General features: G+C 36.4%; 4 protein-coding genes and 1 long non-coding RNA gene across 7 annotated transcripts; 3 read left to right on the forward strand and 2 right to left on the reverse strand.

Moving 5' to 3' along the window:
* Positions 1 to 14,950: 14,950 nt before the first annotated feature.
* Positions 14,951 to 15,696, forward strand: LOC140982024 (myosin-15-like). The gene is made up of 4 exons (XM_073448441.1): positions 14,951 to 15,197; positions 15,287 to 15,357; positions 15,431 to 15,530; positions 15,604 to 15,696. The coding sequence occupies exons 1-4, from the start codon at positions 15,030 to 15,032 to the stop codon at positions 15,694 to 15,696; spliced, it is 432 nt and encodes a 143-aa protein (XP_073304542.1). The 5' UTR covers positions 14,951 to 15,029.
* A 9-nt stretch (positions 15,697 to 15,705) lies between these two features.
* LOC140983451 (uncharacterized) lies at positions 15,706 to 21,507 on the forward strand. The gene is made up of 3 exons (XR_012176431.1): positions 15,706 to 15,812; positions 16,117 to 16,374; positions 21,395 to 21,507. It is a non-coding gene; the product is annotated as an uncharacterized lncRNA (long non-coding RNA).
* A 3,515-nt stretch (positions 21,508 to 25,022) lies between these two features.
* Positions 25,023 to 28,722, reverse strand: LOC140982025 (uncharacterized). The gene is made up of 4 exons (XM_073448442.1): positions 27,481 to 28,722; positions 27,197 to 27,407; positions 26,222 to 26,836; positions 25,023 to 25,591 (listed from the first exon to the last, which is right to left on the reverse strand). Exons 1-4 carry the CDS (start codon positions 28,720 to 28,722, stop codon positions 25,023 to 25,025), a joined length of 2,637 nt encoding a protein of 878 aa, XP_073304543.1.
* A 2,926-nt stretch (positions 28,723 to 31,648) lies between these two features.
* LOC140983219 (fatty-acid-binding protein 2-like) lies at positions 31,649 to 35,684 on the reverse strand. 3 transcript variants are annotated; one of them, XM_073450170.1, is made up of 11 exons: positions 35,536 to 35,684; positions 34,352 to 34,915; positions 34,014 to 34,245; positions 33,451 to 33,526; positions 33,259 to 33,361; positions 32,951 to 33,019; positions 32,574 to 32,610; positions 32,417 to 32,491; positions 32,285 to 32,336; positions 32,084 to 32,128; positions 31,649 to 32,011 (listed from the first exon to the last, which is right to left on the reverse strand). In XM_073450170.1, exons 2-11 carry the CDS (start codon positions 34,843 to 34,845, stop codon positions 31,914 to 31,916), a joined length of 1,281 nt encoding a protein of 426 aa, XP_073306271.1. In that variant the 5' UTR covers positions 34,846 to 34,915; positions 35,536 to 35,684; the 3' UTR covers positions 31,649 to 31,913. The 3 variants fall into 3 exon arrangements, with proteins under 3 accessions (XP_073306271.1, XP_073306269.1, XP_073306270.1); XM_073450168.1 differs by having other exon boundaries at positions 31,649 to 32,128; XM_073450169.1 differs by having other exon boundaries at positions 31,649 to 32,128; positions 34,352 to 34,938; positions 35,536 to 35,683.
* Positions 35,685 to 46,170: 10,486 nt separating this feature from the next.
* On the forward strand, positions 46,171 to 49,921 carry LOC140982238 (E3 ubiquitin-protein ligase AIP2-like). The gene is made up of 5 exons (XM_073448670.1): positions 46,171 to 46,406; positions 47,281 to 47,506; positions 47,960 to 48,159; positions 48,911 to 49,126; positions 49,586 to 49,921. The coding sequence occupies exons 1-5, from the start codon at positions 46,260 to 46,262 to the stop codon at positions 49,733 to 49,735; spliced, it is 939 nt and encodes a 312-aa protein (XP_073304771.1). The 5' UTR covers positions 46,171 to 46,259; the 3' UTR covers positions 49,736 to 49,921.
* The last annotated feature ends 22,168 nt before the right edge of the window (positions 49,922 to 72,089 follow it).

Raw genomic sequence — 72,089 nt, forward strand, 5'->3', positions numbered from 1 at the left:
CAAGTATAAACACATAACCAGTAGTAGATTTCCTCTTATCAGGATCACCTGCATAATCTGAATCGACATAGCCCCTGAGTGTAAAATCCGATCCTCCATATCATAATGCAGCATTCGAGGTACCCTTAATGTATCTAAGGATCCCCTTGACAGTGCTCCAATGCTCTCGTCCAGGATTCGCCATATACCGACTAACTGCTCCCGCTGCTTGAGCAATGTCCGGTCTTGTACAGATCATGGCGAACATCAAACTTCCCACTGCTGATGCATATGGTACTCGAGACATCTCCATCCTGTATGCTTCACTGCTAGGACACATCTCGGAGGATAACTTGAAGTTAACAGGATGAGGGGTCGAAATTGACTTACTATCTTGCATGTTAAAGCGTTGCAAGAATTTCTTCAAATAATTTTTCTGAGAAAGCCAAATCTTTCTGTTACTTCTATCTCGGTGAACTTGCATCCCTAGAATCTTGTTTGCTGGTCCCAAATCCTTCATATCAAATTCCCTAGCCAACTGTGCCTTCAATCCTTGGACATGATCTTTGTTGGAGCCTGCTACCAACATGTCGTCCACATACAACAGCAAAATGACATAATCATCACCAGACCTCTTGAAATACGTACAAGGGTCTGCACTCAGTCTGTTGTATCCAAGGCTCATGATATAGGAATCAAATCTCTTGTACCAACACCTCGGCGCCTGTTTGAGACCGTACAGAGATTTGTTCAACCTGCAAACCAAGTTCTCTTTGCCTTTTTCCGCAAAACCTTCTGGCTGGAGCATATAAATTTCTTCTTCAAGATCTCCATGAAGAAATGCTGTTTCCACATCTAGCTGTTCTAGATGTAGGTCAAACACCGCACACAATGCCAACATCACTCCGACTGTTGTAAGCCGAACCACAGGAGACAATATCTCATTGAAGTCAATGCCTTCTTTCTGAGCATACCCTTTTACCACCAATCTAGCACGATATCGCTCCACTTGGTTATTGCCATCACGCTTGATCTTATAGACCCATCCGTTTCCAATGGCTTTCCTTCCTCGTGGTAGTGTAACAAGATCCCAAGTTTTATTCTTCTCTAATGCCTCCAACTCTTCTTGCATTGCTATCATCCACAAGGATACATCCGAGCTTTGAGTAGCTTCGTGGAAACTCGATGACTCACCATCCTCTGATAATAGACAATATGCAATATTGCTTTCAGTGACATAATCTGAAAGTCAACCTGGTTGTCTTCTGTCTCGAGTTGACTGCCTCACATTGGAAACTTCAGACTCAACTTGTTCTTGTTCTTCGTGCTCTGGTACTGCTTCACAAGAAACTTGACCTTCGTCCGTCTTATTTTCCACCTGAAAAATAGTAGTTTCTGAATTCTGTGTGCCTTTGTCTCCCTTTACTTTATCTTCCTCGAAGATAACATCTCTGCTGATGACAAGCTTGTGAACAGTAGGATCCCACAAGCGAAACCCCTTTACTCCATCAGCATAACCCAAGAAGATACATTTTCTAGATTTCGAATCAAATTTCGATCTTTCTTGCTCATTGTACAGAACGTACACAGGACTTCCAAATGTATGCAAATGAGAATAATCTGTCGGCTTCCCAATCCACATCTCCATCGGAGTCTTCAGATCAACCGTCACTGAAGGAGAACGATTGATAATATAACAAGCGGTTTTGACTGCTTCCGCCCAAAATGACTTGTCTAGACCCGCAGTCCTCAACATAGCTCTTGTTCTGTCCAACAAGGTCCTGTTCATCCGCTCTGCCACTCCATTCTGTTGAGGTGTGTAAGCCGTTGTGAACTGTCTTTTGATGCCTTCATGTTGACAATATGCATCAAACTCGTCACTGGTATATTCTCCTCCATTGTCAGTCCTCAGACACTTGATTTTCTTCTCAGAATCAAGTTCAACCCGCGCTTTGAAATCTTTGAAGATCTGAAAAACATCTGATTTCTTCTTGATTGGATACACCCAACATCTCCTAGAGAAATCATCAATGAACGAGACAAAGTATCTCGCTCCTCCTAGGGATACAACCGGTGCTTGCCAAACATCCGAATGAAGCTCCAATATGCTTTTGCTCCTGGCAGTAGAAGTGCCAAACTTTAATCTGTGTTGTTTACTGGTAACACAATGCTCACAAAAGGGTAATGACCCTTTTGTAAGTCCCGGCAACAGCTTCCGTTCTGAGAGAATTTTCAACCCCCGTTCTGACATATGCCCGAGCTTTCTATTCCATAACACTGTTAATTCTTCTCCTGAACCAATTGATGCAACATCTAGTTCTGCTTCTTTGTGTGTTTCTCCCAAAAGTAGATATAAATTTACAGCAACTTTTTTCGCCTTCATAACCACAAGCGCACCTTTCACAATTTTCATGATCCCTTTCTCGATACGAGCTTTGCACCCGATATCATCCAATTGCCCCAAGGACAACAGATTTTTCGTCAGTCCTTTCACATGTCGTACCTCCTGTATGGTGCGAATGGTGCCATCAAACATTTTAATTTTGATAGTACCGACCCCAGCAATTTCCAAGGCATGATCATTTCCCAAGAATACAGATTCTCCTGAGATTGGTTCATAATGGTCAAACCATTCTCTCCGAGATGTCATGTGCCACGTCGCTCCTGAATCCATAATCTATGTGTCACAAAAATTTGTGTCTGCCTTCTGCAACTGTTGCTGCTTCGCCGAATAAAATTTCACCACTGCCTGAAGTACTGGCCACATTTCCTTGGGAACTCTTCTCGATACTCGTACACTCTTTCTTGAAGTGTCCTTTACCGCCACATTTAAAGCAGTAAATATTTTTCTTCTTACCTCTCGACTTTGGCTCCCACTGGAGTCACGGTCCATAAATCTTCCTCTTATCATCGGCAAAGCCTCCGCCTGCTTCGATGTTACAAACCTATCTTCCTTATTCTTGCACTGGCTTTCTTCACCGAGAACCGCAGTTAAGACATCATCGAATCTTAGAAAGCCCATAAGAATATTGTTGGTAATGTTGATGATAAGTTGATCATATGAATCTGGTAGACTTTGAAGTAGAAGCTCCGCACGTTCATTTTCCCCTATTTTATGCCCCATGGAAGTGAGTTAGACAAATAGAGTATTTAGTGTGTTGATATGGTCGGTCATCGATGAGGATTCCGTCATCCGAAGAGTATAAAGCCTTCTCTTTAGGAAAATCATGTTGTGTAGCGACTTGACCTCGTACATCTTTGTCAGAGTATCTCATATAACTTTGGCTGTTTTTATCTCAGATATACTTGACAAAACTTCGTCTGCTATAGCCAAGTGTAAATTGGCAACAGCGTTATCATTAATCTCATTCCACTTTCCATCATCTGTAATCTCCATCGGTCTATCTCCAATAGCCGCCAAGCAATTTTCCTTTCTTAAAACTGCTTGTATCTTTATTTTCCACAGCATAAAATTGCTTCCGTTGAACTTTGTTATTTCGTACCTTCCCGCCATTATGCCTACAACAATTTTAGTAGACTGGACAAAATAATCCCGCCTTAAATAAAAAATCTCAAAAAATCTTTTCTGATATGGAAGATCAGTCTAGGCTGCAACCACAGAGCATACTCAGAATTTTAAGAAATTTAAACCAAGGCTCTGATACCACTTGTTGGTCCCACTTACGGTAATTTGAGATAATAAAACCCGAAAATAAAGAATAAAATGGACACCGAGATTTACGTGGAAAACCCCTAAAAATTATTAGGGTAAAGACCACGGACAAGATGAAAAGAATTTCCACTATAATATTTTGTGGTGTACAACTCACTCACTGTGTTTCCAAAGAGAACACACACTCTCTTAATATAGGAGAACAAAACACCTCACAAATATTATAGAACTAAGCACTCAAATGCTTATAAGATGAGAGAAAACTCGAAGAAGGGATAATTTCAGAATGAAGGGGGGATCTCTATTTATAGAGCCTCCTGTCAGTGTGAAGACGCGTATAAAACGCGTCTTCTGAAATTTCCACGAAATTTCATTTCAACAGATGCCAGCCCACGTTTGTTTTTCTTTCTCAAAGTAAGCAATTCATTCTTACCAACTTTATCCCCACCTTATTTGAAAACTCTTGCCGACAAAAATATGCCTTCATAGACAACGGTTTTTTTAAAACCGTTGTCTGTGATGTGTCTACGACAACGGTTTTTAAAACCGTTGTGTTTGATGTGTCTTTGATGTGTCTACAACAATTCTAGAAAACTGTTGTCTTTTAGCGTTTTTTTGGGGTCAAAGACAATAAACCGTTGTCTTTGAGCGTGTTTTTTTGGACAAACGACAACGGTTTTAGAAAAATCGTTGTCGATTAGCGTGTTTTTTTGGACAAACAACAACTGTTATCTTAATCTGTTGATATATTTAGCGACGATTTTGCTTAAACCGTTGCTATATTTAGCGAAAGTTTTAAAACTGTCGCAAGTTTTAAAATAGCGACGGTTTTAACAAAAAAGCGACAGTTTATTGTACATTAGTGACAGCCTTTGCTTAACCGTCGCTATTAACCAAAAACCGTCGTAAATTGTCTATAAATATCCGCGTTTTCGGTCTATTTTCCTCCACACTATAAATTTTTCTCTCTTAGAAGATTTTAGTTTCGATTTATGGTAAGTTTTTTCGCTTTAATTTTTGGTAAATTTTTAAGTGTTAGTTAAGATCACGAATATTATTACCTTAGTCAGATTGTAAGTTTTTTTGGTAGATTTATTAAATTATAAAAGTAATTTTTTTTAATTTTACGTAAAAAAAATAGCGACGGATTTTGTTAAACCGTCGCTAATTAGCGACTAGCGACGATTGAGTCAGAAACCGTCGCTAATCAGCGACGGTTGTGTCAAAACCCGTCGCTAAATTTGGCGACGGCTTAGTCAAAAACCGTCGCTAAATTTAGTGATGTTATATCTTAAACCGTCGCTAATTAGCGATGATTTTTGAAAAACCTTCGCAATATGATACCGTTGTCATTGAACGCACTTTCAACAACACCATCAGTTACAACAGTTTTAAATGGTCTACGACAACGAATTTAGCGTTTTTGTTGTAGTGAAAGGATTAGTAAAAGGATCAGCAACCATGTTGACTGTAGAAATATGTCTTAAAATGATTTGTCCACGTGCAACACTCTCCGTAAAGAAGTGATACCTAGTATCAATGTTCTTCGTCCTACCATGATATTTGGGATCCTTCATATATGCAAGCGTGGCAGTGTTATCTCAATGAATGATAATGCATCGTCCACATGCACTGTCTCTCGCAGACTCTAAAGAAATATTCTTAACCAGATGGCTTATTGAACTGCATATGTGTAAGCTATGTACACGACCTCCATAGTGGACAAAGCGATACAAGGCTGCTTCTTGCTAGACCAAGTGATAACAGTGCCTCCTAGCATAAATAACTATCCTGAGTTGGATTTGCGATCATCTTTGTCTGTTGCACTATCGACATCACTATATCCGACCAGTTTTAGTCTATCTACCTAGTAGCATATTGCTAGGTAAGTTGTTCCCTTTTAGATATCTAAGTATCCTCTTCATAGCCATCTGGTGACCGAACCAGGGTTACTTTGATATATTCTCATCATTCTCACAACAAATGATAGGTCTGGTCGAGTACACAACTTCTTACGTCACTTTCATATGGTACTTTAGACATGCGTTCTTTTTCTTCATCTGTCTTAGGCATAATTCTTTGTTAAGAATGTGATTTTTTCAATATGAGTGTCAACATGTTTAGCATTCTCCATAGGGAAACATTATGTTACTCTCTTGATGTAAGTATTTTGAGACATACTCAATGAGTAGACTTGACCACGGTTCGGGTTTGCTCATACCCTAAACAGACAGGGCCTGTGGTCACGATCTGTTTAACTTGGTCAATGGGTTTGACCTAAAATCGTGACCGTTACTTACCCAAGGTGGTTTGATTACAGTTTTAGGGTTAAAAACCCGCAGGACCAACCCATCAAGTGGGGCCCGTTCAACCTAGTGGGTCGGTTATTTTTGTTTTTTAAAAAAATTGTACGAACACAATCAGCCGCTCACATGGCCATTGGAGGTCAACAGTCAAGATCAAGGGCTCGTTGATCGACCTGGCGGGTTTGAACCATCGGGTCGACCATTTAATAATTTTCATTTATTTTTATTAAATTTGAAATGGACGGCCACGATTTGTGTCGTTGATGATGATGTGGCCGTTGTTCAACAGTCGATCATTGAATTTGTTTTGGCCAAATTTTTATTCTATAAATACCTCTTCTCTTTCATTTTTTTCCACATAATTATCTCTCAATTCTCATAATATCAAGTATCGATTATTGATTTATTGTAAATCATTTATTATTTTCCTAATTATTTCAATTTTATATTTGTACAAACGACGAGGCAAGTTGTAGGGATGGTCAGGTAAAAGGAAAGAGCATCATGCCCGAGTTTGAGGATCACGATTTTCTTTCATTCAATTTCGACAGCTTTGATCTTGATTTTTCCAATTAAGAATATCATCAAGAACAAAAGACTCAACAAATACATCATTATCAAAGTCAAAAAAGTATGAGCAATCCAACGGTGCTAAAACTCGAGCAGTGCCTCGCCACACATTTAATATATATATTCACAAAATATTTCGAAAATGTGACACTTCCCCCTGGTGATTTGAAAGCCAAATGAAAATATTGTTCTAAAAGTTATAAATTTCAACAAGACGGTGGTTATGGAACTTTAACTCAACATATCGAGAAAAAAACATCAGGTGAAAATTGATATTGATCGTTCTCAAACTCAAATTTCGACATTCTAGTCTCAAACGTTTAGCTATTATCAACCTTTTAAATTTTTTGAATCTAAATTTAGAGAAGAAATGGAAAATATTGTGTGCTTGAACAACTTTTTTTTTATTTTAGTGATAAATTATCTTTTGAAAATCGGCTTTCAACAAGTTAAAATCTTTCTATTAGACGTATCCCACGAAACACACTCAAACGCACTTAAAAAAATAGTTGTTGAACCAAAAAAAATTAATTAAAGAATTTGCTTGTTTAAATAATAAAGTTTTTTTGCGTTCAGATATTTTGAGTGATCATTGGCAAAATTGTTATATTATAGATATTACATGTTATTAGATTCATTGTGGGGGCCCTCGCACCTGATTAACGTTTAATGACCAAACAAACAGAATTCGTTAATGTAAACAGGGAAAGCGATTAAAATTTTTTTCTTTTGGGCCAATAGAAATTTCGACATGATCTCCCCGTAAGTAGGACATCCCAGAAATTTTCAAACAAAACAAACAACATTTATGTACTCGAAATAAAGTCATAACATCAATTCACAAATCTACAACCGCACTAGTCTGGACTAACATATGCCGAGCTGACAAAGCTTGATCACACAACTATTGGGCACCGCTGCCTGACGCTTCACCAGACGCATCAAAGCCTCCTGGATAACCTGTTATGGCATCAAAAACATCTCCAACATAAAAAAAAAAGAAGGTTCAGGCCCCAGTACGACGAACCAGTAAAATTATGACAAATATAACTGACATGAAATAAAATCAAGTAAAATGCAATGAAACGCAATGCGTGTCGATAACAACGAAATAACGGATACCAAAACGGTGTCCAAATGAAATGCATCAGCAACAGGAACAGTGGCCACCCGTACCAGGAATGCAGCAACAAAACATCAAGACGTCGCTCATCCATGCACGTAGCATCGAGGGTCCGGTAGTGACCGGGTCAGTCCTTGTGCAGTCATCAGGAGTGTGTTAATCCTATCACTCGCTCCATCGATGAGATGTCAAGAGTGATCTAATCCTATCACTCGCTCCGTAGATGACTCAACAACTCAACAGATCAATAATGATAGCAATCAACGGAGTCAAGGCTCGAAATGCTATGCACTCATAGTATCAACTCAAATAAATGCGTGAATGCAATCACGTTATTCACAGAAACAGATAAAGCACGCCACAATTTACTACTAAAATACTTAATGTCATTCCACATCATTATAGACGTCATAATGAAACAGTTCATCCATACCTCAATTGATACTTAATTTACCACTGAAATATCCTAAAGATTTCTCGAAGAAAAGATTTCTCGAAGAATCCGATCCTATGTCAAATAATGCATTTCATATCAAGTTCCATTTATTTTTCCAATATTTGATAATTTATCCTAAAATTCCAAAAATCCTTAATTTAGGCTTTACAATTTCTAAAACTCAAAGTAAAGTCAAATATAGTGATTTATTTAACTTAAATATCTCAATAATAGACAACTTGAAATTTCGAAAATTCAATCATATCGAATCTGAAATTTTCGATATTTACTAAGAATTCCCAAAAATTATCATTTTCTATTTCTAATGCTATAAACACATCCCAATACGATTTAACAATTCAAAAATCATAAATTCCCAATTAATTAAATCTGAATTTTTGAATTAAATTCCAAAAATTAGTTTAATACATCCAATCAGCTCAATGATTCATCTACAATCAATAATACAATATTTATTAATTGTTGGAATTCAAATTATTCAAAATACCCAAAATTCGAAACACTAAAATCTAAAATATACCTCTTAAATTTCGAAAATTGCTCAAAGCTTTGAATTCAAGCTTCAAACAACATAATCCAAGGTTTCTTCCCAATTTTCCGGCAAACATACAAACTCGTTGCACGCGATTTTAAAATTAAAATGATGAGACAATTTTAAAATTAAAATCCCTTATTTTGAATATGATTCAAAATTTATATCAAACCGTAAAAGTAAAAATTAAAAGAGTTTAATTTTTCTTTGCCTTCCATCAACCATGTTGATCGCTACCCGCGGACAGTGTCTGGCTCATATTATTGGGGAGGCCTGGACGCCGTAAAGCTGTGACTTCCACCGGACATATGATGTGAATTGAGTAGAACTCCCATGACTTCGGCTCATATTATTGGGGGAACTCATGGCGACCGTCTACTACAATTCAATATTGATGGGTCGGTTTGACACGCGAAAATAAATGGCGTCATATTATTGAGTCCTTATTAAACGTGAGGCAAAACACGCGGAGGTTGCATATGGATGCAATTGGAATCTATCTTTTAGAATTTATAATTGGCTAATTGGACTCTACGTGCCCACTAAGAAAATACGATTTCCCTTTTTCATCAGAGGGTGGTAGAAATGTCAAAATAGTGGGAATGAATTTATAAAAATAAAAATCCATATTTTATATCTTAAAATTATTTTAAAATAATCAGCAACAATTATTTTGTTTCCATATCATTATATTTTCGATTTCGTCACGTAATACATTTTTGTTATTAACAAGCTAACCGAACCAAACTTTCAAGATTGGTTGAGAAATTGTTCTGAATTCGGAGAAAATGCATACACACTAATTTCAGTCCTGTTGAACTGACAAAGCAGGCAAGATGGTAGGACCATAGTATGCAAGCTAAAGTGTAACAAGCTCGCTTTTATGTCAAATGAACTGTAGGGACAGTTTGAGAAAATGTTGAATGCTGCTGACATTCGAATGCACTTGCAAGAGTTGCATGGTGCATGAAACTCATACAATGAGGCACACCACTTTCAAGGAGCTCATGACTACACGTATGCAAGATTGGGCTTTGGCCCATGAGCGTGGTGTACGTATGACTGGGCTTATTGAGAATGTGGTGGGCCTGGAATATGTGATTCCAAACGAGTTACTAGATAACATCAATTTGTTGTCTCTCTCTTCCTTATTTGACGGTGTTATGGTGAACTTCAATTTGAATAAGATAGATGATAGCCTTGAAGAGCTAGTCAATACACTTATGACTTATGAGATCACCATAAAAGAGAAAAATGTTGTTTTTCTAATGGGCCTCTCGTCAGAAGAAAAATGGCCCACGAAGAAAGGGAAAGAAATGCTCTGTCCCTCAGAAGAAAAACAAACCCAATAAGAGGGAAACTCTGAAGGACACTTAAAGGGCCTACAAAGCTCGATAAGTCAGAACATATTTATTTCACTGCAAGAAGTCTGGACATAAGAAATTATATACGTCAGAAATGTTCTGAAAATGATAAGTGAATGTCCAAGTAAACAGGATTTCAACAACAAACAAAAAAAAGTTATATGATCCAAATCTCACACAAATATGGCACGCTAGACTAGGTCATATTTCCCAAAGAAGGATGCACAAGCTAGTGGGAGAAGGCATGTTTGACATGTAAGACATAAATTCTCTACCAACTTGTGAGTCCTGTCTAAAAGGAAAAATGACTAAAACTCCATTCAGTTGAAACGTGGAACGTGCACACGGTCTACTGGATTTAATCCACACGGACGTTTGTGGCCCGCTAAGTGTTAGCACAAAATTTGGGCATTACTACTTCATGACCTTTACTGATGATCATTCGAGGTATGGGTACGTTTATTTGATGAAACACAAATCCGAAGCATTTGAATAGTTCAAAAAATTCAGATCTGAAGTAGAAAATCAGCTACAAAGAAGTATTAAAGCACTTCGATCTGATCGAGGTGGAGAATACTTGAGTGCTGAATTTTTGGGTTATCTAAAAGAGAATGAGATTCTCTCACAGTGGACTCCACCAGCAACACCACAATTGAATGATGTTTCTGAACGTCGAAATCGAACCTTGATGGATATGGTTCGATCCATGATGGGATTCACTGAACTGCCTATATCGTTTTGGGGCTTTGCGCTTGAAACGACGGCAATGTTGTTAAATAATGTCCATACCAAAGTTGTGGATAAAACACCATATGAGATATGGATGGGAAAAACTCCCAAATATTCTTACATAAGAATATGGGGATGTCCTGCTTACGTGAAGCAGACAGTGGAAGAAAATTTGGATAGTAGATACACTTTGTGCTACTTTTTAGGATATCTAAAGAATTCTGTCGGATATTATTTCTATCATCCTAATGAAGCAAAAGTGTTTGTTTCAAGAAATGCCATCTTTTTGGAAAAAGAGGTTCTATTAGATAGAAAAGGCAAGATGATAGAACTTGAAGAAATTCAAGATACTCCCTCAACTATAGTAGTTAAACCTAATCCCCATCAACCAGTAGTTGAAGTACAAGCTCCTAGAAGGTCTGATAGGGTTATTAAACCACCTGCAAGATATACACTTCTTCATGAACAAGGACATGATGAGCCTTGTGTTGGATGTGATCCAATGAATTTCAAAGAAGCAATATCTGATATTGATTCAACCAAATGGCTTGAAGCCATGCAGTCAGAAATGGATTCTATGTATTCAAACCAAGTCTGGACATTAGTGGATCCACATGATGGAATCGTTCCCATAAGATGCAAATGGATCTACAAAAGAAATCTTGGGGCGAATGGGAAGATAGTGACCTTCAAAGCAAGACTGGTTGCAAAAGGTTATACTCAAAGGCAAGGAATTGAATATGAGGAAACTTTTTAACCAGTAGCCATGTTTAAGTCCATTAGAATACTACTAGCCATAGCAGCATGGTATGACTATGAGATATGGAAAATGGACGTAAAGACTGCATTCCTCAATGGAGACATCAAAGAAGAAATCTATATGTCTCAACCTGAGGGATACACATCAGTAGGAAGTGAGCATAAGGTATGCAAACTTCAGAGATCTATTTATGGTCTCAAGCTGGCGTCAAGAAGTTGGAACCTCATATTTGATAACACTATCAAAGAGTTTGGTTTTGCTAAGAATCCCGAGGAACCATGTGTGTACAAGAAAGTTAGAGGGAGTGCAGTGACATTTCTTATACTTTATGTTGATGACATCCTACTCATTGGGAATGATATAGGATTATTGCAATCAACTAAAGTATGGTTAGCAAGTAAATTCTCCATGAAAGACATGGGTGAAGCATTCTATATATTGGGAATACAAATCTATAGAGATAGATCAAAAAGGATGTTGGAGCTCACCCAAGCCACTTCTATCGATACCATTATAAAGAGAATCTCTATGGAAGAGTCCAAGAGAGGATACTTACCAATGTGTCATGATATTACTCTATCTAAAGCTATGTGTCCCAAAACTGATGAAGAGATAGAGATGATGACACGTATTCCATATACATCAGCCATTGGTAGTATCATGTATGGTATGATATCAACACGTCCCGATGTTGCTTACGACCTGAGTGTTACAAGAAGATATCAGGCGAACCCTGGTCCAATGCATTGGAAGGCCGTGAAAGATATTCTTAAGTACTTGAGAAGGACTAAGAATTTGTTCATGGTCTATGGGGGTGGAGAATTGAAATTGGAAGGCTACACTGATTCTAGCTTCCAATGTGACGTAAATGATTCGAAATCGACCTCTGGTTTTGTATTCATGCTAAATGGTGCGGCTGTCTCTTGGAAAAATTCCAAGCAAGACACCGTTGCGGATTCCACCACTGAAGCTGAGTACATTGCTGCATCTGCTGCAGCCAAAGAGGCAGTTTGGATGAGGAATTTTGTCCAAAAGTTGGGCGTTATTCCTAATGGAGTTGATCCAGTCCCGTTGTACTGCGACAACACTGGTGCTATTGCGCAAGCAAAGGAACCAAGGTCTCATCAGCGATCCAAACATGTACTGAGGAAGTTCCACATCATACGGTAGATTGTGGGAAGAGGAGACATATCAGTAGAAAGAATCCCCTCTGCAGATAATGTTGCTGATCCACTTACAAAGCCCTTGTCAGGACCATTGTTTAAAAGGCATCGCGAAGCAATGGGATTAAAGTTTATGGGTAGTTGGCTCTAGGGCAAGTGGGAGATTGTTAGAGTATATGCCCTGTAAGCCAACTGTTGGTTGGGGAATTTATTGACTCAAGTGTAATAAACAATCTTTATTTTAATATAATTTACTTTTTAATGGTTTCGTTTTACTTTATTTGTATACCCATGCAAGCATCATCGATAAAGTCCTTGATTATGCTTTAATACAAATGAATCGTAATTCGATGTTGAAACTCAATTGTAAACACTGCATATTCTAAATTCGTTCCTAGTCGATTCAGCCGCCTTAAACATGGATAAAGGTCGCTTGAGCTTGAGACTAGCATCTGTGATGTTGTGTACTGCGTTTCTTGGTAAGGGCATAGAGATGTCCAAACATGCAGATGGGTAGTCATATGATGATTATATCGAATAACCCTCCCTCGGACTTTCCAAGTGGTTATCATTCATCGAGAGGATAAGTCTGTGGTTATGATTGTACACTATTAGTCCTTACGACCCGGGACAACACTGAGGCTCTATATGCTAGGGCTGTGCTTTGACTCGTTTACCGGCTCCAGGAGAGTCATCAGGTGGCGAGGTTGGGTATAGTTGCGACACATATAGGAGCCAGTGCATTGTAGTCGGGGATTCACCGCTCACCTATGAGTGTGGATATCCTATGTGATCTGAAGTAATAATAGTGCATGGAATCTCTGGCCAGAGTATGAGATGTACGTTGGAGAAGGAGTTTTCCAAATAGTACACGCGATGCCACTATTATATGTGTCACATAGTTATCGAATTAATATGCAACCCTCGATGAACCAATGGTTGCAGATTCAATCGGGATATATTAGATGAAGGGACCGTACTGTACGTTAATCATAATCGACTGGTTCTTGTAGGCACTATCAGTGATACCTAGGAGATCATGGGGCGATGCTACTAGACGCTCTTACCATGATCCGATGGGTGCAATCAGAAATGAGTTCTGACATTCTTGATCAAGGTGTTGATGAAAAGAATTGGGCTAACTAGGGTAAGCTCGAATAAGAATAAATGTTATTCTGAATCACAAGGAGTTGTGAACCCACGGCTAGCTGTATCCCTGAACCATTAAGGGTCACACAAGCACTGGATCGTTTGTTCCCGTTGAGAGAATAAATTCAAGGAGTTGAATTTATTTTAGGATATAGTAAATTCAAGGAGTTGAATTTATGATAATTAAATTATGATTTAGTAAATTCAAGAAGTTGAATTTATGAAATTTGGAGAGAATAAATTCAAGGAGTTGAATTTATAAAATTTAAGAATTTAATTTATTAAACTCAAATGTTGAGTTTATTAAATATTAAATTTTGGAGGTAATAAATTCAAGAAGTTGAATTTAGAATTTAAATGTTAAATTCAAATGTTGAATTTATGATGGATTTAATTTATTAAGCTCAAAAGTTGAGTTTATTAAATATTAAATTTTGGAGGTAATAAATTCAAAGAGTTGAATTTATAATTTAAATATTAAATTCAAATGTTGAATTTATAAGAGTTAAATTAAAAGTAATGGGTATATGTATAATGAGCTTGTAGGAGTACAAGACCAACATACACATTAAGGTTCTTAATTGGACTTTAAAAGATTAATTAATTAATTAAACTAGTTGGACTTATTATAATTAATTGATTAAGCCCATTAATTATTTAGTTTTATTAATGGGTCCTAAGCTTATATATATGTGTATTAGGCTTAAGGTTAAATACAATTCATTCACAATTTTTTGAAAATCCTCCTCCTTCTCTCCACAAAATTTCGGCCACGTCCTTTTGAAGGAGAAGTTTGAGCCATCTCTCGTTTTCAATCTCCAACGTAAAAACTTCTTCTAATTTTTCTAGTGCAAATTAGAAGATGAACAAATCATCTAGTCGTGGACTTGATTAGAAGAATAAAGAAAAGAGTTTTCGAAGAAAGTTCGTAGGGATTCATCAAGAGCTATATCCGTCTAAACTAGATTAGTTGGAGCCAAGTGATTTAATTCACCAAAGGTATAAAATTCCAACGTCCTATGAATGTTTAATTATAAAACCATACGAGTGCCTAAAACAAATATATTTTGATTGTCAAAATAAAATAAAAATTTTAAAACTTCTGCTGCGTTTGGGCACGAGAAAACCGAGATCCAACATAACCATCTCAAGCCAGCTCTCGTTCTTGAAATGTTCTTGAAACTCACTGCAGATGGTTTGATAATCTTTTTGTCCTAAACTCATATGCCTAATACTCCTTGGTCTGTTGCAAAGGCGCCAAAACTTCAACGAGTCCATGGTGGAAAATTATCTAGGGCCCCCTCTGGAGTTCCTCAGCAATCGCCAAGTAGTGAGTGGGACAGCATCATCAAATTCCTGGATTCACTTAAAGGCCGTTTACGTGGAAATCATGTCAGCTTACTTTTCTGTATCCATGATATTCCGTTATCTACTTTATATGGTTTTTAAGTTTGTTAATGGACCGATTCATTGAATTTCAGGTTCTCTCTTTTTTCATCCGGAAGCTCACTACACAAGTGTTGTCCTTCATCAATATAAAATTGTTTAATAGGTATGATTTATGATTTCAAATACTTATATATTACTTCATACTAATCAGATGATATAACTCAACTTATTTGCAGTCTTCCACTTCGGCGAGAATGCTGCACATTTTCCAATGGTGAATATGTGAAATCTGGTTTAGCTGAATTAGAAAAATGGATAGTTAATGTTACAGAGGAGGTATTTTGTAGTTATTTTTAGTTTTCTTGCTTTTTCCTGTACAGATTGGGCTCTTAAGCATTTTCAACTTCAGTTTGCAGGAACCATTTGGCATGAGCTAGATTACATTAGACAAAGCTGTTGGATTTCTGGTACATCAGATGCTGCTTTATTGGATTGTGATTAAAATAACATCGTTTATCCTCGTTTTGTTTGGCAGGTTGTGTCCCAGATGATGGAGAATGTAAATAAGGATTCACAGAGTTTGTCATCAAATTCCTTTTTATTGGATGACGATCTTAGGTAACAACTTGCAGCTGTGTTAGATATTAGTGAAAAATTGCATATCATATGAAATTATGGTTAACCTCATGAATTATATGGTGCATAACTTGTTCTGCTATTAACTCTGCTATATCCAACTTTTGCACCAGTTGCTTGGTTTGCATGGTTGAACGAATTTCAATAATGAATATCCTGCATTTTGTTTAAATTTTGTCCTCTTTGCATAAATGGTGCTATAGCTGTGTATAACAATAAATCGTGTATTTAAACTGTTGATAGAGTTTCCTTATGTATTGCTGCTTTCCTTTTCGTATCCCTGCAGCGTTCCATTCTCCACTGAAGATGTATACATGGCAATTCCGGCAATAGATCCTTCAGATATTGAGCTTCCAGAGTTCTTTTCAGAATATCCTTCAACCAAATTACCGCAGCAGACTCTGAAGTAAAATATTATCCCACTTCCTTTTGATGGTATGGCTTGTTGATCATGTGTCCAGCTGTGGACACTGGAGGTACCATGCATTTATCTTGGTTCTTATCCCTGTTTTCTTGGAATGTTGAGTTGCCTATGTTAGGTAAGGTGGGCCCACACACATTAAATTAAATAATAATAAAAAATGTTTTCACACATATCCCACATCGGGAAATCCAAAAAGGTTGGTTCAAGAAATTTGTTATAAATTGAGCCTTCTTTGTTTGCTTTTAGTATCCCAAAATCAAAAGCTTTTTAGCTTTGATAAAAAGAGAGTGCATAGAGAGTGTATTTTTTTTTTGAGTGCGGGAATTTTCTTGTGTGAGTTAGAGAAATTATTTTATCGGTATACTCGGGTTGAGAGTGTGAGATATTGAGTGTATTGGTGTATACACTTGTTGTAATATTTCTTCTAGTTATAAAAGTTGCAGTGCTCCGTGGACGTAGCCTATATTGGGTGAACCACGTAAATCTTTGTGTTCTTGTTGGTAATTTTACTCTGCAATTTTTGGATACTATATTATCATCGTGATCGGCATCGCTTCGGGTGTAATTCCCCAACAACTGGTATCAGAGCCTTGTTGTGAAAATTCTTAAGAATTGTGAGTATGCTCTGTGGTTGCAGCTTTGTCTGATCTTCCACATCATAAAAGATTTTTTAGATTTTTTGCTAAGGCTAGAGAAGTGATGGCCAGAGACGATGGATCGGGACCGGGAATTAACAAGTTCGACGGAACAGATTTTTCGTTCTGGCGGTTACAGATAAGAGATTATCTATACAGTAAAAAGCTGCATCAACCTCTATCAGGAAAGAAACCGGAAAAGATGGAGGATGATGACTGGGAGCTCCTTGACCGACAGGTTTTAGGTGTCATACGATTGACCCTAACAAAGAACGTGACGCATAACGTGGCGGAGGCCAAAACCACGGAGGAGATGATGACCATTCTATCAGACATGTACGAGAAGTCATCAGTAAACAACAAAGTACATCTCATGAAGAAGTTATTCAACTTGAAGATTGGAGAAGGTGCTTCGGTGGCAAAACACATAAATAAATTCAACACGATTGTCTCCCAGCTAACATCGGTGGACATCAAATTTGATGATGAGATTCGGGCACTTATTCTTCTGGCGTCTTTACCAGACAATTGGGAACCGATGCGGACAGCGGTTAGCAACTCTGTTGGAAAAGAGAAACTACAACTCAATGATGTTAGAGATCAAATCCTTGCTGAATAAGTTCGCAGGAAAGACTCGGGTGAAGCAACATCATCGAGATCTGCTCTAAATCTTGATAACAGAGGTAGAGGCAGGAGTGGTGAAAGGAGTTCCAACTGATGGCGCGGTAGATCCAAGTCAAGAAATGAAAAAGACAAAAACATCTTTGAAAAGAATATGAAGTGCTGGAGCTGTGGTTAGACTGGTCACCTGAAAAAGAATTGCAGATCAACGAAGAATAATGCCAATGCTATCACTGAGGAAGTACATGATGCTCTGCTCTTATCCATGGAAAGCCCTATTGATTCTTGGGTTATGGACTCGGGAGCTTCGTTTCATACCACTGGTGATCGTTATGTATTTGATAATTACATCGTTGGCGATTACGGAAAAGTTTTTCTGGCTGATGGAAAACCCTTGGAAATTGTTGGTATAGGTAATGTACGGATGAAGATGTCAAATGGATATGTCTGGAAAATCAACAAAGTCAGGCATGTACCAAAATTGATACGCAATCTGATCTCGGTAGGACAGCTCGATGATGAAGGCCACAATGTGACCTTCGGTGATGGTTCTTGGAAAGTGAAAAAAGGAGCCATGATTGTTGCTCGAGGAAATAAAATTGGAACACTGTATATGACTTCCAGTTGCAGAGACACATTAGCAGCTGTGGATGCTGGTGCCAATTCAAGTCTATGGCATTATAGACTTGGACACATGAGTGAGAAGGGAATGAAGATGTTGGTGTCAAAAGGAAAGCTATCAGAATTAAAGACTGTTGAACACCAACTATGTGAAAGCTGTATCTTTTGAAAGCAGAAGAAGGTGAGCTTTTCAAAAAGCGGTAGAGAACCGAAAGCAGCGAAGTTGGAGCTGGTTCATACTGATGTATGGGAACCATCTCATGTGACATCCCTTGGAGGCTCGAGATACTATGTCACATTCATTGACGATTCGACTAGAAAAGTTTGGGTTTATTTTCTGAAAAATAAATTTGATGTTTACGAGACCTTTAAAAGGTGGAAAGCCATGGTGGAAAATGAGGCCAACTTGAAGGTGAAATGCTTACGGTCTGACAATGGTGGAGAACATGAAGATGATGAGTTCAAGAAATATTGTGCACAGAACAGGATCAAGATGGAGAAAACCATTCATGGTACACCTCAACAGAATGGTGTAGCTGAAAGGATGAACATGATCTTGAATGAACGCACAAGGAGCATGAGATTGCATTCTGGATTGCCAAAATCATTTTGGCTGATGCTGTTAACACAACAGCATATCTGATCAACAGAGGACCTTCGGTACCACTGGACTACAAAATACCCGAAGAGGTTTGGAGCGGCAAAGAAGTAAACCTTTCTTTCTTGAAAGTGTTTGGATGTCTATCCTATGTTCATATTGATTCAGCAAGCAGAACAAAACTTGATCCGAAATCAAAGAAGTGCTTCTTTATTGGTTATGGAGATAATGAGTTTGGTTATCATTTTTGGGATGACCAAAATCGGAAAATCATTCGGAGCAGGGATGTAATCTTTAATAAGAAACTTCTGTACAAGGACAAGTCAGACATTGGAGCTGGAGATGAATGTCCTGAAGTCAAGAAGACTGATGAAGTGCCATTGACAAATATTCCTGTTAATGAATCGAAAACCAGTAACCAGGAAGATGAAGAAAAAACTGCACAAGATGATGACCCACAAACTCCGGTGATTGAACTCAGGAGATCTTTGAGAACCATTAGACCACCTGATATATACTTCTCTGCACTTCACTATATTTTGCTGACAGACAAAGGTGAACCGGAGACCTATGAAGAGATAATGCAAAATGATGATTCAACCAAGTGGGAGTTGGCCATGGAAGATGAGATGGATTCACTGTCATCCAATCAGACGTGGGAGTTGACAGAACTTCCGCAAGGCAAAAAGGCGTTACATAACAAGTGGGTGTACCGGTTAAAAGAAGAGCATGATGGTAGCAAGCGGTACAAGGCAAGACTTGTTGTAAAAGGCTTCCAACAACGGGAAGGAATTGATTACACCGAGATTTTCTCTCCGGTGGTTAAATTAACCACTATCAGGACTGTACTTGGACTAGTGGCGAAGGAAGACTTACATTTGGAGCAGTTGGATGTAAAGACTGCGTTTCTTCACGGTGACCTAGATGAAGAAATTTATATGAAGCAGCCACAGGGCTTTGAAGTACGGGGAAAAGAGAGAATGGTATGCAAACTTCAGAAGAGCTTGTACGGTCTCAAACAAGCTCCAAGACAGTGGTACAAGAAGTTTGATGGATTCATGAGTGAAAATGGATTCCTAAGGTGTCAAGCTGATCACTGCTGTTATGTGAAAAAGTTTGACGGTTCTTATATCATACTATTGCTATATGTAGATGATATGCTGATAGCTGGAGCTTGTCTGGAAGAAATTGATAAACTCAAGAAACATTTATCAAAGGAATTTGCCATGAAGGATTTGGGTGCTGCAAAGCAAATCCTTGGAATGAGGATCTTTAGAGACCGGGTGAATGGATTCTTGAAGTTATCTCAAGAAGAGTACGTGAAAAAGGTGGTTAGCAGATTTAATATGGATGAAGCTAAATATGTGACTACTCCTTTGGCTAGTCATTTCAAACTAACCAAAGCACAATCACCATCGACGGAGGAGGAGCAGGCTTATATGAATAAGGTTCCTTATGCTTCTGCTTTCGGAAGTCTCATGTATGCAATGGTGTGCCCAAGACCATACATAGCACATGCAGTGGGAGTTGTGAGCAGGTTTATGAGTAATCCAGGGAAACAGCACTGGGAAGCGGTTAAATGGATTCTGAGGTATTTGAAAGGTACTGCTAGTTGTTCTTTATGCTTCAGGAGGTCAAAATTGGGCTTACAAGGTTTTGTCGATGCCGATATGGGTGGTGACTGGATGGCAGGAAAAGTACTACTGGATATGTGTTAACATTAAGTGGTACAGTTGTAAGCTGGGTGTCTAAGCTGCAAAAGATTGTTGCGCTTTCGACTATTGAGGCTGAGTATGTTGCAGTTACAGAAGCTAGTAAGGAGATGATATGGTTGAGATCCTTTCTGGAGGAATTGGGTCAGAAGATTGAAGATAGCACATTATACTGTGACAGTCAAAGTGCTATTCATTTAGCAAAAAATCCTATTTATCGTGCTAGGACAAAGCATATACAGGTTAGGTACCGTTTCATCAGATCAGTGCTGGAAGATGGAGTCTTGATGCTGGAGAATATTCCTGGAAGTAAAAATCCAGCCGATATGCTTACGAAGACGGTAACCATGGACAAACTGAAGTTGTGTTCAACTTCAGTTGGACTGCAAGTATAAATGGAGATATATGAGCTGCTGCAATGATGGTGTGAAGACATGATTGAAATCAAGTCTTCAAGCGGAAGAAATGTTAGGTAAGGTGGGCCCACACACATTAAATTAAATAATAATAATAAATGTTTTCACACATATCTCACATCGGGAAATCCAAGGTTTGTTCAAGAAATTTGTTATAAATTGAGCCTTTCTTGTTTGCTTTTAGTATCTCAAAATCAAAAGTTTTTTAGCTTTGATAAAAAGAGAGTGCATAGAAAAAAAAGAGTGTATTTTTTTCTTGAGTGCGGGAATTCTCTTGTGTGAGTTAGAGAAATTATTTTCTCGGTATACTCGAGTTGGGAGTGTGAGATATTGAATGTATTGGTGTATACACTTGTTGTAATATTTCTTCCAGTTATAAAAGTTGCAGTGCTCCGTGGACGTAGCCTATATTGGGTGAACCACGTAAATCTTTGTGTTCTTGTTGGTTATTTTATTCCGCAATTTTTGGGTACTATATTATCATCGTGATCGGCATCGCTTCGGGTGTAATTCCCCAAGAGCCTAAGACAAGGATAGTTTTTTTTTAGAATTGGCAGGGTTTAAGATGATGGAAGAAGTGTTACATGTTGGTCAATGCCATGAGATTACTCAAATCACATTTAGGTTAGGATATCCTGTGATTGTACAAAGGAATAGGTAGTAAATTTACTCCAAGGCTCAAGTGAATCTTTCTAAAGCTTTTCATTGAGCTATGTACATAAATGAATTCAATATCTTAGCAAAGATGCCTTTTTGTTGTATTCTTTGCATCTTCACTGTCATTACTGTAACATGCTCTACAGAGGTGCTTTATGGTTACATTTTTGGGCAATTGAGTTGTGTTTCATTTTTTTTAATGAAGTAATTCCATTAAAAGAGGTAAAAAGAGTTATAAATACAAGTACAATGGACATCTCCAGGAGATACACATAAAATCGAAACACTACAATCAGTTCTGAAGAACTAAGTTGAATTTTGATTGAAGTTTATTCGTGATTTCAAATTAATTTGATCATTTCTATGAATTTATATTAGTTGAATTTGTAATCCATCATTTATTAATTTAGCTGAATGTAATTGTAATTGAGATGGATTTGAAATACACCAAAAAAAGAAAAAATATCTAGGGACAATGAGAGAATATTAGCTTGCAATTACTTACATTCCTTGAGTTATATCTTGGTTGATTGTGTTATGAAATTTTGAATGACAAAAACTTGTGTGAGACGGTCTCACGGGTCGTATTTTGTGAGACGGATCTCTTATTTGGGTTATCCATGAAAAATTATTACTTTTTATGCTAAGAGTATTACTTTTTATTTTAAATATAGGTAGGATTAACTTGTCTCACAGATAAAAATTTTTGAGACCGTCTGACAAGAAACTTACTCAATTTGAATTGAATTCCTTAACAATTACACTCAGAGATTAAAGAATGCATAGCTCGTTTTCTTTCAAAGAAATTCCATCATTGAAATTCAGTTGCCAGCTTGTGATTGTCCACATTATTCTTCAAAATTCACGTGGTAATGATAAGAAATTTTTTTAATGGGTAGAAAATTACTTAAAGCAATTGCCGTTCAAGATTAATAAATTAATGAATTTTTTTTAAAAAAAAAATTTGTCCTGAAATCCAAATAAAAGAGTCAAATATTTTCTTCAATAGAAAAATCAAAAGTGAATTTTTTTAAAAAATTCATTATTAATGTAAATACATGTTTTCTTTTTCATTTTCATGAATTATGTGTTATTATTATTCTAATTTTTCAATGGATATATATTAAAGATTAGAATTTATGTTTTAATTGGAAATAAATAATTCTCGAGAATGTTTATATAATTTTTACCTAAATTAATTACTATTATAGTTGGAAGTTTTAATACATATTTTAATTTTTCAAAATCCTTGAGAATTTATAATTTATTATATTAATAAGAAAAATAATTTCGAAGATAGGAAGAGAATAATTGATATTTATATTGTGACAAAATGCCTATTCATACAATTATTTTTATTTTTTTTCCATTAATTAAGAATAAAAATTAATATATGTGAGGTATTAAAGTTAACTTTAATAATTAATAAATAATAATCATCTAAGTGGGTTATGTATTTTGTTTTGTATATGATGAAAAAACTCAATTTATTAATATGATTGATTTTTTTTTTATTTTAGATTTGTGAATTTCATACAATGATAATGTGATTTCATATGAAAGGAATAATTTCCTAGCTCTACAATAATATTTTGAATAACTAATTTGGTGTTTTGAAATTGCTTTTTTGTTTATAAACTGTCTTTAATATATGCAACATTTGAAATTAAATGTATGTGATCTACAACGATTTAGATTTGTAATTTATTTTGTGTTAATAAATCGTCTCTAATAGGTTCTTGTCTAAATTAGTATTTTTTTATTTGCATTTCAAATGTTTATTTTTTTTAATTTGTTTTGTTGCAATAGTATTAAAACAACCCTATCTTTCATCTATGTTATTTCATGGTAGCATAAAACAATATTATTTCAAGAATTATATATTTATGTTGTAAGAGATTGTAATTGAAGCAATATTAAAGCATAGAAGTGTCAAACCATTTTCACAACTTTTTGGTTGTATCATTGTGTCTCTTAGTTGTATCATTTAATTCCAAAATGCATCTATATCAATTATTTACTAAAAGTTGAATTGTTAATGGATGCATAATTCATGGAAAGACACATTCATTCATGAGAAGACACATTCATTAATGGAAGGACACATTCATTCATGGAAGGACACAACTCTCCATTGCAATTCTTGTTTATCTATAAATATATGTTCTCCAATATAATATGATTGTTACATTATTGTATTGAAGGGTTTGTTGTATCTTGGGGGTAATTTGCTGCAAAAACTCGTTAGCAAACTTTGAGAAGTGAGAGCAAATAAAACATTAAAGGAAAGTATTTCTAATACGCCTCAAACCCGAGTTTTTCCCTACACTATTTATTTATTCTCTATTGCATATTGTTATTCTCTATATTCACCAACATATGTTTTGTAGTTCTCGGTTTTAGATGATTTCAAGTGCTTCAGTTAGCTGTTCTTGTTATTGGATAATAAAAGACTTCTCAAAAGAATGTGCATATAAAAAAGAGTGCATATAATAATGTTAGAATCAAGCTCGTTGCTTTGGACCTCCCAGATGACATAGCTGAGGCATATAATTAATTAGTCGTCAAAGTCTATGAATTGAATATGAACCTTAATGTTTATGGTAGTTTTTGAGTTTGTTGGTGCATAGGTATATTGATTTGTTTTTATTTCTGTATTTTTTTTTATTACATGATTTTTTTATTTTTTGGTATGTCATTATTATAGATATAAAAGTATAAATAAAAGAAATTTTTAGACGAAATGTAATTTCTTCACGTCCTTCACATATTGATACGTTACGATAAAATTGGACAAATTCACTGCCACACTTTTAGACAATTTTTAGGCCCAAAATGAATTTAAAAAGTTGGGTCCCGATTAATTTTTTTTTTTATTAGTAGTTACTTTAAAAAATGTAAAATACAAACTAAAATATATATTAACATATAATATTCAAAATATAAATATTATAATCAAATATCATAACAAAACATTCTAGAGGTTGACCTCATTTCTTAATTATTGGTATCTTTCGTGGATTGATAAGTTCTCCACTCATATTAATTAATTATCTCAGTTATTTCTTGTATGAGCATTTTGTTTCTAACAAATAGGTCTCACGGATCGTATTTTGTGAGACAGATCTTTTAGTTGGGTCATCCATGAAAAAATATTACTTTTTATGCTAAGAGTATTATTTTTTATAGTGAATATCGGTAAGATTTACTCATCTCACAGATAAAGATTCGTGAGACCGTCTCACAAGAGATCTATTCAAAGTAAAAAGTATATTAGAAGTGTTATTGTTATTATTATTATTATTATTATTATTAAATATGACCATCAATTCGCCAAAATCTTTATGGAGAAATAAATCATACGTTCTCTTTTTATCGTCTGTCCCTTTGGCGTCTCTGACAAAATTTGAACCACATTTAATATTTTAGGGTTTTAAAAAAGGCCCACACATACTTTTGGGTCTTTTATTTAAGTTGGTTAGTCGTTGATTATATTTTAAAAACAAAACTACTTTAGGCTTGGAGTTATACCTAACCTATCATCTATACAAATTTTTTTAGGCCCCTTTGCTCGGTTCTTTGTTTGTCCCTTACACCTTAAAAGGGGAACTATTGATGCATTATATGGCAAATCCCAGACATCATTCCGAACAAATTCTTCAAGCTCATCATGCATAGCATTAATCCAAAATTCGTCTTTTAAAGCTTCCTCTACATTTTTAGGTTCAATTTTAGATACAAAACATGCAAATCTTACCTGTGAGTACATAGTACTCATGCACACTAGTCCAACCAACTTTCGGTAGTCAACTTTCTCTTTTTTTCGAGTTTGAACTTCCCCTTGTATACCTCCAATTATTTGAGATGATGGATGATTTTTCTGGATCTTGGCAGGTATATTCAGCCCATCATCTACTGTGTCGTCCTCATTGTTTGCCTCGTCCTCAGATTCAGTGACTTCAGTGTCACATGTTGCGCTAGGTGTTGCAACATTTGGGGCAACACCTGCATTTTCCAGAATGGTCGGGCTTTCCAGAAGATCATCGTTATCATCCTCAGCAGTTTTCTTCTTGAGATCTGCACAGTCATCAAAAACTACATTAATTGATTCCATAATAGTCCTTGTTCTTAGATTAAACATACGATATGCTCGACTATTAGTGGCATATCCTAAAAACAGACACTTATCACTTTTTGAATCGAATTTAGCAAGCTGATCCCTGTCATTTAAAGTATAGCAAATACAGCCAAAAATATGAAAATATTTCAAATTTGGCTTCTTTCCCATGATTATTTCATAAGAAGTCATGGTTGAACCACTTCTCAAATACACTCTGTTTGAGATATGACAAGCCGTATTTAAGGCCTCTGCCCAAAATCGCTTTGAGATATTCTTTGAGGTCAGCATCACCCTTGCCATTTCTTAAAGTGTCCTGTTTTTACGTTCGGCTATTCCATTCTGCTGTAGAGTTTTTGGGGCCGAAAACTCGTGTGAGATACCTTTCCTGTCACAAAATGATGAGAATGAAGAATTCTCAAATTCCTTACCGTGGTCAGTCCTGATTCTTCTTGCCTTCAGACCATGAAAGTTTGTGATTCTTGTGATCAGTTTTTTAAACGTACTGAAGGTATCTGATTTTTCCCTAATAAAACTAACCCATGAAAATCGTGAGAAGTCATCAACACATACGAAATAATATTTCTTACCTCCAAAACTTTCGAATTCCATGGGTCCCATAAGATCCATGTGAAGTAACTCTAGACAGCGTGTTGTCCCAGATGTTGCCAACACCGGGTGTGACACGCGAGTCTGTTGACCTTTTTGACACTCACCGCACACATAGGGTATTCCAGATGAGATATTTGGCATACCTCGTACTGCCTCGTATTTGCTCAGCTTCTTCAAGGTTTTGAAATTAACATGGCCAAGTTTCTGATGCCAAAGTTCAAGCTCAGTGAATTGTGCTTGTTTGCACAACATTTCTTCACCAATTTGATAGCAATTGTCCGAGGATCTTGTACCTGTCATGATGCATTTGTTAGATTCATCATAAACTTCACACGCATGATTATTAAACTTGACATGCGAATTATCATTGCATAATTGACTTATGCTTATTAAATTTGAGGTTAGCCCATCAACATGGAGCACATTATGGAGCTTTGGTAGTCCTTCAACATTCAAAGTTCCTTTTCCAACAATGTTTCCTTTAGCTCCCCCTCCATAGGTTACTCTTCCACATTTTTGTTCAATGTAATCGACGAGATATTCTCTTGACCCTGTCATGTGGCGTGAGCTTCCACTATCAAAGTACCAGTAACCTGCAGTGTCAGTTTTTAGTGAAGTATAAACAACATTACAGAGAGTTTTTACCTTTGGTACCCTAACCTGCCTTACTGTAGGTCGATGTTGGGAGATGTTGCGGGAGATGTTGGACAACATTCGGGGTAACTTCATGCTTGACTTTTGGTTCATGCGGTCGTCCCTGAGCTTAAAACAATATGGCCTGATATGTCCAAGCTTAAAGCAGTAATGACATACATACCTTCGTTTTCTCTTCTTAGAAACAGGTACAGTGGGTTGTATTTTCGGTGAAGAGCTTTTGGTAGAGTGCTTAGATTATGGTGGTGCGAATGTTTCAGTTTTTCCTTTCACAAAGACTGTTGATTTTGAACATTCACCTATTTCGTACACACTGTCTTTGAATCCTAATCCCTTCTTGTCATCTCTTCCCATCAAAAGTATGGATTCAAGTTTGGATGTGCTCGTATTGAATTTTGACAAAGTCTCAGTTGCTCTTTGAAGTTCTTCTTTGGTCTTACTTAGTTCTAAGTCTTTTTTGCTCAAGATCACTTCAAGTTTGGCAACCACGGCTTTTGGATCAGTGTTCTCCTTTATAAGAGTTGAGTTTAACTTTTTTTTTTTAGGTCCAATCTTCAAACAACTCCTCATAGAGTTTCTGTACACTTTCAAGAGTTATCTCTTCATCATCAGATTCTGATTCGTTATCTCCGCTCGAATTTCCAGAAGTTGTGGATTTCAAACATACTGAATTTTTGCAGATGTTGACACCTAAAGGATTCACTTGTAACTTGTGATTTTCTGTCAATAATGCAGTAAAGGAGGTATGATTGTCTTCATCATTGGATTTCTCCTCCTCATCAGATTCTTCATCGCTTAGAGACGCATTGTAGCCTTTGTTCTTTCGCAATCTGTTAGCGCATTCATTTGCATAGTGTCCAAACCCCTTACACTCTCTACACTGCACTGAATCATACTTCTTTGAGTTAAATTGCTCTCTGCCTTCATCCCTTGGTTGAGATTGTTGTTTGCCAGGAAGTCTTTGTAGTCTTTCGGGTGCAGGAAAACTTGAAAATTTTGAGGGTTGTGCATCCTTCTTCTTATCTCTAATTCTTTTCAAGTAATCCCCGAATTTCTTTGTGATAAAAGAGATGGAGTCCTCACAAAGGTCTGATTCATTGACTTCTTGGGATATTTGAAGAAGGTCATTGTAGGTGACGTTTGAAGCTTGGAATGCAATTGTTTTCCCTTTATCCTTCTTCTGCATGTCTATGTTCATCTCAAAAGTCCGAAGTGAACTGATAAGGTCTTCCAAAGCCATTTGCGTTGTATCCTTAGCTTCATCTATCGCACAGATTTTTATGTTGAATCTTTCAGGCAAAGAACGGAGAACCTTACTAACTAGTCGTTCATTAGAGATGGGGTCTCCAAGACTGAACGCCTCATTAGCAATTTCTCGTAGACGACGATCATATTCCAATATGTTCTCAGATTCTTCCATCCTCATCATCTCGAATTTGGAAGTAAGCATTCTCAATCTGGTTCGTCGCACACTTTCGGAACCTTCACAGTGTCTTTGGAGAGTATCCCATGAGCTTTTATCAGAAGTACAGTTTGTGATCAAACTGAACATGTTTGTGTCAACCGACGTAAATATAGCATTCAAGGCATTTGAGTTATAGTTCGAACTTTGCACTTCATCAGCAGTCCAGTCGGTTTCGGGTTTTGGTAAGCTGTCACCATCTTGATCTGTCATGCTTGGTGAAGTCCATCCATTGATGACACGCTGCCATGCCTTTTCATCTAAGGATTTTATGTAGTATCTCATTTTAACCTTCCATAGGCTGTAATTGGTTCCATCTAGGACTGGTGGTCGAAGCGCTGCGTTGGCAAGTGATGTATCCATTGATTATTTTTGTCAAACCAAAACAAAAACCAGAATCAGCACTTAGTATGTCAAGAGTCTGCTCTGATACCACTTGTAAGGATTATTTTGTCCGACAGATATCAATAAATAATGAAAATATCAGATTACGAGTAAAAGTAGTAAATTTGTGTTTTGTCAGAATTAAATGTTGTGCCAGATGTTACAACATCTCGGACAACATCTTCATGCAGCGGAAACTTTTTATAACACAAATTGACTTGAAATAAATCGATGGACAAAATTAAATATGCACAAGTATAAATACTTGTGCGGTGCCTTATGACAAAAATTAATCACTAGAAAACTAAATCGTTTACACAAAAACCTACCACTAGTGATTAAGACTAAAATCAATTTCCTCAACAAGTTGAGAAAATAAAGCTTTCTAAAAACAACCAACAATATTAAAACGTGAATAAGAAAGCAAAAGAAACGCAAGCGAAAACTAGAGTCACAGAAACACTCTTCAGCCAACTTCGTCACGGATGTTGTCTGCAGATGTTCCCAACACTCAAGGCAACACTTGCTATCGGCAGTCTTCAAGGCAGCAGCAACGTTGACAGTGTTTTTCTCTGAGATTCAGAACGTGCAAAGTGCGTGTATTACGTTGAGTAGAAGACGGCCAACCCTACAAAGTCCTTGGTCTTCTTTTTTATAGATGAGAGTCTTATCACATAAGGAAACCTATTAAACAAGGGAAAATAAGAGTTTGATTAGAAATAAACTCTATTTAAATATTGATATCATATCTCATCAAATCATTAACATAAATATAATATCTCAATAAGTCAACAATATGCTTAAATATATTTGCACAATTATCTCATTATCTTAAGAAAGGCAAAATCACATAATATTACCATACTCAATTTAAATCAATAAGGAAAGATATAGTTAGGGAAATAATTTAATTTTATAATTCTATCAAACTCGACAATATTATTTCCCTTCAATTATATTCGATGTCTACCATTGATTTAATAGAAACGAAGTAGACAAAGTGTCCACATGATAATATTCTGTATCATTGAAATTAGAAATTCAAACACGATCAAAAGGGGAAACAACACTTAAAGGGGTGGTATACCGTATCGTATCGAAAATCATATACCGTATATCGTAACGAAAATTACGGTATAAGAAAATTCATACCGATTCCGTACCGAAAATTTCGGTACATATAACTAGCATACCGATTATACCGAAATTGTACGGTATACCGAGATTTCGGTACGGTATCGGTATATACCGTTTTATACCGAAAAAACCTTATATTTTAAAATTTTTATAAATTTGTTGTTTTAAAATATTATATATTTTAAAATTTTTGTATATTTTTTCGGTATTTCGATATATACCGAAATTTTCAAATTGCATACAGTTACCGTACCGAAAAATTCGATATCGTTACCTTACCGTACCGAAATCTTTGGTATACCGAAAATTCGGTATTTTTTCCCACTCCTACACCTACTGGTAGAGAAAATGATCAGAGTAGTATAGAGAAAGAGTAAACTGGTGTTAGAAAATAAAAACAAAAAACGAAAAAAATCTATCATGCTTTTTTTTCAAAAAAAAGTTCATGATATGTTGATGTATTGTGAAATACTATGTTCCAAATGAAAAACTGGACGCAAGCACATGATTAAATAGATTTTTTTTAAAGATAAATATTCTAACATAACGTTTATTTTAATATTTTTTTATGTACAATATGATTTATCAAGTAAATAGTAAACATTTTTTTAATTGAATTATTATAAAATATGCATTCTTTGTACTTTACACAAATAGAAAAATATAAAAACTTATTTATATTTTCTGTAAATTTGTCTAAATAAATAAATATATAACTTTCTATATTAAATATTTAATGTTATTATTTTCCTTAAATAGATATAATTAAATCAGACAATTCAAAGGGTTAGAGCAGTGTTAAGGACCAAAGTAGATGAATAACAAGTTGCTCTTATTTTGGAATTATGTCCTATGTTTTTGGGTTAATGAGATGCCCCCACTACAATTCTTATGATCATCATTATCCAATATATGAGATATAAAAAATATAGTGCAAAAACATTGGATCCACCATGAATGTAATATCATCGAGGTAGATTGAACTATATTTTATTTTTCTAATGATCAAACACTGATAAAAAGTTTCATCGATATGTTTCAGAGGTTGTGCTTCTGTTGCATGTGTTTTGTTCCAATGTTTTTTGACATTTTGTCTTTTGGGTATGAACCATTTGTTTGTGTTTGGATTGATAGATATTAGATCTATTGATTTCACAACTTTGATTTGCTATGATATATAAAATTCAAGTGGATCAGTCCGTATCAAATTATGTTGTTTCAAAAACTTTCTCAAAAGTAATTAAAGAAATGTAAATGGAACTGAAAATAAATAAAAGAGATAGATATGACTAAAGAGAATGAATAACCGTTTTTATAAGCAATATCGTGGAAAATATAGATTATTAAAATAATCAATTTCAAAATAATATGAATAAATAACATATTTTTATATATGTAAATAAATATATAATTAATATTAATGACATCCTTATAAAAATTATGAAATATCAAGATATTAAATGACGTGGGAATTATGAAGATATTAATTTCAATTACAAACATTTGGCTAATATGTATTAAATTGTCAATATTTATGGATCAATATGCATATCAAATTTATTAGTCTTTAAATTAGAAGCATTTCACAAATATGTATTAATTTGTCAATATTTATAGCTCAATATGTGTCTAATTTATCAGTCTTTGTGGGAGAAACAAATCAGACTATTTGTTATCATATTTCAATGAATGAATTGACCAAATATTGAGATCATTTTATGATTTCTAATAATACGTGTTTCACGTGCAACTCACGTACAATCAAAAGCACAAAAAACTTTTAAATTAAGCAAAAATACACAGAAAATAATATTATAAATATATTTAAGACATGCTCCCAGAACATTGGTCTTCCTACAAAAAAATCATTTATAGGAAAATACATTAAACAGTAAACACCTCGGCTGTAATAGTCTGGGGATTTGTCAAATATTCAAACCACCAGTCCAACTTCTGCTATAGCATTTATATGGAACAGATCTCTAAAAGTGGGAGCACCAATGTATCAATAAAGCGTTCCTAAGAAAGTTGCTTCAGCATTTCCTCATCATATTGGCCACGTTTTTCCCTATCTCTTCTTTTGTTTGCTTGCACACCGGTATGTCGCCAATGTACATATCGAAAAAAGCCCCTGTAACGAGAAATATATCGGACTGTAAAATAACGATAAACAAAAAAGTAGAGATAGCGGAGTTCGACTTACTGCACAAATCTTTGCTTTGGACTGCTCCAATGTGATTTCCTCCAACTGCATAAACAAAAAAGAGATTACGCGTCAAATTGGAAGACTGTTTCTTCTATATTGTAAGGTCTTAATTGTATCGTATTCGCCAAAACACAAAAGGTTGGGCAAGATGGACGCTACAAGTAAAGCAGAACATTGCAGTTCTTATTTGCCTCTTACCTTCAGTAATTATATGTCCATCAGCTGTACGCCTGAAATCAATTATTGTTCCCTGAATATTTTGAATGTAATCAGAAATGTATCTCTGAATGGAGCATAAGATAAACTATAAGATCAAATTTTGATCTTTACCATGTTTAAGGGAATGTCTTGTGAAAATAATGAACCAAAGGCATCTATGCAGCGAAAGTCAGCGTTAGGGTTTGTCTAAAACAGTAAAAAAATGTCAGTCCCAATAATTTGAGGAAACGCTACAACAGATAACAGGTAAAAGTCTAAAAGTACTTACTTTTGTCAATCGAGCTCGGAGACACTTTTCAAAAGCACTAACAACAAAGAATTGGAAAAAATGAATCAGAAACATTAGTAGGTTATAGTTTCATATGCATATATGTCTTCTTTCATTCTATTTAAACCAGTGTTGATGCAATCACGCAAGTTTTGCCCCTTGAGATTTCATAATTGGGCATTTTTTAGAATATAACATTTCTCCACAGGCAAATCTCTTTATAGCTGATTTCAGATGTATGGGGAGAATATCAGAAAATTGAAAAATAGTAAAGTTTCTCCACTCGAGGATGTTTTAGAAGCTAATAAATGTTACCCACAGCCAATCCAAGTATCATTATCTTTTAAATGAGAATGCTTGAGCAACGCATAACTTACTTTTTCACAGCATTGATTTTGATTCCATTGCAACTGACCACAAGTCTAAGTGTCATGTTGATATCCTCCCTGCAGCACATCGCCCAAATATTGACGAGAAGTGTTCCAAGAAACATTCAATTCACAAACAGTTTGTCAAAGGCAGAGGCACCTCATCTCCTCAATCATACAACATTTCAGTGCATGCCAATTAATTAATCAAATGTTTGGACAATCGGGTTGATAGGACTTGATTTCTAGAATCGAGTCACACTATGTGTGTGCGGGTAAAAAAATCATAAGATAATTCAGTAAACGTTACGACAAACCTAAGAAGATCCTGATAAAAATCCCGGCGCTTGTTCAACTCATATCCTGGAATGCAAGCATACTTTGGCCCCAATTTCTCACAAATGTCAAACGGATGAACATCTGTTGGGAGAGGCACTATGAGCTAGTAACTTAGGAACTTGATGCAATAAAATATTTTTAAAGGTTACAAAAGCTGGTCAAGCACTTACAAAAGCCAAATGCATATATATTTAGGGATTTAATTCTGATGATTGTCATGATTCTAGATCCAGTTCCAACAAGGACCTGAAAATTAGGCAACATTGTCAGCAAGCATCAACCATAACAGAAATCCAAAGGCAAATGTGAAAGGATGGCTAAATATTAAATCAAGCATACTGCTCTTTACATCTAGTCAGTATTATGATTGGCACATAAAAAATCATAAGGGCAAAAACCATCTTAATTAGGAGAAAACATTTCCATTTGTTTGTGATTATCATGCATTCGAAAAAAGTAAAATTAAAACCATCTTAATTAGGAGAAAACATTTCCATTTGTTTGTGATTATTCGAAAAAGTAAAATTTATATGCCGCACTCACAAGTTCTTATATTTTTTAATTTCACTACCCCATATAGGGAAAGAGTATCAAAGTTATTTTAGATCACAAATAATTGATGCACTGCACTGCACTGCATCTCTTGTTAGAGTCATAGCCAACTACTAAATTAGAAAATAGAAGCAAGAAAACTGAAACCTTTCGCCAAAAGATTTAGATATGATGTACTTACCTCTGGATTGAAATTGGAATCCCTTTCTCCATTCATTCCGCTGTCCAACATGGTGGGGAATTCGATGCCTGTTCTGGGCTCAATTGCATTCTTAGAAAAAGCTAAACTCTGGAGATAAAGATCATTTAAGGGTCCGCATCCTCCATTTTCAATCTCACAGGGCTTTTGATCTATACACGTCTGTGTCTCCATAGAGCTTGTTTCTAGTGGAAAAGCTAGTTCATTTGTAGCGCTAAGAAAAACAAAATGAAAAGGTAAAATAAAAAACCAAATAAGAAAGAAGCAAAAGAATGTACCACAATAATCGTTAATAAAGAAGATAAAACAACTGCACCTACACGTTTGTGAATGGTGGTACCAACATGGCAGCTAATGAAATCAATGGAAATGATTGAATCCGTTCAGTTTCTCTACACAATTGCTTCAGGGTAAAACTCGATATCTTTCTGAAAATGGAAGGTTTCCTTCTAGACCTCGCCTTCCACCAAAATCCCGTTAATTCCCGTCTTACTGAAGAAATATGCTTTACATGTGTATAAGATTTACTATAGCTGGAATTGGAACCAATATGATCACCCTGTAGTTTGGAATTGCTGGTATTCGACCCTGCCGCAAGCCATAACACTAGAGCACCAGAAAATTTTGACATGCAATTAAAAGCCTCTTGAAGAACAACACTTCCATGTAGATAAAGACATCTTGAACTGTCAACGAATGAAGCAATATGAGAGAGCCAATGACACCTTGAACCATGTGGCATAAGGAGATCTGTCGAAAAAATGTCAGATGACCCGCCATCCTGGTCAATGAAGAACAAAAAGTTGTTCCTCATATCCAATCACCACTTGATTTTTTACACAATGGAGGAAACCGTGTGACAACTATCTCTTTGTATAGTTTAGCTACACCACAAATATATTGAAACCTGCTTAATTTCATACGAGAACTAACAAAATATTTAGTAATTTCAAACAAAAAATGCAAAAGTAGATTATTCGATGGAGAAAATAAGAAATGCCTACAACAACTCGCACTAAAAAAATCCCAGTAACCAAAAAGATCAAAATTCAAGATCAAATGTTGCAACAAGATTAGCACAACAACAAACCCTAAAAGAATTCGTACCATACGTTAGATTATATTTCTAAGGTGAAAAAAACAAATCTTAGAGTTCCTTTTCAGATTACAAAGAGAACTACAAAGTTGAAGGTCGAGGAAAATTTTAATTACTCTCGAATTAAAAACAACATAAAAAAACTCAACCTAGACAAGCAAATCAAAAGCACAACTCTGTCGCATTGATCAATATTCTTGGATCAATTCACAATACTAGGAGAATGCAAAATCCCACCAGGAAACATTAACAATGAACCACCATTCCAGCTCAAATACATTGCAATCTTGAACAATAGAAAAATCTTGGAATGGGTCACGATGAAGCATGCCATTTCATCATCCAAACAATCAAACTATGTACCGATTACAGAAAAACGTAACAAAAAGAAAAAAAAACGGAACAAACCTGTGAAAAAGGTAAAGAACTGAACACGGAAAAGACCTTCAATATGCTTTTAGCAAAGATTTCTCAGGCAAATCTAAAAGTTTCATCAAGAAAATTGAACAAACATTAGGAGGAAAAAGAATATTCTTCTAATGGCACGTTCACGAAACGAAGTCATATACTTCGTACATTTCCAAAAAGACTTCCTTTGACAAGTCGCACTTTCACGCTGGTTAACAACGTGTTGGCAATTATTTGTTATTTTTTGGGTAAAAAACGTGTTCTTCTTGTTATTACACCACCTGTCAATTTTGTTAGGTTTTATTTATCAAAGGATCATTTTTTTTATTATTAATCTCATATAACGAACGCTTGTTGGACCAATAATGTTCCATTTTATTTTCAAAAAAATAAAAATAAAAATAGAAGCAATGTTTCTTTCTTTCTTTTTTTTTTTTACTTCGTGTATCCTAAAACATAAAAACTCATTTGAGATGATCTTACGTATCAATTTTATGAGATATATATATGATCAACCATTAAAAAATATGATTTTTTACGCTAAAAGTATTACTTTTAATTATAAATATGAACAAAGTTGACTCGTCTCACGAATAAACATTTATTGGACCAATAATATTCTATTTTTGTTTTAACAAAAATTAATAATGTTCTATTTTCATATTTAGACACATTTTATATGTATGATCCATAAAAAAAAGAAGAAAATGTTTTTTTAGTTTAAAATTAATTTTGTCCATTATTGAAATTGAATTAATAAAATTGCGAGATATTTGTAAAACATGAAAATGAATGATTAATGAATATTTTTTTACTAATACAAAAAGATTTAATTTTAATTAATAATAGATTTTCTAAGCTATCAAATTGTTTAAAAAAATAAAAGTTCAATAAAAAAAATTAAAAGCTGAATCTGCTTCTCCGACAAGCTAAATCTCGTTTCCATTCTCTGGAGTTTTTCCTCTCCAACCTTACCCGCTCTCTTCGAGCCCGTTTGGTATCAAAAGTTTTTTGACTAAAAAAGTGTTTTTTTAAGTTGACTTTTAAAAGTGCTTTTTAAGTAAAAGTTGTGTTAATATTGTGTTTGGATGAATAGATAAAAAGCACTTTTTAAATTAATAAATGTGTTTGGATACATATCATTAAAGTGCTTTTTTAACTCATTAATTTATATATATATTTTATAACGGATTTCTAAACAAGTGTGATGTATAAATATAAATAATTAAATCCATACCAAAACAATAAAATATTGAAATCTTAAAAACCATAAAAACAATTGTTAATAACAATGGTTAATGTTTACATTCTACTTTAATTTATTTAAATAAAAATTAATAGTTCAATGTCGACCTTGTATTGGTAGTGAATTTCTTATGTCATCTCTCAATTCTTTCATTTCCGTAATATTTTCTTGTATTGGCTCTTGCCATCTCGTACCTCTGTCATGGACATAAACATTTTCACCATCTTGCTCGATTTCTTGTAAATCATCAATATTTTCGAGATGTTCAAGAATATCTCCAGCCGCATCATATCGCCTTATGAAATTGTGTAAAGCAAAACATGCCATTATAATTTTAAATTGAGTATCTAGACAAAATGTGGGCATATTTTGTAATACCTTCCATCGTGCTTTGCACACTCCAAATGTTCTTTCAATAACCGTCGTTAAACTGGAATGATGATAATTAAATACTTCATTTTTTGATCTGAACTTTGGAGCCAATCGAAATTGAGGTAAATGATATCTAGTATCTTTATACGGTCCCATAAAACCTTTGAAAATAGAATAACCTGCATCAACTAAATAATATTTACCTTCAAAAAATAATAGTTAAAGTGTAAATATTTATCTAACAATTATTTAAAAAAACATATAAGATATATTAATATCAAACCTTCAGGTGAGAGTGGGAAATGCAATCTCTCTCTGCGCATAGCCTCTTTAAAAATTTTAGAATCATGAGCAGAACCTTCCCAACCAGCCCATACAAAAATAAAGCACATGTTGAAGTCGCATACAGCCATAACATTTGTTGAAGTATATCCTTTTCTTCCAATGAAATCTATTTGCTTGCTAGGCGGAACACGAATGCATATATGTGTGTCATCAATAGCCCCTATACAATCTTTAAAATAAGGCCAATATCTTTTGTAATTCGTAATATATTCAGGGACATCTGTAAAATTAAGATCGATAGGTTTGATGATATCTCTCGACAACTTCCATATGGACTCTAAAACGCTGTGAAACTGTCTTGAAACAGTTTCCCCCGAGTGTTGAAAACACGAACATTTCTAACTGAAGCAGGTTGACCCATCATGTACAAAAATAAGCCCACCTTTTCATAGATATCAACTCCTTTTGTTGGCTGTAAGCTATATTTTTGGACTAGATCGTCACATAGTTTATAAAAAACATGTTTCCTCATTCTAAACATTTCAAAGCATCGTGTCTCATTACCATTCAATATTTCTGCCACCCATTGAGACCCTGATAACCACGATGTCCTACATTTTTCTTTAACAATATATTTCAAAACATAATTCGTAACACCACACAAGGATAACAAAACCATTCTTTTCTTAGAGACATGTGTATTTGTAATAGAATCAACGGAAATGTCGGAATCACTTGATGCATTAGAGTTATCTGATATAGTGGAGCCTGAACTCGCAGACATCCTGTGAAAATATATGAATAAAGATAAATATAGAAAAAAAACAATAAACATTGAAATTTTTAGATTATTGCATTAAAAATTTAAACATACTACTTAGTAAAGTTGACTCATCAATCAATAAAAGAAAAAAACAAGTGCATTATTCAAGTATTTTTTTCTAAAAACATAACTCATGTTAATAACGCTTCAAATCATCTTTAGTGAATGTCTTTGCCCAACCAAGCTGCAGTTCCGAGTCCTTCAATCCGATAAATGTTTGCCTATTATGCTTTTTACCCAAAACTCTAGTAACTATGAAGAATTGCTCACTGCCAACCACCATACCAGGCAAACTACGAAGAACCTCCAGACAATTTTCAATGCTACATGGATCATCTTTTGGTGTTTCGTGTATAGACTTTTGAGTCTCAAATTTTTGAAGGACACGATCAAGTTGATCGGCTAACCTAGTGGCAATGGGACCTCTTTTTTCCCCACTCTCCCTTCTTTTTCCCTTCCTTTGCTGCATAGAGCTGTCAGCTCCCATTGTTGAGTTTTCCATAAATTCTTGGCTTTCAACATTAATATAAACATCACTTTGAAACTCTCCATCTAACTGAACATCCCAATCATTTGTATCATCGTTGAAATTATTATGAATTGGTTGATCCTCTTATGGTGCTATTGTAGCATAGCCAGTTGCAATGGAACCTTTAAATATCTTTTCCAATAAATCTAAATTCTTGGGTTCCCTCAATCTAAACTTTGCATACTCGGGATTTTCCTGTAATTTGCAACGTAACAAAAAATAAATAAAAATAATTAATCAAAAATTTAAAATGTAGTATATAAATTATGTACCTTAATCTTTTCCTCCCACCAACTATTATCAGCTTGCACGGTCATCTTGTTATGATCCCAACCAGGGCCAGTCTCATTATTTCCAATAAGTTGTGCCCACAGTGCAAAATATTTTCTCATAGAATCCCATTTATTTTGAATTGTTTTTGATTCAAAGAAAGTCTCGTTCTCTCATGAAATTTTGAAACTAAATTTGTGTACCCCGTTTTGTTTAAATGTTTGGTAGGCTTATTGCCGGATTCAATTTCTTCCTCACAAATTTTTAAAAATATTTCGGTATCCTGATCAGTCCAATCCGCCTTATTATTCCCATCAGCAACAAATCCAGGTTCAACAGTCTCAATCGTATATCTAGGTAATTGACTTGGATTTGATAATCCTTGTTTAGGAGCTAACTTCGAATACATTCTATATTCAAAAAATAAAACATAAAAAAACAATAGATTATCTAATTCACAATATCATAAATGAAAAAGTAATACAAACAAAGATTAAATAATATTACAGTAATATTATGGTATATAACATATTTTAATTAATATAATATTATATACGTAATACACAAGAATTGATGAATATTATATACGTAGTTGCAAAAAAATGGAATAAGCAATTCCTGACTTCTTGGATTTATCGGATCATTGACCGAATTATAACATAATTATCTAATTCACAATACGTAATACAGACGTAAATGAATAGGGAGTGTAGATTCTGCAGCAAAAATAAAGCAGAAAAAAATGAACGAACAAAAACCTCGACGGAAAAAAAAATTGTACCTTGTAGAAGAATGGAGAAAAGATTGAGAGGAGGCTACTGGTGGATGTTGTTTTTTAGGTTATTAAAAAAACTAGTGAAAAAAGCTCTAAAATAGGGCTTTTTAAAAAACTCTAATTTCAACTTAAATAAGTGCTTTTTTAAGCACTAGAAGCCCACCCAAACAAGTTAAAAATTTCAAAACACTTTTTTTTAAAAAAAAACACTTTTTTAATTGTAGCTTCTTATACCAAACGGGCTCTTTGTCCCTTTCACCGCCGTGTCGACGCGTCTCCGTCGCCGCTCGCATTCCTCTTCCGAGTATAGGTAATTTTTTGGGATTCATTTCTCCATTTAAATTTCACTAACAAATGGTTTCTTTTCAAAAGGTAAAATATATCTCATATTGTTCCTTCAATTCGTTTCTCCCGTCCTTAACTTTTTTGTTTTTTTTTCTACTAAGTTTATGGAACCCTATTTACCAAGATAATCCGAAGTATTGATTTCAGCAGAAGATGGTTAGATTTTACCCAGTTTTAATGGGCTTCTATTCAAAGGCCAAGTTAAGGGTGTTCGCTAGACTTGTCAAAATTGTTGAATGTGGGTTGAGTTGGGTTTTTCTGTCTCGTCCAAATGACACGCCGACCTGCCCGTCACATCAAATGACGGGTTGCGGGCCAACATGTCCCAACCGTCAAATATAACTAAAAATTAGTAGGTTAACCACCTCCGTTTCGTCAAATAGATGAGCTTTATTGACTATAATTCAATCAATCGAAATGGTGTGTTGCAAGTCAGCTCGTTTAACCAGTCCTTTTTGACAACTTTAGTGTTTACGATTTCGTTTGGATGGTTTTCTCACTATAGTCAAACCTAATTGATATGAATCTCGTAGTTCAAAGCAATAACATTTGCAACAAAGAAACAAATGTTTTCACAAATAGATAATGAGGGTTACTTCTTTCACAATACATTAAAGTTTTCATCAGATTTTCCAAGATAAGAGAACTTAAGGTTGACAATTGAGAAAAAGTTAAGAAAAAAATTTCATTTATTGACGGCCGGTTAAGTAATGAGATGAAATAAGGTTTCATTATTTTGAATTTTTAGAAGAATTTTAAAAAGCAAGGATAAATTTCTTATCTAGTCTTCGGTTTTTTCCTTGAGCATGAATCTTCGATGATATTCACTAGAAATATAGGGTTCGATTATGGTAGTTGAGATTAGTCCGAATACAGACCTCGGACATCCTCTGGGCCTGAAATCACAAAAGAGACCGTTAGAATGGTGCCAGGAGGGTCTCCTAGCATAGCCTCTCCGATCCTCAAGTCAGGTACTGAGGAAAAAAATGAGAGACAACTAATGATACTGGTGAAAGTCAATATACCGAATGAATAAATTAGTGTCTCAAACCTGGTACTTATAGGAGAGCACATGAGATCTATCGTGGGCCATCTACCTTGGTTAGAAATGGGTCGGAGGTCTAAAGTCTGGTTTGAGGCTGATCACTTGATAGGTCCATTCATGGGGTATCATCAGTCTCTCTCTCCCAAGACGAACTGAATCATAAGTTCAAAGTTTGATTAATTGCGCTGATCCTTCCCATATCCTTAGACATGACATCCATCAATCATCCTTCTTTTTTTTTTTGGTTGCTCTATAAATAGTTACCTTATCATCACTTTATCCTCGTCTCTCCACATAATAATTTATCATCCCTTCATCCACTAGCTCTCCCCTTCGCCTCTCCTCCTGACTCGTGCGCCTCACGCCTCGGCCCTCTCTCCCTCGCCTCGCCTCGCCCCCGTTCACCCCGCCCTCTCCCACGCTCACGTTCGAGCCCACGCATCGCCCCAACTCCACGCTCACCACATGTTAGTTGGATCGCCTCACACAGCCACCATCGTCCCTTGTCTCTCCTTGCCTTGCCTAGCACCATCTCCTCGCCCTCGCCTCGCCTCGCCCATCGCCCATCCCCTCGCCTCGCCCTCACCTCGCCCTCACCCTTCGCCTCGCCTCCCTTCACCCTTTGCCTCGCCTCTCCCTCTCCTTTGCCCCTCGCCTTGCCTCCCCTTTGCCCCTATCGCCCTCCGCACCCTTGCCCGTACCCACTCCCTCGCCCTCGCCCTTCGCTTCGCCTCCCTATCCTCTCCAGCCCCTCGCCTCGCCCTCGCCCTCGCCCTCGCCCTCGCCCTCGTATCTCGCCAGTACCTCGCCCTTCTCCTCGCTATCGCCCTCCACGCTCTCGCCCCTCGCCCGTACCCATCTCACCGTCGCCTCGCCCCTTCACACAATCGCATAGCCTCGCTGATCAGGCAGGCTATCAACGCTGATTATATGAGTCTCTCTCTTCTCGGGCCAACCTTCTGTCTGATTTCATCGTTTCATTCGCTCGTTCCCCTAGTCTTTTACCTCAATTATTTTCCTATGCTCCTTCCGGGTAAGTTTTCATCTCCGACTTGTTTAGTTACCCTTAAAAGCAATGTCTTACTCTGATTCTTAGTTCAATTCCTCGAGTGCTTTCGAGAGATCTAGTGAGTATGATGAGATTACGACTTCATTAGAAGATCCCGAATTTTTCCCCGATTCCCACGAGGAGGAGATCGTAAGCCATAGTCGTCCTAGTAAATAAATCTGTCACTTGAATTAACATATGAACATAGCCAAGAACTGAGTAGTTATTACCAAGTGCACCTAGGTCAACTCACCCTCAATGCCTTCCCTTCGATATGTAGCTTCGTGGTATTACTACGGTTTCTAGGCCTTCCTTTAGATTGCATCACTTTCTCCTACTTTTTGATCTTGGTCAGATCGAAGGAAGGGCCTTTCTACGTGACCTCTCGATCCAGGCGTAAACTTTTTGACGGGGCTCTTAGTCACGTAAAGGATTGGAAAAAATATTTGTTCTTTATCCAACCTCCCAAAAAGTGGACTTGTACCGCGGAATGGTATCCCACTTTCACCAAGCCTACTTTTCCCAAGGGTTTCAAGAAGGATAAAGTATACATACGCATAGTGAGTGTACTAGGGAACCGATGTTTTAGCATTCCCAAACTTTTATCCGAAGATCTTCCGTGCTATGCTGGATTAAGTCCTGAAAAAATTAAACTGAAAGAGGAAGCTGGTAGATATTTTCTTCTTTTTACACTGCCTTGTTTCATTTTCACTTATTCAGCTCTTTGATAACATTATCATCTGGGTAACTGTTTTTATTCACAGGTACTAGTCATGAATGCTATATTTCTCCGCGAGCTTGAGAAAAAGGAGAAGGCCGGGGGTTCATCATCGGCACCCAAGAAGCAAGTTACTCCAGCCGTCACGACAAACACGAAGGAAATGTTCTCCATTGGCTCGTCTACCATCGCGAAGAAAAGACATGCTCATCCTCCTCAACCCAGAGGCGAGTTTCCTCTTCGAATCCCCCAAGAATGTCTGATTCATCCCCATCTTCTCAGGCCAAGTCCTCTCCTCACTCTGGCAAGAAGAAAATTCCCAACTGTCCAAGCCCATCAGTCCAACAGAAAGGTTAACGAAAACTTTTCGCAACCTCAATCACATCAGCCTCTTCTCAAGAGGTGTCAGGATCAGACGATAAACATCTTTTTTGGCTAGGGATACACCCCTTGTATACCCCGAAATCAGTTATTGTTGGACTAGGTCCTACCAACATAGCTCAGAAGCTTTTATTTCAGCTCCCTTCCAACGCAGACACAACGTTTTTGAATTCAGTGGGGTGGTCTGATCTTGCCCACTGGACATGCAGCAGTCTCACTAAGGTATGTTTCTCCCTTTAAATTTTAACTTGATGTCCAATATATGGTTAATTTTCCTTTTTATCTTTTCATTCTCGTCTCCTTTGTTCAAGGCGTCATGTAGCACATGCTACAGAACTTTCGGAGTCTTAGGATCGATATGATGAGCTTCTGAAAAAGAAAGAGGAAGAGCTTCAACAACTGACAATAGACCAAAAAACAGAGCTCCAGAATTTGAAGGAAGAGCTAAAGGTTTCCCAAATTGAAGCAGCACAAGACCGCAAGGATCTCAAAGAACGCCAAGACACAACTCAGGAAGGAAGCCTCCTCGTTCAAGGAATAATTTCTCTAGTACGAAGAATTAAACAAGATATGTGGTCCGAATGCTTTTCTTTATTTGGAGGTGGGCTTTGAGGGTGCAGTCAACCTCTTCAAGGTCCATGGATATCCTTCGACAGGCGCCTCCACTGACTTCATTAGCCTTAGGGACCTCTTAGCGAGTCTCCTTCATGACCTCTAGACCCACGTTTATCTGTTTGCGCTATATTGCCATTGCCGCAGACAATGTATGCCTTCGAGCCGTATTTTGTCACGTACTTTGTCGCTTTATTTTCTGTACCTAGTTTATTATACGATTATGGACTGTATGACGCTTATATTCGGCTACTTTCTTTTGCACACTTTTGATATGTATGAGGTCCACTCTTATTGAACAATCTTATGCTATATCGAGTATCTTATGTTTGAATATATTGTTTCTTTTGAGTTTATCTTCGACGTTTTGAAACCATTAGGATACATGCTTGCCACAACTCGTCAACTAAGGTGCGAGCTTGCCAAAGCTCTCTTCCTCACCCCACATCTTCTCTTCTGTCATGCTCAACCATAGTAGATAGAATCTAACTTTTGTTTCCACCGCCTATTATCCTCTCCTAGGTGCATTCTTAGTAGATAAAATTTAATTTTCATTCTCCTAACATCTTCTCCTCTACTAGACTTAGTCTTAAGAGGTAAAATTTATTTTTCGATCTCCCCACATTTTCTCCTCTGCTAGGCTCAGCCTAAGTAGGTAAAATTCATTTTTCAGTCTCCCCACCTCTTCTCCTCTATTAGGCTTAGCTTAAGTAGGTAAAATTTAATTTTTAGTCTGTCCACCCCTTCTCCTCTACTAGGCTATTCCTAAGTAGATAAAATTCAATTTTCAATCTTCCCACATCTTCTCTTCTATTGTTTTGGTAATGAATTGGCCTAACTGTTCCAAGATCAATTTCCCCACGTTCTCATTGGAATGAAGTTTTTCAGGTCTCGTCTGAGGGTGATGACACTGAGTTAGTTCTTCTGCTCCCTTTCCGGCCTACCATCTCTACGTCCTGGCTCAAGTCTGTGCGCCAAGTGATACTAACTAGAAATATAGTGTTCGATTCCGGTAGATGAAACTAGTCCGAATTCAGAATTCGGACCTCATTTGGGCCTTAAATTACAAAAGAGACTGTTAGAATGGGGCCGAAAGAGTGTTCCGGCGTAGCCTCTCTGATGCTCAAGTCAGGTACTGAGGACAAAAATGAGAGAGCAGCTAAATATTCTGCTGAAAGACAATACAATGAATGAATAAATTAGGTTCTCAAACTTGGTACTTATAGGTGAGCACAAGAGGTCCATCGTGGGTCACCTAGCTTGGTTAGAAATGGAACTTGAGTCCAAAGTTTGATTTGAGCTTGATCACTTGATGGTCTCATTCATGAGATATCATTGGATTTGACGTTAATAAAATCTAATGGAAATATGGAGTAATATCATTAATTTTTAATTCGCAATTTTTGTTTAGATAGGGGGACCTGAAGTTCAATCTGTCTAGAACATTTCCTCCATCTGATTAACCAATATTTCGGATTCAGTGTCTTAAGCAGTTCATACAAGGAGCTTTCCCTTTCCTGTTGGGTTGTTTGCTTGATTTCTCCAACAATAATCAATCAAGCATTGGACAAATCCTCTCAGGTCCATTGGCTATGGGATTTAGTGGCTATGGGATTTAGAATGGATTCAAATAAGGCAGAATTCGTTCTCGTACGCTTTAATACAAATTATAATGAATTTCAAATAACACCATTATTAGTGTACTTGAAATTTATTTATATTAACACGAAATACTATATAAATATGTAAGAGGTGAATTTGAAGTTTATAGTTTTACTTATATAAATAACAAAAATGCATTTGAAATTTATGAATTAATGACATTATAATCAAAACCATAGATTACATGCAAATTAGGGTTGCCTCTTCCGCTTGATAAATCAATTGAACTCTTGACTTTGAATAAAATGATGATTTTGAATATACAAGTCATAGCATAAAAAAATATTTTATACTTTCTTTGAAAGCAAAAACTTGTGTAAGACGATCTCACATGTTGTATTTTGTGAGACGGATATCTTATTTGGGTCATTCATGAAAAAAATATTACTTTTTATGCTAATAGTATTATTTTTTTTATTGTAAATATCAATAGGATTGACCCGTCTCACAAATAAAGATTCGTGAAACCGTATCTCAAAAGAACTATCTTCTTTGAAATTAAGTTCACCATCCGAATAATGATTTTACTTGCTAAAGAAGCCAGCTTCATACAACCACTTACGTATCATATAAATCCAACATATCCCAAATTATTACAAGAGCCAGACAGAATATGGCGCAAGAGGAAGGCGTGAAATCGAGGCTGCAGGAGCTGCAGAAACAGCTTGCCAAGAAGCAGATGTTCGAGGAATCTGTTTCCAACATCAGATCTCTCCTTCAACAGCGTTATTCATCTGCTTCACCTTCTCTTCAAGAATTGGTGTGTTTTTTTCTTCTCTAAATTCGATTTTGTTTTAAAAAAATTAAATTAAATTAAAGGATTTTCTCTCGCTTGAGTTTGATGGCTGGTTGATGAAAAGTTTCACTGAATATGCCAGTGGTTGTGAGCCGGTCGATGGAATTGACTTCATCTGGGTTGTATTGGGATGAACTGTTTTTTTTATTTTTCGTCTTTTTTTTTTCTCCTTGCCCATTTTTGGTTTGGGGTCACTGTTCACATAATTCTCGTTTTTGTATTGATGATATGATGGGAAAGAATTCACGCTGTTTAATATGAGACGACCTCATCTTCGTTTAGATGTATGAATGTTGTGGCGGCGTGAGTTTAGATTTATAATTTACAAAATTTCTTTGGAATTCCTTATTCAAATGGTAATGTTTGTGTAAACGTTTAGAAGAGATTCATTTGTAGATTAAAAGTTTATTGTTGGGAGCAACAATGGCTTGTGGGGTTGCTTTGCCATTTAAAAAGATTCGAGGGATTCTAGTTGCATAAGGGATGACTAAAACTACATGTGTTTGGTCCTATTATTGGCTTCTAAGCCGCTATTTATTCGATTCAGTAATTTTTTAGTTGGTGCCGTTTTAGGTGGGAATTTACTGGAAGTAACAATTGTCCCCACTGAAAAAGTAAAAAATAATATGGTTATAGGGGATGCTGTATGATTTAAATGGATTTGAATTACACTATTATCTTCATCAGATATAGCATTTGATAAAGTATCAAACGTTCAGTCCTTCATTTACAGTTGTTTTAATGTGTATTATCCATTTAGATTCCTTTTTTGGTTGCTGATAGTTAACATTAGTATTCATTTCTGTAGGAATCAACTTGTTTTATTTTTTATTTGCAGTTTTATACAGTAGTATGTCGAGTTGCGACTATTTTGAAGGCGAGATACACGTCCCCTGGATTTTGGAATGCTGGGCTTAGGCTTTTCCAGGAGGCTGAGCAGATGGTCAAGGATGACTCCAAGAAGAAACACTTGCAAAGTTGCATCACTCAGGCACGAGAGCAATTGGGTGAAATACAGAACGGATCTGAAGAACTAAGAGATACACAAAATAGAATTAATAGAGGTTTAAACATCTCATTTTCCCGATAATTATCATTTTGTTGTGGTGTGTTACAAGTATTTATTACATATAACTTATAAGACTGAACGTCTAATGATTCTAGGAATTGGTTTTCATGGTTTCAATTACCATCTGTTTCAAGTTGGAGAAAATTATTTGTAGAAATTTGTTGAGTGGGGAAAATTGCATAAATGATTTATATGATTGCTGCCTATAAAATAAAATGATTGAAACATTGAGTGTGGGTGCATGATTTAAAATATTTGAGCTGCATCATTAACATGATCAATAGTTTTTTTTTTTTTTTTTGCGTATTGGAAAGGCTCAGTTCTACATCATCTTTGTAACTGTGGTTTTGTGCAGTCATTCTATAAAATTTCACTCTTTAAATGCATTATTCTTATGGTGCATTGTTTTTCAAGGCAATGTTAATTTAATTTTTAATGCTTGATTCAGGTTATCTCTTTGAAGGGCATCTCACTGTAGATCCCGAGCCTCCACAGCCTGATTGGTTAGTGCAATCGAATTTGCTTACTGCAGCTGCTACCTTGTTGCATGGTGAATCTTCTGGGCAATTGGGCAGTAGTAACACCACAGAAGGTGCTGTCAACATACTCCAGGAGCTGGCCGATAGGCTGGATAATATTATCCCAGAGGTTTCTTTCGCCATTTATCTTTTGTCCACCAATATATTTTCCTACTAGAGAATCAGATTTTAAGGAGACGTCAGCAAAAGAATCAGATTGTTCGTTGTTTCATTTTTCTTATGTCTAATAACTGTTACCCATACCAGTTTGGCATAATTAGCTAGATTTTTTATTTCGCATTTAGGCTAATCTTTTGTTGCCAATGAGTTTCTTTGATTCCACTAGGATTGAGAATTAGTCTGACACTGTGACTCACATCTCCTTCTTTTCCCTCAGAAGAAAAGCCCTTTTTTGGGAAAAAAAGTGACGTTTTGATGGATAACTTATTTAAATGAAGTGCTTCAAAACAGTTTCCGAAAATTCAGAATTGTCGTTTCTGGGCATCTGCGTGCACTTCAATTTTTAGAATAAAGTGGCTGTTTTCATTATTGTATTCAAATATTAAAACTGCTTCTTTCTTTTTAAGAATAACCTTTGAAAGATTAGTAAGTGTTTTTTTTAAAGAAATAGCTTCTGTATATCAACCGATCCTTTGTTTTTTTAGTTGCTGCGACTTAGTGCAGAGCATTCAGCAAATTGCGCTACATTTTGTCTAGACTAGATGAAAGATTTGTTGCTTGTTAAACAATTTCAAGCTGGATTCTTCAAGGCAGGGTGTATAAAATCTGATACCAACTAGGAATTGCCAAAAAAAACAACAACGTTCTTTGGTTAACTCAGCATATCTTATGATTTTTCACTTATTTTCATTTGGTTCAAGATCCTAGACATCGATTCTGGTGTCCCTAGAGTCCCACCTGCCAGCAAGGAAGTTGTGGCTAAGCTTCCAGTTACTAAAGTTACAGAAGAAAACTTGAACAAACTTGGTAAAGATGCTGCATGTTCCATTTGCCAAGAAAATTTGGTTGTTGAAGATCAGATGCAAGAATTACCCTGCAAGCACATGTTCCATCCTCCTTGTCTCAAACCATGGCTGGTACCTTTCCTCACTCGTTGCTATTATCTATCAGTGCGATGTCTTAGTTGAAGAAAGTATACTTGAGATTGACTTATCTATGTATGTATGGGTGGTACCAGATGAGAGGGGCTAAAGGAGCAGTCATCCCCTCCTTTTAAATTTTCTCGCAAACTATATTTTTTTATATATATTTTTGTATGAATTAAAATTATATCATCATCCCTTAAATGTCCCACTAATATCTGGCTTCTCCACCGTTCAATGTTTTCTTAGAAACCTTCGACTCTGTAGAATGAACAACTTGTCTATGAAGTATTCAATTCGATCCCTGATATCCCGACCTCTAAGAGACTAACTTTCAATCGAGTTTGTTGAAATTTTTTGCTTTTAGGATGAACATAATTCAGGGAATTGTTCAATATCTGACTTTGAAGAAGTTAACTTTGAGCTTACTCTTGAAATTTTTCGACATGATAGGATGAACATAATTCCTGTCCAATATGTCGGCATGAACTGAAGACAGATGATCATGCATACGAAAGCTGGAAGGAGAGGGAGAAAGAAGCCGAAGAAGAGAGGAAAGGTGCTGCAAATGCCATACGTGGAGGTGAATACATGTACGTGTAGAAATGAGTCGTGAGATCTTGATTCCAGTGTTTGAGACTTGTGGACTTTGAATCCACTGTATTCATCATTATTTTCGTTGTATACTAATGTTTTTCATCGTAATAATTATACTCATTCGAAACAGGGTTATATTATTAATGACAGATAAAGGAATTTGATATAAAAAAAGAAATCGGAATATCCAAATACATGCATTTGCTAGTTTCCTTTTCTATCATGGGCTAGTACTCATGTGCCTTGCATAATTTTGCATATAGCTGCTTCTTATAAGCCCATTGAAAACTTTTCACGATTTTTTTAATATGGACAACAAGATTGTTACAATTGAATTTCGAACTCGATACCAAAAACTAAGATCTTGGTACCAACAGAAGAGCAATAAACATCGGCAAAAATTAATGATACTTATTTTCAAAATTGTTCAGATATTTGTGTATGCACACGTTTACGCTTAGTTCAATGCTAGCGTTTTAAGAATAACAATCATATTAACGACATGATGCTCATGATCCGAATATCTGAAATAACACAAAAACTCCAGTGAGAAACGGGTCAGTTTTATACGACAGAGATCTTATTTGGGTCATCCATGAAAAATATTATTTTTTATGTTAAAAATATTACTTTTTATTGTAAATATGAGCATGGTTGACCTGTTTCACAAATAAAAACCCGCTAAAATATCAGGCGAGAGACCTACTCCTGAAGTAATATGGCCGACTTTTTTTTAATGCTACATTTGCTGTTGGCATCTAATAAAAATAGAGTGGGTCTCATGTGAGACCGTCTCACGGATCCTAATCTATGAGACGGGTCAACCTTACCCATATTCACAATAAAAAGTAATACTCTTAGCATAAAAAGTAATACTTTTCATGGAAGACCCAAATAAGAGATCCGTCTCACAAATACGACTCGTGAGACCGTCTCACAAAAGTTTTTGCCATAAAAATAAATCCCCTCTTTTGATGTTGGTGCTAAATATCAAGTTGGTGCAAGGCAATAACAGTTTTCTCCTCTAATTTCTAACTCAACATGTATCGGTTTTATAATTAATAATAATTCATCTTTTTTATTTTAATAATAATATCTATTACTAGGGGTGGGAAAATGTGGGGACCCGGGCTCTAACTCAATTATCTTTGGGATTAAGTGGATCTTTGCTAGAAAATGTGGGTCAAAATTTTGCTTTTAATATCAAAAACGATTGTATATAAATCATACACAAACGACATCTTTATTTTATTTTAAGAGAAGTAGATACACGTCTTGTTCCATTCAAATCGTACAAACTAGAGTTTATTACCCATTACATATCAAATGTAAACACTACTAGTTCCTCTGCTATGCCCGTAATCACCACTCTAACCTCGATCTCTCATCCTCTGCGTGACCCTGATCCTGTCCCACCTGTTGTTATGCACACATACAGACACCACAACAGCCGGAAACTCCGGTGAGAACAAATCCTAGTATAAAACATGTATACATGCATGTTAAGCAAGGAAATACAAAATCATGATACATGAATCATTAATCGTAACACATTAATGAATACAGATAATACATCTTCGACTCTTATTCTTGACTCGATTCATATCTAAATCTAGGGATCCCGGTGTGAATAAGACGTAACAAGTCTCCCACCTACCCTCCCAATCGTGGTGACGGTACGTCTTATTCCTAGACTTCGGCCCTGTCTGTATCGAATATCTACAACCGGANTCTACTATACTGAAATTTGCATGTACCCAAGTCAAGACATGTTGGAACATAAAAAGATCGAATATCATATCCTTTCTTCGATCCAATTGCGAATAAGCGTTCACCATAATCACAAGAACTAATAATAACAATCAAACTCTGATTTCCCCAATCATCTCAACTCCAAAACATGCTGAAAGGTGATAATACTTACATCCTTTAGTAGCTTGAAGCAAGAGGAGCATAAATATAAGCTCGAATCGAAATTTGGGTGATTCGATCTTTCACAATTCAAAAATCTAAACTATTGTGAAACTTGAAGATTTCTGAGAGTTTCCCTCGGTGACCTTAGCTGCAACTGCAGGAAGATTGAAGACATATCACCTTATATTGCATGACAAGGACAAGTGTCTTATTCTTTGGTCTGCACGTCTCGCGCATATGCGCGACCTCAACCGGCGCATATGCGCGAGACCTACGGCCTCGGCATTTCCGAATTCATCATCTTGCGCATATGCGCGTCGCTTCTCGCGCATATGCGCAAGGCCTTCGACCTCGGCACATGAAACTCGCGCATATGCGCGCATCTCTGCCGCGCATGTGCGCGACATCCATGGGATTTCAACCTATGCTAACTCATGCACGTCCCATTCGGCTCGCAACGTGGTCCATCTATAGACGCTACAAATCCTAATCATTAATCCCATATTAGCAACATAAAATTCTCGGGCATTACAATTCTCCCCCTCTTAGATATGATTTCGTCCCCGAAATCTCAGGCAATCAGTCAAAGCTTGTAAAGGAAACAATATATTCAAAAGCTAAATGATTACTCACGTCAGGAAAATAACTCTGGATATTTCTGTCTCATCTCTGATTCTGTCTCCGAGGTCGCTTCTTCAGTGCCATGACGACTCCATTGGACTTTCACCAGCGGAATAGTCTTCGTTCTGAGCTGTTTGTCTTTCCAATCAAGAATCTGAATTGGCTGTTCAATATAACTCAAAGTGTCGTCAAGCTCGGCTACATCAGGTTGAATGACATGAGAAGCATCAGGCATATATTTACGCAGCATCGATACATGCAAGACATCATGTATCCCAGATAGAGAAGGAGGAAGAGCAAGTCGATATGCACGATCGCCAATCTTTTCAAGAATTTCGTACGGACCGATGTATCTAGGAGACAATTTCCCACGTTTACCAAACCTGACAATGCCTTTGAAAGGAGAAATCTACAAAAATACTCTGTCTCCCTGTTCAAACACTAACGGTCGATGACGTACATTCGCATACTTGGCTTGTCTATCCTGCGCTGTCTTCATTCTTTTCTGTATCAGTTTTACTTTATCAGTCATCTCTCGGATCATATCAGGCCCAAGCTCTGGTACTTCTGAGATGTCATCCCAATACAGCGGAGATCTGGACTTCTTTCCATATAAAGCCTCAAACGGTGTCATCTCGATGCTCGTCTGATTGCTGTTGTTGTACGAGAATTCACAAAGAGGAAGTGAATCTTGCCAACTAGTGCCAAAATCTAGCACTACAACCCTTAGCATATCCTCTAAAGTCTGGATAGTCCGTTCTGACTGTCCGTCTGTCTGGGGATGATAAGCAGTACTTAGGTGCAATGTCGTACCTAAAGCCTGCTGTAGACTATGCCAAAATTGTGAAGTGAATCGTGGATCACGATCTGATACGATCGCCTTCGGCACACCATGCAATCTGACTATCTCTCTGACATATATCTCTGCCCTCTGATTATATCGATACGTCATTCTGTAGGGAATAAAACATGCTGATTTGGTCAATCTGTCTATCACAACCCAAATCGCATCACAACCCCGGGATGATCGTGGTAACTTCGTGACAAAATCCATGGAAATGTGATCTCATTTCCATTCAGGAAGAGATAAACTCTGAAGTAAACCTCCGGGATTCTTTCTCTCGGCCTTCACCTGTTGGCAATTCAAACATTTCGACACAAATTCTGTAATGTCTGATTTCATCTTTTTCCACCAAAACTGTGTTTTTAGATTGTTGTACATCTTTCTGCCACCAGGATGAATACTGAACCGACTACGGTGCGCTTCTGATAGAATATGTTGTTTCAGATCTGAAACATCTGGCACTACAAGACGGTTATTTACATACAAAACATGATCATGTACCTGATACTTTGACTGATGTCCTGATCTGACCATCTCAATCGACTTCTGAACATTCTGATCAGTTTTCTGTGCTTCTTTTATGTGAACAATCAAATCTGGTTCTAATTGAATCGTAGCAAGTCGCAGTGGTCTACTATCTGTGTCAAATGCTAATCCAGACAAATAGCAATCCTTAATCAAATTAGAGACACCTATCGTCGATAAGGATAAGGCACATACCTTTCGACTCAAGGCATCCGCTGCTGCATTAGACTTCCCTGGATAGTACTTGATTTCGCAATCAAAATCTTTCAGCAAATCGAGCCATCTACGCTGTCTCATATTCAACTCGGATTGAGTGAATAGATACTTCAGGCTTTTATGATCAGAGTAAATTTCAAACTTCTAGCCATAAAGATAATGTAACCATATCTTCAGTGCAAACACAATAGCCGCCAATTCAAAATCATGAATTGGGTACCGAGTCTCGTGTGGCTTCAACTATCTCGAGGCATATGCAATCACATGTCCTCGCTGCATAAGAATACATCCTAACCCTTTATGAGATGCATCACAATATACAACGAAATCACTAGTACCTGAAGGTATCGTCAATACTGGAGCACTGGTTAACCTCTTCTTCAATTCTAAGAAGCTAGACTCACAAGCTTCAGACCACACAAATGGCGCATTCTTTTGTGTCAACTGGGTAATCGGCTTCGCGATACTGGAGAAATCTTTGATAAATCGTCGATAGTACCCTGCTAGACCCATGAAACTGCGTATCTCTGGCACGGAAGTCGGTCTAGGCCAACTGATTACAGCTTCAACTTTACTTGGATCAACAGAAATACCGTCTCCAGATATGATATGTCCCAAAAAGACAACCTGTCTCAGCCAAAACTCACATTTTGACAGTTTATCATATAATTTCTCATTCCTCAGCGTCTGCAACACAATTCTTAAGTGTTTGGCATGCTCAACCATACTCTTGGAATATACCAAAATATCATCGATAAAAACAATTACAAACTCATCCAGATATTTCTGAAAGACATGATTCATCAGTCCCATAAACACCGCTGGAGCATTCGTTAAACCGAAAGGCATGACAATAAATTCATAATGTTCATACCTAGTTCGGAATGCTGTCTTCGGTATATCAACATCTCGGACTCTCAGCTGGTGATAGCCAGATCTCAGATCGATCTTGGAATAGACAGAAGATCCCTGCAACTGATCAAATAAATCGTCGATACGAGGCAATGGGTATTTGTTCTTTACCGTCGCCTTGTTCAGTTGCCGGTAATCAATACACAATCTCATCGAACCGTCTTTCTTTCGTACAAATAGCACTGGAGCGCCCCAAGGAGACACACTCGGTCTGATATATCCCTTGGCTAGAAGATCTTCTAGCTGAGTCTTTAATTCTTTCAATTCGATTGGCGCCATTCTGTACGGGGATCGGGATATAGGAACAGTACCTGGAATGAGATCGATGCTAAAATCTACCTCTCGAGCTGGAGGTAACCCTGGAATCTCGTCGGGGAATACATCGGCAAATTCACGTACCACTGGCAGATCTGCCAATGACGGGCTCGATTTCAGTAGATCTACTGAATAGACAAGGAAACCTTCTGCTCTTTTCTGTAACAATCGTGTCATCGTCAAAACAGATACTAAGGGAATCCGAGATCTGGAACCCTTACCGTAGAATTTCCATTCGTCAGCCATCTGGTCTGAACCTGACAATCTTCTGGAAACAATCTACAGTGGCTCGGTACTTTGTTAACATATCAATACCGACAATACAATCAAAATCAGATAGCCCAAGCACAACACAGTCTAACTCAATCTCATGACCCTCGAACTGTAGTATACACTGTCTAACTGAAGTCACGGATATAAGACCACTTCCCAACGGAGAAGTAACAGACACTACGGCAGATAATGACTTGACAGGCAATGCATGTATCAATGCAAAACGTTCTGATATAAATGTATGAGATGCACCGGTATCTATCAATACATAGGCAGGATAGCCGCAAAGAAAACAGTTACCTGCAATCACATCATCTGGCGCATCTTGGGCCTGCCCTTCTGTCAGTGCAAATACTCGAGCCTGCTGTCTAGGAGGCTGGCTCACTGTCTGGCTACCTCTGGCTCGGGGCTGGGTCTGTGTAGAGGTTGGCTGAAAGGAATGAACAGATGAAGCTTGCCTCTCAGGCTGATTTACGAAACCATATGCTCCTACACTCTGAGCTTGTTGTATCCCTTTCTGTGGACAAACCCTGACAAAGTGTCCCTGCTGTCTGCAGATATTGCAACGACCCATCACGCCCTGACACTGTTCAGTGGCATGTCTGCCTCCACAAAAACTGCAATACACATCTGTATACTCTGTACTCTGGCCAGGACCTCTCTGTCATGATCCACTGAAGCTCGTCGAACTGCTCCCTGATCTCTTGAATTGTTTGCCTTTCGCTTTCAACTGGTCTTTTCTCCCGCTGCTACTACCACTGCTCTCGAATCTAAGAGGAGGTTGGAAGAAGGGTTGTGGTGGTCTTGAACTCGGAGTGACATAAGGAGTGCTTCGTTGCCTAAGCAGTCCAGCTTCCACCCCCTTGGCACGGTTCAACGCTTCAGCGAAGGTGTTAGGTCTACCGGTATTTACCAAAGTAAAAATATCTGGATTCAAGCCATTAATAAACTGATCTGCAATGGCCTCATCATTTTCTGCAACATAAGGGGCAAATCGGAGCAATGCAGAGAACTTAGCAACATAGTCTTCGATGTTCAGCTGTCCCTGTCTCAAATTGGCAAATTCAGCACCTTTGTCTTTTCGGTAGGACACGGGAAAGAATCGTTGATAGAACTCTGCTTTGAAAACTTTCCAAGTGATCTCTGTGCCACGATGCTCCAAGGCTCTTTTCGTGGTAAGCCACCAGTTCTTTACAACTTCTTGCAGTTGATGCCCAATAAGTTTTACTCGTCGCTCGTCAGTGTAGTCAAGAGATTCAAATAACATCTCGATGTCATCGAGCCAACTTTCACATTCAACTGAATTTTCTGTGCCCTTCAGTGTCGGTGGTCGGAATGACTGAAACCGCTTTAACAAAGTCTCCATCGGTGTAGCGGTCACATCCATCGGATCATTGGATGTACTGCCCTGTTCTGGTGCCCGACCTGCTACTGGTTGCGGTACTCGTCGAGGAGGCATATCTGATTATCAAACGGATTAGTACACAATCTATACAATCTGTCTCAGTCCTCCTCTGATCATATACCTCTGATCCAGAATCGGTTCTGATTCAGTCTTTGCAAATAGATGCTGTAATCAACTCAGATAACAATACAACATATAATAGTGAAAGCAATAAATCATGCTAGCACAATAAGGGCAAGGAAGAAAAATCCGTTCTACCCCCGCTCATTCTATTCTAATTCAGTCTAAAGGATCTATCGCTCTGATACCACCTGTTGTGGGGACCCGGGCTCTAACTCAATTATCTTTGGGATTAAGTGGATCTTTGCTAGAAAATGTGGGTCAAAATTTTGCTTTTAATATAAAAAACGATTGTATATAAATCATACACAAACGACATCTTTATTTTATTTTAACAGAAGTCGATACACGTCTTGTTCCATTCAAATCGTACAAACTAGAGTTTATTACCCATTACATATCAAATGTAAACACTACTAGTTCCTCTGCTATGCCCGTAATCAACACTCTAACCTCGATCTCTCATCCTCTGCGTGACCCTGATCCTGTCCCACCTGTTGTTATGCACACATACAGACACCACAACAGCCGGAAACTCCGGTGAGAACAAATCCCAGTATAAAACATGTATACATGCATGTTAAGCAAGGAAATACAAAATCATGATACATGAATCATTAATCGTAACACATTAATGAATACAGATAATACATCTTCGACTCTTATTCTTGACTCGATTCATATCTAAATCTAGGGATCCCGGTGTGAATAAGACGTAACAAGTCTCCCACCTACCCTCCCAATCGTGGTGGCGGTACGTCTTATTCCTAGACTTCGGCCCTGTCTGTATCGAATATCTACAACCGGAGTCGATCTTCTCCTGTGCTTCGATACCACCGAACGTCTAGAACTTGGCAATTCTGCCAATGACTCTCCTATCTCAATGCTTATACATAAATCAAAATAAAGCACAAGCATAGCAAGGTATAAAAATCTAGTATGTGATTTTGGGAAACTCGAATCAAATCTAACTCGAGTTGTATCTTCCCGAACCAACATGAATTATACCTTTCTTGTCGTAATCTTTAGAAATGTCAAGGTCTCGATGTCGAAGCTTGTCACAACAAATCTGAAATGACATGTTCAAAATGCATTCTATCAATCTCTAACCCAACTCAATACATATACGATCAATATTAAATCTCGGTACATTTTGACGGCATAACGGCGTAATCTCGCGATACCGGTCAATCCAACATCAATAATCTATAACCAACAACTCATAATTTGCATCATAGTAACATCTACTATACTGAAATTTGCATGTACCCAAGTCAAGACATGTTGGAACATAAAAAGATCGAATATCATATCCTTTCTTCGATCCAATTGCGAATAAGCGTTCACCATAATCACAAGAACTAATAATAACAATCAAACTCTGATTTCCCCAATCATCTCAACTCCAAAACATGCTGAAAGGTGATAATACTTACATCCTTTAGTAGCTTGAAGCAAGAGGAGCATAAATATAAGCTCGAATCGAAATTTGGGTGATTCGATCTTTCACAATTCAAAAATCTAAACTATTGTGAAACTTGAAGATTTCTGAGAGTTTCCCTCGGTGACCTTAGCTGCAACTGCATGAAGATTGAAGACATATCACCTTATATTGCATGACAAGGACAAGTGTCTTATTCTTTGGTCTGCACGTCTCGCGCATATGCGCGACCTCAACCGGCGCATATGCGCGAGACCTACGGCCTCGGCATTTCCGAATTCATCATCTTGCGCATATGCGCGTCGCTTCTCGCGCATATGCGCGAGGCCTTCGACCTCGGCACATGAAACTCGCGCATATGCGCGCATCTCTGCCGCGCATGTGCGCGACATCCACGGGATTTCAACCTATGCTAACTCATGCACGTCCCATTCGGCTCGCAACGTGGTCCATCTATAGACGCTACAAATCATAATCATTAATCCCATATTAGCAACATAAAATTCTCGGGCATTACAGAAAAAATACCGAATTTTCGGTATACCGAGGTTACCGTACCAAAAAAATACCGAATTTTCGGTATACCGAAGATTTCGGTACGGTACGGTAACGGTATGCAATTTGAAAATTTCGGTATATACCGAAATACCGAAAAAATATACAATAATTTTAAAATATATAATATTTTAAAACAATAAATTTATAAAATTTTAAAATGTGTGGTTTTTTCAGTATAAAATGGTATATACCGATACCGTACCGAAATCTCGGTATACCATATAATTTCGGTATAATCGGTATTCGGTATAATCGGTATGCTAGTTATATGTACCGAAATTTTCAGTATACCGAAAATCCGGTATACCGAAATTTTCGGTACGGTATCGGTATGAATTTTCTTATACCATAATTTTCGGTACGGTATACGATATAAGATATTCTGTATGGTGCGGTACGGTATACCACACTTATCTATTACTACATATATTGAGTGGTTGACAAAATATTTGTCGTTTTTGTTGAAGTCTTTCTCAATCATTTGAAAAACCCCTAAATTTGCCACAATTCGCAAATCTTTTTGCTCAAATAGTCAATAACCGCCACTGACCTCTACGTCAAGTGGCATCACCTCTCCCAAATATGGGAAAGGTCATGAGTTCTATGCCCAAAACCCACAATCCCCCACCCATTGTCAAAAAAAAAAAAAAAAGTCAATAACCGCTCTTCTTCTTCTTCTCAATTAAAATCATCCGAAACCAAAAAAGTTCCACCAAATATCCAAATCTATTCTACTCTTCTATAATTTTATAAAATTACATTAAATTTATTTTTATATAAAAAAATTCATTAAATCGGATGATATTGATTAAAGATATGGTGATATATAAAAAACAATACATAAGTGATGAGATATTATTGGAGATAATTTTGAGTGGAGTTTAAAATAAAATGAAGATTGAAGGGTATTTTATGTTTTTAATTTGGATTGTTAATTATTTTCTACTCTTTTTAAAACATTGGGTTGAATATTTTGTGAGAATAATTTGCCTTGTTGGAAAGGGCGAGATAATGATGAAATAATGAGCATTGCCTGACGCCCTATTTGTATGAGTATTCATCGGTCGGCTCGGTTCGATTTTCGGATTTTTATTTCGGTTTTTTAGTTTTCGGTTTTACAAATATATAATATAATATCCGAATAATTTTTCTTCGGTTCGGTTTGGTTTTCTACCGAAATGGTTCGGTTATTTCGGTCGGTTATTTCGATTTTGATACAATTATTTAAATTAATAAGATAAATATACTGTAAAATATAATTTATTATCTTTTTACATGATTTCACATAATATGTTATCTTTTTACATGATTTCTTAGTAAAACATTTAAATATAAAGTCTAAATGAATTACATAAACAAAAATCAACTAAATATTATTCAAAATAATTCATTATTCACTGATATCATCTCAAAAAATATATAATAAAAATAAAATTATTAATTTAATGAAATTTTTGATTTTTCGGTCGGTTCGCTTTTGATATATATAATCCGAAATCGAACCAAATAAATTTCGGTTTTAACATTTATGTCCAAATTATAAAATTCGGTTTCGGTTCGATTCATTGTTCAACTTTTTCGATGTGGATTTTCGATTTTTTTATTTTTATCTGAAGTTTGAACACTCCTATTTATTTGGGTATGTTTTGGTCAATATTGGGAGGACGACAAAAATGGAAACAAATTAATCCACAAGATTTAAAAGGTTTACGGCTACGTCCTTGATTACACGTGTTGAAATATAGACCGATAAATACAAGAGCTTGAAGAGCAATGAATTTGATGTTGAAACTGCTATAAAAATATTTGATTAATTTTGCATTTTAAAATGAATTTAAATGTCAGATTGCTTTAAATTTTATGAAACCTGTCCTTTCATTAGAGTAAAATATACTATAAATTTTTATTTATTATTGAAAGGAAACATGACTTGCATTATAAGATATAATTTTTTAAAATTATTTTTCCTTTTGAAATGAGATTGTATATTAGTAGTTTTGTCTTAATATTGAGTTTCTTAAATTCTAGATTTATATATAGTATTTAAAATAATTTGTTTCATAATGAAATGCTACTTTCTTATCTTGTAAGAATATGTTCAAATAATTATATCAAAATCAACAATAATCACTGTGTTGTCGTGATGTGTTGGATTTTCTGAAGAACTCGCAAAGACGAAGCATTGTTGTTTCACTGTGTTGTCGTGATGTGTTGGAGATAATTGAAAACGACACTCGTACAAAGTGTTCAATGAAGAATTGTTTTGTTGTTCCGAATTTCAGCCACACATATTTGCATTTTTGTGTTTTGGTTATTTTTGTTATTGATATTTAGGATGCAATTTACTTCAATGACTTGTTAAGAAAGATATTTTTTCATTTCTTCACTTGAATTGGTTTTGTAAACTCGATTTCTTTTCTAGTGATTATTTTGTCATGAGACATTATTAATCTTTGTTCTATTTTTAATTAAGTTTTTTATTTGTGTGTTATATTATTTCGCTGCATGTTGTCATGCATTAAGACATCTGAGACAACACTTATATATGATAGACACGATACTTACTATAATGTTAAACAAAATTATTTCACTTGGTATCATAGCCAACTCTAGACTTTACTATGTAAGATTATGGTTTTTTTTGTTTAACATGTAAAATTTAATGGACGTGACACTTGCCAACGCTGCACTACGACCACCTGTCTTGGATGGATCTAACTATGTTTTTTGGGAAGTCAAAATAAGATTATATATCAAGGCCATAGATGACCGAGCGTGGTAACGAGTTGTCAACGGTTGGACTCCATCAAAAAGAGTTGATGAAGATGGTGACAGTCTGATCAAACCAGAAAGCGAATGGACAACTGATGAAGTTAGAATTTCGAACTATAATTGAAAGGCATTAAATGTCATCTTCACATCATTTGATATAAACATATTCACTCTGATCACCAACGGCGTTTTTGCTAAGGATGCATGGGAAATCCTTCAAAATTATTTTGAAGGATCTGAAAGTATACAAAGAACGAAGTTAAGAATGCTAACCTCTAAATTTGAAAGTTTGAGGATAGAAGAAATTGAGAAAATCACAGAGTATGATCGTCGCTTGAGAGAGATAGCCAATGATCGTCCAGCCTTTCTGATCCAATTTCAAATAAAATATTGGTCAGAAACGTATGACAATCACTTCCGGAGCGCTTTAATATCAAGACTATTGTTTTCCAAGTTTCTAATGATTCTTACAACAATATTCTTCAATTGACACAAGAATTCAATGAGTCGGACCTCTTTGAAGTCTCTATCTCATTAATCAAAAATAAGTTTGGAGATTATTTGAAAATGATTAGAGACAAAAATAAAGTTGGACAACAATCTAAGTTTCCAAGTCTAACAGCTCCCGAAAAATCTCAAAGTTTTTCATCCACAGAAGAACAGTATCGATAGAGGAATGAAGGTAAGAATCAATCTAATCCTAAGATGTTTGATTCTGTGCAATGTAGATAGTGAACTGATTTTGGACATTATGCGAATGAATCTGCGAACGGACTTCACAAAAATAAAGGATTGAAAGTCTCCTTAAGCGATGAAAAATTAGATGAAGAGCAAGAATCCAATAAAGAATAAAGTCACACTTCCCGAACTACACTCTTGGAAAAAATATCTTGGTTGCAAGTCAATCTACTGGGTGTTGTATCTTGTGTTGCAAAACCTGGCCGGTACATCACTCAAAAATCAGTTTGCTTCAATGTTATAGCTCTTGGAAATTAAAGTGATCAGGAAGATATGGAAGTTGATGACGAAAAAATCACCCTAGAGAGCATACATAAATTGTATGAGGAGTTTTATGTTGACTGGATCATGAAAAATATATTGAACACCACTCTCTCAAATAAAAATATTGAGATAAAGGGTGATGTGGCCAAACTTGAGATAATCCTAAGCAAAAAATATTTGGAATTGTGCAAGATCAAGGGCAAACTTGAAACAATAACTCAAACTCTTACTAAGTTCAATACAAGAACAACCAAGCTTGACTCTATATTGATGATGGAAAAGGATGATAAAGCTAGTCTAGGATTCAACAATCATGTGTTTTAAGTTTGAGAATCATCAAAACCAACTGCATTTGTGATAAAAAGCAGTAACACATCAAGTACACCTACAGTCACTCCTATGGCCAAAGTCTTCCCATCAAAGAAGCAAGTCTCCACTCATAAGTCGAAGCAAAAGAGACCTCATTTTGTTTGTTATTATTGTCTCAAGCATGGTCATATCAAACCATAATATTTTAAGCTCAGACAAGACTACGTGTACTGGGAAGCCAATCGGATGTTGCCCAAAGTTTCCCAACATCTACCACAACAGCCTCTAACAAACAAACTTCATTGAATAAAATTTGGGAAACTAAATCTGAAATTAATTCTCATGTTATTTATACTTCTATAAGAACTAACATTGTAGGTATCTGGCACTTTGATAGTGGAAGCTCGCGTCACATGATAGGTTTAATAGAATGTAGAAAGACTTCCAAGCTTGACAATGTGCTTCATATTGAGGGACTTAATTCAAACCTAATAAGCATTGGTCAATTGTGTGATGATGACTTGAATTTTAAGTTTGATTAAAATAATTGTGAAGTTTTTGATAAGGCTAACACTTGTGTAATGATATGAACAAGATCTGCGGAGAATTGCTATCAATTAGGAGAAGAACTTACCTACGAACATATTAAAACAAGTGAACTTGATCTATGACATCAAAATTTGGAGCATGCAAACTTTAAGACATTGAATAACCTTAGTAAGCATGATGTTGTATGAGGTATGCCAAATTTATCCTCAGGAGTACCATTTGTTTGCCGAGCTTGTCAAAAGAAGAAGCAAACTCGGGTGTCACACCCCACGTTCCAACACTTCTGCACAACATGCTGCCTTGAGCTACTACATATGGATCTCATGAGTCCAATGGAAGTGGTAAGCTACGGACATAAAAAGTATTCTTTTATTTGTGTCGATAATTTTCCACGGTTCAAATGAGTAAGCTTTCTTGTGGAAAAACATATTGTTTTTTCTTTTAAAAGTTTATATGTAAAGATTACTAAACTGCATAACTTGAAGGTAAGCAAAATCAGAATCGACCATAGTAAGGAGTTCGAAAACTCTCTGTTTCATCATTGTATTATAAGAAAGGTATAACTCATGAGTTCTCTGCCCCAAAAACTCTCCAACAAAATATTATTTTCGAACAAAAAAATCATACCTTGCAAAAGATAAAGATGGCTAGGGTGATGCTGAGTTCAAAAAATATCTCAAAACATTTTTGGACTGAGGCCTTAAACATTGCATGTCATATTTCAAATGGCGTATATTTGAGAAATGTTTCTAATATGACATCCTATTAGATAATCACGAGAAAGAGACCAAATATTCAATTTTTTTTATGTTTTTGAATGCATATGCTATGTTTTAAATTATAGAGATCAACTAGCCAAGTTTGATCCCGAGAAGAATAAGTGCTTCTTACTTGGATACTCTACATATATTCATGCTTATCAAATACTTTCAGAACTAGGACAGTTATGGAATCTATTAATGTTGTATTTGTGAGGCCCGGGGCCGAAGAGGGCGGGGGGTGATTGCCGATGCCATGAGGTTGCACGGAGAATGAGCGGCGCCTGGCAGGATTCTAAGCGGATGGAACATGAAGGAACCGATTTTATACCAGAAAGATAGGGATTCCGAAACTTTTCAGGTATAAGACTGTGCAGTTGAAGGGTTTTAAAAGATTTGATATGTACTACTCATATCAAGAAAGTGCATCTTCTTTTCAATAGCTCATCATATAAGAACTCCAAAGTTAAGTGTGCTTGACTTGGGAAAATTTTGGGATGGGTGACCCCGTGGGAAATTTCCTAAGGTGCGTGTAAGTGAGGACATAAGCACGCTGGAAAGACTCGTCTTGGTACAGTGAGGACAGTCGTCGAATTTGGGCCGTTACAATATTTGATGATTATGCAGATCTCAAAGGGAAAATAGTTCAAGATGATACAAAAGATTTGCTGGAAGTGTTCATACCAATGGATAATGCAGGTGTTGTGCTTGATGTTTTAACACCTAACACAACAATACCTCTGAGATCAAAAGAATTCAAGGAGGATCAACAAAGTGATGATGGTATGAACAATGATGGAAAATATATTCCTAGCAAAATACAAAAAAATCATCCATCGTCAAAGATAATTGGTGATGTACATGAGGACATGCAAACTGAAAGGAGGAAAAAGTTGACTATCGAAAGATGATTGGACCAGTATGCATGAGTTTTGTATACTTTCAGGTAATACACTCTTGTTTCATTTCTAATCTTGAGTCGAAAAATGTTAATGAAGATTTAAAATATGAGTTTTTGATCAACGCAAAGCATGATGAACTTGAACAATTTGTCTGAAATTATGTGTGGTACTTAGTTCCACCTCATGAACACGGTTACATCATTGTAACCAAAAAGATTTTAAAAAAAAAAACGAATGAGTCAGGAAACATTGTTAGGAATAAGGAAAGGTTCTCTACTTGCTTATTACTCTCTGGAGTCCTTCCTTTCTTCCGTAAAATAGCTTGTCTCCCCGCCCTGAGAAAGCGCCTTTTCTCTTGTCAACATAATAATCTTCCCGCTGGTAAGGCGGTTGGTTACTCCGTTTTCAAAGTAAAAAGTTAGTTGCAGATCAAATCAGCTAAATCAATTTATCTCAAATCTATCGCTGAGTGGCCGAGAGAAGCCTCGATCTAGCACATCTCATTCAGCTTTCTCTACGAGCCTGATGTCGCATAAAAGAAATCAGAATTCGAACATGCCACATTTTACTGGAAAGGATCAAACCATGGGAACGAATCTACAGAGCCATCATCTTATTTGGCCAGATCTTCCAATATTTTCACAATTCTAGCTCACTGCGGCTTTTACTTTCTAGTAAAAGGTCTTGAAAGCTTACCTTATTATTTGTTGCTCAATGATATACATAGGTACAAAGGTTGATTTCAATGAGACCTTTTCTCATGTAGCCTGCATTGAATCAGTCCGACCGTTGCTTGCCATTGCATGTCATATGAGAATTAAACTCTATCAAATGGATGTGAAAAGTGTGTTTTTGTATGGTATATTAAGTGAGGAATTCGATGTGAGACAACCAAAGGACTTTGAAGATCCACAACACTTGGACCATGTATACAAGTGGAAGGAATCACTCTATGGATTGAAGCAAGTTCCACATATATGGTATGGTAGGTTAACTGAATACCTACTCAAAATTGTCTTCAAACAAGGTGAGGTTGACCAACTATCTTTACTCAAAGGTCTAAAAGTGATATAATTATTTGTCAAATCTATGTGGATGACATTATTTTTTTTTGTTTCTTCACAAAAACATGCATATAATTTTGTGAATACCTCACTTCGACTTTCGAAATGAGTATGGTAGGAGAGTTAAGTTTCTTTCTTGGATTAAAAATCGAGCAAATTCATGATGATATTTTTATGTCAAAGCAAGTATACAGTGAATCTTTTGAAAAAATTACGCAATGATAATACTAAACACATGAAAACTCACATGAGGTCTGGCGAGAAACTATGCAAAGACGTGTTGCTGAAGGTGTTGACAACAACTTGTATCGTAACATCATTGACATTCTCCTATATTTGATTGAAAGTCGTCCAGATGTCATATTTAGTGTATTTTTGTGTAAAAGTACCAATCAAATCTCAAAATCAAGTACTTAAAAACTGTGAAACATATCTTACGATACATAGCAGACACTTTAGATGTGAGATTGTGGTACAATAAGAAACCAATATCAATATAGTAGGATTTAGTGATGCCAATTGGGTTGGGTATTTAGATGATAGAAAGAGCACTACGAGTGAGTGTTTCTACATTGGAAATAACTTAGTTTTATTGTATAGTAGGAAGCAAAATTGTGTATCACTCTCAACAGTGGAATATGAATATGTGACCAGTTGGGAGTTGTTGCTCTCAACTTCAATGGATGAATCAAATGGCGAAAGACTATGACCTTAAGAGTGAGACTCACATTGTGTAATGTGATAATTCTGGCGCAATTCACATCTCAAAAATTAATGTACAACACTCTCGCACAAAACATATTGACATCAGACATTATTTTATTCGATATGTAGTACAAAAATGTTTGATCCGTATGGAATTTGTTGGGACTAATAATCAATTGGTGGACATATTCACAAAAGAATTAGATTTCGAGAGAATTTTCAATCTTAGGAAATATTTCAGCATGTGTACATTCTGATTACTCACGAATGTTGTATTGGATGTTATAACATCTAGGACAACACCTAACATATATGTGCATTTTTAGGACATTAGGCATTCTGCACTTTTCATTCATTTTTTCATATGTCATGTTTGTACTGTGCCGGCTAATTTCTTGATGTGCTTTCAGTTGCTCTCAAAATTTCCATCAAGAACTTGGTTGTTGTAAATACTCTGTTTTAGTCACAAAGTAGTTGAGAGATGTTTGTGTATTCCATGATCTTGTCCCAAGTGAAAAGTGAATTGGAGAAACTAGAATAAGAAGAAAAAAATTTATATAGAAGAAAATGAAAAAAAAACTATCTAGAGGTCCAATGAAAACATTCTTCTAGTATGTGAGTTATCTCATCTATTTCAAAATGTGGAGGAAAAAGAGAAAAAAAAAAACTATCTAGAGAAGCCCAATGAAGATCGTTCTTCTAGTGTGGAAGCTACCACTTATGAAAGGGAAAAAAATAAAAAATTTCATGATGGAGTGTGCTGTCAGGAGATGTTGCCAACATCGGTCGAAACACCTCACAAATGAACACATCACATGCAATTTTTCATATTTATTATGTTCCATTATGTTTTTAGGTATAATTAGATCATATATTGTAGAGCCAAAAATCAGTACACGTAAACCCATGTATTTATTTAATGGTTAAATTACTTATTTAATTTTATTATGATTTTAACGATGCATGATTTAAGATTTTATATTATTTTAAATTATTACATGTTTATTTGATACAAGTTAAAATGTTTTCTTGATTTTTATGTTTCAAACGAATATTCGATACGGGATCTGGAAAAAAATCGATGACGATTTAGGCGATGTCTGTTATTGTGGTATTTTAATTCAAGTCTAGAAAATTAGTATTTTAAATGATTTATGAAATTTTAAGCATTTTAAATCCTAATTTAATTTATTAGGTGATTTTAAGATTTTTAAGCTTTTCAAAAATACTAAATTGAATTTAAAAATTTTAATCTTGAAAATTTGATATTTAATTATTTTATTAAATCTTTGAGTGAGATTAAATATTTAGATTAGTAATTTTTTATCCCTAATTATTTAATTAAGCTTGTCTTTAGCCCTTAATTAATTAATTAAGCAAAAAATCACCTAATCTAAACCAACACACACGCGCACACACAACACACACACACGTTGCAAATTTTGGAGAATAGCTAGGGTTCTTGACCTTCAGCAGCAACCACCCCTTTTCTTTGCAAAATTCTTGAAGATTTACATTCATTTTTCGAGCAAGAATCGTGTAGCAAGCGTCCTCCGGTCATCTCCCGTAATCCACCTCGTCGGTATTCGTTATCTTCGAGCGTTTAGATGCAAAAGCATGTATATTCTTTTATTTCTGCATCGATCTTGTTGTAGTAAGTATTTTGAAGCGTATTGCGTGTAAAAATTTGTGTATTTTATACAAAAGTTTGAGCTATGATGTTGAAACAATTTTTGGAACGATTTTTAGATCTCAAAAATTGAATCTTCTGTCATTTCGAGTATTGTGAATTTTCGGCCGGTTTGCTGGAAAACTTTCAATTTAAAAAATGTATTACTTTTTGATATCTTCGATTTGACAGTAAATTTGTAATTTTCGGAAAAGAAACGAGTGAGTTATGATTTTTATCGTGTGACTACTCAAACTGTTATAAAATGTGTTTTTGAGGATTTTCGAGTTGAAGGCTTCATTGGAACTGGGCGGCGCTTGAGCGGTAAGATCTTACCACTCGAGCGCCAGGCCTTTGGACGGACGCGCTCGAGCGTTAAGATATTAACGCCCGAGCGCCCGACATTCTTGAAATTTAAGAAAAAAATGTTTTATCATGTACAGTAGTCGTCCAAGCGGGATCCAACGAAGCCCTCAACATTATATTAGTATGTTCGACGTGCAAAGAAAATGTTTTATGTTTTTGAGGTATGCGAATTGTCTTGTGACCAATTATGAACGGGTTTGGTAGCCGGAGAACGTGTCTGAGAACCTCTCCACCTCGGTAAAGCATGATCGAGTTATAATCAGGATTGGGAAGCGGTAAAGCATGACCATGGACCAATCCACACAGTAAAGCATGACCGGGGATCTTATATATGTGGCAGTGGACATCCCTGTCAGCCCAATACTGTGGTTTAGTCTGATCAGGCGCAATATGTATGAGTCACTTGCTTCGAAACATATCTCTACGCAAAATGATGATGATTATATATGTTTAAGTATGTATGTTGTAAGCACGTTTATGAAAAAGATTATGAAATGATGGCACATCTATGGTTATGTAAGTATGTTCAGATTTTAAATATGTATGGACTATTTTAAAATACATGTGGATTTATTATGTATTACTCATTATTCTCAGTTTATACATGTTGAGTCTTTAGAATCACTAGACTTGATCGATGCAGGTGAGGACGAGTTTGAGGAGACGAAAGGCGGAGACCAGCGAGATGGCTCTGACTGAGCGGAGGACTAACTCGAGGACCGCTTACGTTTTAAGGATTTTTATGCATTTTGAACTCATTTACTCTGATTTCAACGAAATACTTTATGTTGTTTTAAACAAGTACTTGTTGCAAGTTCATTTACATTCCAAATATTTGATCAAGCATTTTATTTACAAGTGTATTTTGAGAGATTGTTAATTATTTATGAAAAATTTTTATTTTCCGCAAATTTTAAGTAGTTTAAAAGTACGGTACGTCACAGTTGGTATCAGAGCGGTGTTCTTGTAAAGGGTTATGCCTACTTCCAGTTGCGAGAGCTCACGATGTCACGTCTCAAGTCTGTAAGTTTAAAGGTTTAAAATTCTTTCATGTTGTAAGCATAAAAGTCATGATTTCAGCATGTACATGTTTAAATTCGATTTGCGTGCATCTTATGATATGGATATTATGTTCTTGCATGTTGGGTTACGTTTTGGGCAAATGTTGGAACAATATGCCTCTTAGACGTATGATTGCGCGTGGAGCAGGTGAAAATGATAGAGAGGCTTGGGATGAGGAGAGGGCCACTCCTCCTTGCCCACCGCCAGATATGCAGGCACATATGCTTGCAGAGATGACTCAGTTCTTTGCACAGTTTGCAGGGAACAATGCTGAAGGAGATACAGGAGTGAGGCCGCCTAGGCCAGAGGCGGTGTATGAGAGATTCAGGATGATGGATCCAAATGAGTTCTCGGGGACTACTGACCCGATGATAGCTGAGGGATGGATTAAGTCCATCGAGATGATATTCACATTTATGGAACTACAGGATGCAGACAGAGTCAGGTGCGCTACTTTTCTATAGACAGGAGACGCTAGATTATGGTGGGAGAGCGCATCTGTGTCAGTAAATTTGCAGACCCTTACTTGAGAGGGTTTCAAGGAGGTGTTTTATTCCAAGTACTTCACTGAGGAAGTACGCTCCCGCCTGACCAGGGAGTTTATGACTTTGCGACATGGGGACAGCAGCGTGGCAGAGTTCGTAAGGAAGTTTGAGAGGGGGCGTCACTTCGTGCCCCTGATTGCGAACGATGTACGGGAGAAGGTGAGGCACTTCATTGATGGATTACGGTCAATCTTGCACCGTGATGTTAGAGTTGCTGGTCCTACTACTTATGCTATTGCCGTGCGTGAGCCTTGGCGGCAGAGCAAGACCAGAAAGACATCGAGAATGACAGGCAGGGCAAGAGGCCCTATCAGGCGCCTCAGCAGCAGCAACAGCAGCAATTCAAGAGGCCTTTCTAGGGACAGCAGGGAAAAAGGTTGTTTCAAGGACCACCAAAATGCGAAGGTCCTATACTACAAGGGAAGGCTTCTCAGAAGCCTGGTAAGTATCCAGTGTGCCTGAAATGCAACCGCCAACATATGGGTCAGTGTTTATGGGGCTCGGGCAAACTATTCAAGTGTGGAGCTAGTTATCACATGCTCAAGGACTGCCCGCAGTGAAGACAGCCGACCAAGGGAAGAGTGTTCGCCATGCATGCTGAGGAAGCGAACCCAGACACTACTCTATTGACTAGTAACCCATTTAATTCAGCACAGTATTTATTTTTGGTCATGCATGCTTCGAATTTTACTTGGGGATATTAGTATGTTGTTTTCGTATTTTGGAGACTTTGGATAGAGATTTTTAACTATGCATGAGGTTAAGATTAGTATTTTGGGGTATAAGTTTATGTGTTGTGCTAACATCCCTTAGGAAATATCTTCATAAAGAGAGTAGCCACAAAGACCCTGTTAGATTCAGGGGCCACTCACTTTTTTATCTCAGAAACGTTCGCTAATTATTTGAATGTCAAGTCCATTGGACTCGACGTAAGCTACTCCGTGACAGTCTCATCAGGGGAGGAGTTATCAGCTACTAGCGTGGTCAGAGATATCGATCTTCAACTACAGGGCCACCCGATCTGATTGTGTTGCCCATGCCAGAGTTTGATATTATCTTGGGGATGGACTGGCTGATGAAGAACAGAGTTCTAATTTACTTTCAGAAAAGATCGGTGTTGGTAAGACCGTTGGGGATGGAGCAATTCTTTTTTTAGCCAGACAGGTGGATAAGTTTCCCTCGCATGATCTCTTGCATGCATGCATGAAGACTTATATGTAAAGGGTGTCGGGCATTCTTGGCCAGTATTATTTCAACACTTGACGCACCCACCCTGTCGATATCTGATGTACCAGTAGTCAGAGAATTTCCTGATATTTTCCCAGACGATGTAACAGGCCGTCCACCAGAGAGAGAGGTGGAGTTCGCCATTGACCTTGTGCCAGGAACTGTGCCACTCTCTAAGGCACCGTACCGTTTGGCTCCAGCAGAGATGTTAGAGCTCAAACAGCAAATTCAGGAGCTCCTAGACAAAGAATTCATCCGCCCTAGTTTCTCATCATGGGGCGCACCA

This window comes from Primulina huaijiensis, chromosome 8, assembly GCF_012295235.1.
Source record: "Primulina huaijiensis isolate GDHJ02 chromosome 8, ASM1229523v2, whole genome shotgun sequence".
In the NCBI taxonomy this organism is placed as follows: Eukaryota; Viridiplantae; Streptophyta; class Magnoliopsida; order Lamiales; family Gesneriaceae; genus Primulina; species Primulina huaijiensis.

Coding starts and splice junctions, on each gene's coding strand:
- LOC140982024 (XM_073448441.1), top strand. CDS start 15,030: ATGCCTAATACTCCTTGGTCTGTTGCAAAGGCGCCAAAACTTCAACGA. Junction 15,198..15,286: donor GCCGTTTACGTGGAAATCAT/GTCAGCTTACTT, acceptor ATTGAATTTCAG/GTTCTCTCTTTTTTCATCCG. Junction 15,531..15,603: donor TAGTTAATGTTACAGAGGAG/GTATTTTGTAGT, acceptor TTTCAACTTCAG/TTTGCAGGAACCATTTGGCA.
- LOC140982025 (XM_073448442.1), bottom strand. CDS start 28,722: ATGGATACATCACTTGCCAACGCAGCGCTTCGACCACCAGTCCTAGAT. Junction 27,408..27,480: donor AAGAGATAACTCTTGAAAGT/GTACAGAAACTC, acceptor ACTCTTATAAAG/GAGAACACTGATCCAAAAGC. Junction 26,837..27,196: donor AGACAGTGTGTACGAAATAG/GTGAATGTTCAA, acceptor CTGACACTGCAG/GTTACTGGTACTTTGATAGT.
- LOC140983219 (XM_073450168.1), bottom strand. CDS start 34,845: ATGAGGAACAACTTTTTGTTCTTCATTGACCAGGATGGCGGGTCATCT. Junction 34,246..34,351: donor GTACCACCATTCACAAACGT/GTAGGTGCAGTT, acceptor TGTTTTTCTTAG/CGCTACAAATGAACTAGCTT. Junction 32,337..32,416: donor AAGACATTCCCTTAAACATG/GTAAAGATCAAA, acceptor CAAAATATTCAG/GGAACAATAATTGATTTCAG.
- LOC140982238 (XM_073448670.1), top strand. CDS start 46,260: ATGGCGCAAGAGGAAGGCGTGAAATCGAGGCTGCAGGAGCTGCAGAAA. Junction 46,407..47,280: donor CACCTTCTCTTCAAGAATTG/GTGTGTTTTTTT, acceptor TTTTATTTGCAG/TTTTATACAGTAGTATGTCG. Junction 48,160..48,910: donor TGGATAATATTATCCCAGAG/GTTTCTTTCGCC, acceptor ATTTGGTTCAAG/ATCCTAGACATCGATTCTGG.